This window comes from Odocoileus virginianus, chromosome 17, assembly GCF_023699985.2.
Source record: "Odocoileus virginianus isolate 20LAN1187 ecotype Illinois chromosome 17, Ovbor_1.2, whole genome shotgun sequence".
NCBI lineage: Eukaryota > Metazoa > Chordata > Mammalia > Artiodactyla > Cervidae > Odocoileus > Odocoileus virginianus.
In genome coordinates this window covers 34971142-35040933 of record NC_069690.1, presented here as the reverse complement: position 1 = coordinate 35040933, position 69792 = coordinate 34971142, and the positions used below count along the sequence as shown (strand labels likewise).

The 69792-nt window shown below is 53.4% G+C and overlaps 2 protein-coding genes across 2 annotated transcripts; one reads left to right on the top strand and one right to left on the bottom strand.

The window, feature by feature from the left end:
- The first annotated feature begins 41559 nt into the window (after positions 1–41559).
- Positions 41560–47261, top strand: DLX4 (distal-less homeobox 4). The gene is made up of 3 exons (XM_020914194.2): positions 41560–42145; positions 45458–45654; positions 46055–47261. Exons 1-3 carry the CDS (start codon positions 41881–41883, stop codon positions 46295–46297), a joined length of 705 nt encoding a protein of 234 aa, XP_020769853.2. The 5' UTR covers positions 41560–41880; the 3' UTR covers positions 46298–47261.
- Positions 47262–61581: 14320 nt separating this feature from the next.
- Positions 61582–68441, bottom strand: DLX3 (distal-less homeobox 3). Its single transcript, XM_020914153.2, has 3 exons — positions 66279–68441; positions 65015–65205; positions 61582–63433 (listed from the first exon to the last, which is right to left on the bottom strand). Exons 1-3 carry the CDS (start codon positions 66601–66603, stop codon positions 63086–63088), a joined length of 864 nt encoding a protein of 287 aa, XP_020769812.1. The 5' UTR covers positions 66604–68441; the 3' UTR covers positions 61582–63085.
- Between the last annotated feature and the right edge of the window lie 1351 nt (positions 68442–69792).

Sequence of the window (69792 nt, the reverse complement as noted above, 5' to 3'; positions counted from 1 at the left end):
ATTGAATTTCTTCTTCTTCTTCCTCTTCTTCTCTTTTATTGAAATATAGTTGGTTACAATGTTGTGTTAGTTTCAGGTATACAACAAGGTGATTCAGATATATACATATATATATAAAACATGTATATAATGTATTTTCCTGATTCTTTTCCATTTTAGGTTTTCTGACTCTTTTCCATAAATTCCTTCTGCTGTATAATATAGGTTCATATGGTCAAAGCTATGGTTTTTCCTGTAGTCATGTATGGATATGAGAGTTGGACTATAAAGAAGACTGAGTGCCAAAAATTGATGCTTTCAAACTGTGATGCCGGAGAAGACTCGAGAGTCCTTTGGACAGCAAGGAGATCAAGCCAGTCAGTCTTAGGGAAATCAACCCTGAATGTTGATTGGAAGGACTGGTGCTGAAGCTGAAGCTCCAATACTTTGGCCACCTGATGTGAAGAACTGACTCATTGGAAAAGACCCTGATGCTGGGAAGGGCTGAGGGCAAGAAGAATAATATTCCACTGTATAGAAATGTGACATCTTCTTTATCCATTCATCTGTTGATGGACATTCAGTTTGCTTTCATGTCCTGGCTATTCTAAATAGTGCTTCTGTGAATATTGAGATGCATCTATCTTTTCAAATTAGTTTTTGTCTTTTCCAGATGTATGCCAGGAGTGGGATTGCGGGGTTGTATGGTAACTGTATTTTTAGCTTTTTAAGGAACCTCCATACTGATTTCCATAGTGGCTGAACCAATTTACAGTCCGACCAAGAGTGTAAGAGGCTCCCTTTTCTTTACACCTTCTCCAGCTGAATTTCTTCTTAAAATTACAGCAAATGTAGCTTCTTATTTGAGGTCTGGTTGATTGGAAATCCAGTAGATGCCCCAAGTAGGTAATGAGGCATTTCTGTTTCTGACATGGAAAGCCATGTCAGACTTGTACTTTTTGGATAAAACCAAGGTATGTGTCACTCTTAGTCCTCCACCTGCTTCCTCTGTTGCTTCTGTACTAAAGGAAAGGGTTAGCCCTCATCTCTTGGGCTCTTCTTCCCACACCAGCAGCTCCTGTGATCAGGGGTTAGGTACTTGTTACTCCTGTGCTCCCTCTCAGAGCAGAGAAGTGCTCCATCCAATCTGGGAAGAGCTCCCCGCCCCACCCAGAAGTCTGACCCCAGTCCCTTCTGCTGTGGCCACCACTGTCTCCGCGCTCTGGTCTCCAAAGGAAACGTCCGCCCCCCTGGACCTCTTGCTCCATCCCTGAGGTCCTGCCTCTCTTGCTGTAGAGCAGGCTCCCAACCCCCACCAGGCTCACCTGCTTGGCGCCTGTCCCAGGGGACACAGAGATGTTATCCCCGGGGGTATGGGCATCAATGGGGGCATTGTTCCCACCCTGTCCAAGCAGAATCAGGGAGGGACAGGACAGAGACTGGGAATGTCCCAGGTGCCACACAGGCTGGCTTTGTCCTCCTCTTCCTCCCCCTCCCACCCTGCCCCCACCCAAAACACAGACCTTTCCCTGCCCCCTTCGCAGGCTCCTCCATCGCCTGGGGCAATGCAGCTGTTGCAGGGGTGGGGTCAGGATAGCTTTGGGCAGCTCTGTGGGAGCAAGGTGTCCCCCTACCTGATCGCTTTGGAGCTGGGCTTCTGTTCAGGGAGGCCCAGCCCTTCTGCCCAACTTGTCTGCCTGTGGCACCCCTGTCTGGAGAGCATTGTTTGGGTCCTTGCCCCAGGCCTGCCCTCTCCATGTGCCATCCAGACCCAGCCCCAACTTAGCTGCCCCATAGAGACTTCCCAGCCCCAATCACATGGATTTAGGCCCCCAGGAGACATAACAGTTTGTATATACAAATCAGTTTCCAAGAGCTGACCCTATTGTGGGGACTCCTGGATTCAGGCCCCAGCTCTGCTAGTAGGTGTGTGACCTGGGTGAGTCATTGCACCTGGAGGTCTCTTTGGTCCCATCTATAAAATGACAGTGTTGGCCCGTCTTCCCTAAGCTCCATGGTCTCCTCGCTCAGCTGCCTTCTGGGAAGTGGAGGCATGACTGCCCGGGGAGAAAAGAGCCCCCGTCCCTAGGCTTCTGGCTCTCCTTAACCTCCAGCCGTAGCTTTGTCCCTGAAGGGTGAGTGACAGCCACAGAAAGCTAATGGAAACCTGCAGTGCTGTGAGTGAAACTGATCTCCAGATCCAGATCCAGTTTCTCCTCTCAGTGGGCCCCAGGCCTCCCTTGCACCTGCTCTGGCCTCTTTGTACGTTAGGCCAGGAGCGCTGGCTGTCTTTCATCCGCCTCCCGCCCCATTCATGCCTTAAGCCTGGGGCACCGCCTCCTGCCTCCTGGCTGGGACACGATTGCTGTAGGCTGGCCAGGAGGGCACCCTGGAGCCTGGCCCTCTCCCCCTTCCTCTCACTGGAAAGATCACAGGCTGGGGAGCAGAGGACAGGAAGGAGGCACTGTGTCCCATGGGATGTAGCAAGGAGAGTCAGCACTGGGGATTTTGGGGCTCTTTTGCTGAAAAAAGTGTAAATTCAAGAGGGTTTTTTGGAGGAGGGACAATTTCCCACATGGATTTAGCACATGTTTAAGCCTAGCAGTGCCTGTGAGCAGGGCCTATCTTTCTCGACGGGAATGATCATGGTTGTTTATTTGTTTTTAAACTTTTAATTTTGTATTGGTATAGCAGATTAACAATGTTGTTATAATTTCAGGCGGACAGCAAAGGAACTCAGCCACACATACACATGTATCCATTCTCCTCCAAACTCCCCTCCCATCCAGGCTGCCACATAACATTGAGCAGAGTTCCATGTGCTACACCCTATGTCCTTGTTGGCTATCCATTTAAAATATAGCAATGTGTACATGTCCATCCCAAACTTCCTGACTATCCCTTCTCCACAACCTTCCCCACCAGGAACCATAAGTTCATTATACTGAGGGAAGTCAGGCAGAAGAGAAGAAATATCGCATGACACCCCTTATAAGTGGAATCTAAAAGAAATGATACAAATGAACTCCCAAAACAGAAAGATTCACAGACCTAGAGAACGAACTCAGCAAATATTTATTGACGTTGACTGTACAAGTTATCGTTTTAGGTGCTTTGTATATAGCTGTAAACAAAACAAAGCCTTTATTTTCACTGAGTTCATATGATTGGGGGTGAGGGAGACAGACCAAACAGAAGAGATGCTAGTTGGTTAGGAGAACTCTCCTATTTAGGAGAAAAATTAAAATGGATAAGGGAATAGGGAGTGACCAGATGATAGTTTAGATCTGGAATAGCAGGCCTCTCTGAGGATGTGACATCTGAGCAGAGAGCTGGGTGGACAGCTGATGGAAGGTATCTCAGGCAGAGGGAACAGTCAGTACAAAGGCACTGAGATGGGGAGAGCTTGGCGTGTTTAGAGAATAGCAAGGAGCCCATTGCGGCTGGAGCAGATGAGTGGAGGGGAGGATGGTAGGAGATGAGGCTGAAATCGGATCCCACAGAGCCTCGTGGCAGTGACTCTGGATTTTATTGAATGAAATAGGGGAAAACAGCCAGGGTGCCTCTCTTTTGGAGCCCCTGAAAGGCTCTAGCAATCTTCTCTTCCCTACTGCCTCCCAGGATTAGGGCGAAGTTAAGAGATAAATTTGGGGATCAGGCATGTTTACTAGGTTTATTCATCCATCCGTCCACCCACATAAGCATCTCTCCATCTGTCCATCCATCCATCCTCCACCCCCCCATTTACCCATCTACCATCTGTCCATCCATTCACCTCACTATCCATCTATTTGTTTGACAAATATTTATTGCATACCTACTCTATGTTACCAGTTTCTTTGGACAAGTAGCTTATTTCCTATATCTGTAAAGGGAGGCTGTGATAATGTGTTCTAACTTCAGAGACTTGGGAGGACTAAGCAAGACAGAGCACTTATATTGTTTAGCACAGTGCTGGGCATGCAGTGAGCACTTCATACACACCCAGTTGCTATGTGACTAGTGGCTGGTATTTGCAAGCTCCCTCCACCTGCCTTTTCCAACTCACTCCAGGGTGTCTAACTGTGCCCACCCCGCCTGGGGGAGCTCTCCCAGAGAGGGCATCCTGTTCCATTCTCAGAATTTCCATTCTCAGAGTTTCCCTGTGCTCCTCTCCCTTCCCAAACTGCCTCACCCCTGCGGCCTGCCCTTGGTCTCCTGTCCCAGGTGTGGTGTCAGAGCTCCACAGAATGTTCTCTCTGGGCCTCATGTTCTAATTTGCCCTCTTTACTCATCAGCCGGCCTCTGTCTGCCCCAGCCTGTGGGCCACCCACTCGCCACCTCCTCCAGAAACATGTTGCATTGTCTAATGTTGAGCTCCAACAAGGGGTTCAAAAGCCTGAGACAGAAGCTTAACTTCTAGGGAGCAAAACCTAGTAAAAGCCCAGGCCTTGAAGCCCTTTGGAGTCACAGATGCTGAACAAATCCTGGCTCCAGTACATCTTTGCTGTTGTTCCCTGCAAGTCTCTCTATGTCTCTGGCCTCAGTTACTATATCTGTAAAAGAGAACAATAACACTCACGTAAAGCTCCTTCAAGAAGAACATGCTTCACAAGTCACTATTAACAGCACACACACACCCCACTGAAGCTGGGGCCTAGGGTGTGAATCCTGAAGATTGTGTTCAAATATGCATAGACTTTTATCTGGGGTGAGGGTTCATTGCTTTCATCAGATTCTCCAAGGAGACCTGAGCCAAAAAGGTGAGAACATGGCCAAAACTTAAAGACATTGAGGAAGTCAAGTTTGTCATTTATTCATTCATTTTGTAAAAATTCAATCATTCAGACATGTTTTTGGTACCTACTCTGTGCCAGGCCCTGTGGGAGAGTTGAAGACACACAGGGACTCTCCCACCCTTCAAGGTGTCCCCCTGTTAGCAATGGGGACAAGCCTAGTGGGGGCACTGCTCTTTACAGTTTATAGAGCACCTCCTTGGGGTCATCTTCAGTGATCCTTTCTGCTCCCCTGTGGGAGAGGCCATTTTACAGGTGATAAATTGAGACCCAGAGACGCGAAGTGACCAGCCAGGGGTCACACAGCTGACATGCCAGGACTGAGAGCCCTGAACCCATGCCTCCCTCCTGGCATGTCCCCTGGCCACTGGAGATGGGACAGCTGCTTCCCTGGCCTGGGGTGCAGGGGCTCCTTCTTCTTTCAGTGTTTAGCACCATGTTGGCTGCTTCATCCTCTTCCTTCTCATTTTCCTCCTCCTCCTGTCCTCAGCTGCTTGATGCAGCCCACCCTCCACCCTCTGCTATGGGAATCTGCAGGGCCCTGGCCTATTAACGGTTCCCTTCCCATAACACTTATCTGTTTTTCTTTTTCCCCCTGTTGAGGGATGCAATTGAACTCGTTGGAAGATGCAGGCTGGCTCTGGAGTCAAAGATGTTGAAGGAGGGGTGGCTTGTGCATGAAGTAGAGTGGGTGGGGTTGTGAGAGATGGAGGGCACCGGCTGAGGGACCCTCCCTCCCTACACAGCTTCCCGGGCCCCCACAACATGCAGTCTTTTTGATGCTGCTGAGGATAAGCCAGGCCTCAGCCCACGCGAAACTGTTCACACACACCTCCGGCTCCAGGCGGTCCCTGAGACCTCATCAGGGCTGGCTCTGTGCCTAGGTCCCAGCCCAGGGCGCCGGGCAGCAGTGAGGGGTGGGAGGCCCAGCGTGCTCCAGTATTTATTTATTTGAAAGGCCCAGCATTTACATACACGGGTTCTGATTACCCCCAGGGCCGGGAGGAGGGGGACGCTGCTGCCTGGGCCTTTGATGTCTAGAGCAGAGATGATGAGATGGCGCTGGGAGTCACGGCTGCTGTGGGGTGTGTGCTTGGGGGGAGCCCTGTGATGTCACTTCAGGAGCCCAGGGATGGCAGGTACGGGGGCCAGGCCCGGGGGTGACTAGAAGGGGTCAGAAAGTGGGAAAGAGGAGGGAGGCCCCTCTTGGGCTGGATGCTTGACCCACAGCTGCATAGCACCCACCAAGACCATAGCCATTGCCTGGGATTTGGGAGCACTTATGCCCTCCAAAGGCAGCAGGTTGAAGAGGAAGGGAGGAAGGAGGTGCCAAAGGCCTGTGGGCAGGGCCCCACCTCTAAGAACTCCATCCAGTACCTCCCATTCCCCATCCCCAGAGAGGCCTGGAAGATGAGGACAATCTCAGGGAGATCAATGTCTGGGTCAGGGGCATTGAGGTATAGGCCTGAGACCCACACAGAACCACAGAGACCCACCAAAATGGGCTCTGTGAGTTTGCCCCCAGGTCTCCCATACATGCAGAAGAGCCTGGCAGGCTACAGCCCATGGGGTTGCAAAGAGTTGGACACGATTGAGTGACAAGCACCCATACACCTCTAGGGAAACCAAGAGGATGTGTGCTGAGTGATGCAGAGTGTTTACTCATAAGTCAATGAATGAAGGGACAAATGCAAAGACAGAAAGACAAGAATGCCTCAAGTGTGTCAACCATACTTCCTTCTGAGAGTGTTCTATGGACCGGGCCCTGAAGTATGAATGAGTGAACGAGACACAGGATCCCTCATCCGAGGGCTTTACGGGAGGAGTGCAGAGATAAGGAAGAGTTAGAAATGGGGGAGTCATTCTATTTAGCTCTGTCATTGGAAAAAATGTCAACTATTGTTAAAGTTTAATCCCGTTTGCTTTCTCTCTCAATGTAGATATTTTTCCCTGAACAATTTGAGGGTAAGTTACATATATCGTGGCCTCTACCCCTAAATAATTTCAGCCTGTGTTTCCTAAGAATAAGGACATTCTCTTCCTTAACCACAGTATGGTTATCAATTTCATAATTTAGCATCAATTCAATATTTTATCTAATCTACCATCCGTATATATCCATGTTCCAATTTTAATTAGAACTAATTCAGTTGAGTTAATAACATCTTTTCCAGGATTTTTTGCCCTACAGGAACCAGGGAGGTCACAGAGCTAGGGGGGAGACACCCACCCAGAGCTGGGTGACAGCAGCCCAGGAGGGCAAGCTCCTGAGAGGGATGGAGGTGAGCACTGGCAGGGATGGGGGGGAGGGTCCCAGGTCTCAGCTTCTGGGTGAGCTCCCAGGTATCTGAGGAAGCTTCCTCTCACCGTAGACATCTGGGGACCGTCAACCCAGGAAACAGAAAACCCTGCGTTTCAAGGAGGTTTACCAACCTGCACAGCCAGCACCCCATCAGTCGCACCTGCCACCCTCCCCAACACACACCCAGTGGGTGGAGATGAGTGGGTCAAACATCGCGTCAGTTATTCCAGATGTTCCAGCCTGCGAGTCCCTGGCTCAGACAGGACCATAGAGGGCCAGTGGGAAGGTGATGGCCTGGGTTGAGGGAGCCTCTGGGATTTATGGTGGGTGGAGTTTCTACCCAGAGTTTCCCTGGACAGCCCACACCCACCTCTCCCCTGAGGCCTCTTCTAGAAACAGGCCCCCCAGCCCTGATATATCCTTATGCCTAGAACAGGGCTCGGCACCCAGTAGGTATCAATCAATATCTGTAACAAATGAACAGCTCTTCTTTCTATTCAGGAGACCAGATTAGTACTTGGATTTTGTGGCTCTAGGTTGTTAATCCTGGGGTCTGAGACTCTGCCCACACGCTCCATCCATTGGCTAAATCCAGCTATCTCCACGCACCAGCTATTGGAAACAAACGGAACTAGAGAAAGAAAGCCTGATGGGGCAGAGAGGAGTCCCAGGAAAAGCAGTGATCACCTGGTCTTTACGCCAGATGAAGGCCCAATGGGTATGGCTTGTAGCGAGAAGATGCATGGTTTCACATCAAGAAGGACTTCCTAATATATATTTTGTTGAATCTTGGATGGTTTCCTTGTTGACCTGTCCAGAGGCAGAGGGATGCCAGAGATGACTTCTTGACCCTCCCAGATGGCCCTTTGGGGCCTCCCAAGCCCAGCCCAAGGCTTTGCCCACCAGGCGTGGGTGGCAGGACTGTGGATGGTTGGCTTTAGCCTGCATCCTTGGTGTGCGCCAACCAGGCCAGAGGTGCCCCACGCACTGTCTGGCCTGGGATAGTGTCCAGACTTGGTCCCCAGGGTCCTCCCACCCCTGCTGGACAGCGGCCTCTCCCAGTGACTCAGCCCTGACGTCGTGGGGCGAGCGGAAAGGCCAAGGGCGTGGGAGGTGGTGGCTCCCTCCCTCCTGTCCTCACCTCCCTGGGCTCAGTCCCCATAACCTCCTTGCCTCCCACCACCCCTACCCTCTCTCACCTCCTTGTGAGCTTCCCATGAGCCCATGCGCCCAGGGTTGTTGTCCTTCCTGTGGACACACGCCTTGTGCTTCTTGGTATGTGCCGGGCCACTGCGGCTCATGAAATAAAAGAAGCACAGTGTGAGAACTCCTGGTCTAGATCCCAAGGCCCCTCTCCTTACCTATTAGGGGTGGGAATGGGTCACCTTTCTTGGGTGATTTGGGCATTCTTGGTTTCACACTGGGGCTTCTCTGTGCCCCCTTCTCTGTGCCTTGGATCTGCTTGTCTATCCCATGCCCTCCAGGACCTACCTTAGGTGTGTAAGCTTAGCTTTCTGCGTTCCTTCAGATGGGAGAGAGTCCCTGAATTCGTACCTTTCCCCTCTGCAGGATGCCGCACGCCGGCCTCCGACTCTGTCCTGCCTACACCCCTCCCAGCCAGCCCCCACTTCAAAGTCCAGAGCCAGCAGGAGCTAATTACATGCCCCCCACCCCCCTCGCTCGTTAAGTGTTATTAGCCCCAGTTTACAGATGAGGAAACTGAGACTGGAGAGTTGGAGGACGTCACCCCCTACATCCCCACCCTGGTCCCTGAGTCAGGACTGGCACAAGGTCTGGGGACCTTGCCAAGACCCTTCCCTGGAGAAGCTGGGGGTCCAGTGCCTATTTAGCTCCCACTTCCTGCCTCTCCTCAGCCCTGCTCTCCTTCCCTTGAAGCCAGCTGTGGGTTTGAATAGACATCTGTGGAGCCCCTGGAATGGGGTGGCAGGAAGCCTCTCTGAAGTCTCGCAAAGGCAAAATGCAAATGAGCCCCCCAATTAGTATAGAGTCAGGGCGGTGGCACTTTAGGTAATAGGACTTGGGGAGCAGAGGGACCCCCCACCCTCCTGCTCATCAGCTTGCCAGAGGCCCCTGCTCTGGAAAGAGGTTGGTGATGTTGTCACCCTGAGCGGAGCTGGCTGGGTGGGGCTGGGTGGGATGAGATGGGGTGGGGAGGGGGAGAGTGCTGACACTGGCAGGACTTCGGAGGGCACCAAGCTGATGCTGTCAGCAAGGACCGCCCTGCCCTCAGGGGTGAGGAAGAAGCCTGCATCTCAGCCCTCCTGGGGCAGGCAGAGGCTCCCTCTGTGGTCTGGGAGCATAGCCAGCTCCTTGACCCGGTTTGACTCAGCCAACTGGGGCCTAGTGGGCTGTGAGATCTTTGAGACACCCCCCCAACAAAGGGGAACAAGGCCCTTCGTTTTATAGACAGGGAGAAGAGGTCCAGAGAGGGGAGCGATTTGTCCAGCGGTTCTGCACAGTGCACGGGGAACAGCAGAGACTTTGGAGAATACAGTCAGTGGAATCGGGGCTCCTGAGGGAAAGTGAAGGCTGGGAGTGGAGAAGTGTTTTGGCTGTAGCAGGGAAATGTGTTGCTCACAAAGCTGTAACCTTCTCAAGTGCTGGGATTTATGGTCAGTTTCTTCCACAGCTCCTATGGACAGACGGTATGCTGGGTCTATGGCAGAAGATAAATACTTACCTGGTCACTAGCTGAGTTTTGTAGTGCTGACATGAATGTGCAGGGAGGGCGATGTACTGCAGCCAAAGTGATGGAGGGCAGACTTCAGGAAGAACTTTGTACTTTTGTGGATGAGGCCCTCTGAGATAAGTGCCTAACTAACACAGGAGCTGGCATTTGGCCCTGTCCGCTACCCTGGATCCTTCTCTGGAGTGGTATGCGGGGCTGCCTCTGATATCCACTCAACAGGCTGCCCCCTCCACACTGTCCTCACCATGGAATGAAAAGTCCGTGGACTTTCTCTGTCATCCTGGGAAGATCCCACATCCACGAAGATTAGGCATGGTGACGTCACCGCAGCTTTGGACCAGGTGTACAGGTGCCCCTGGTTGAGCCTTCACCCCTGCAACTGCGGGTGATCTCAGCTGAGGTCTCACAGGGGAGCTGTGGGGAGAGGCAGAGTCGGGAAGCAGAAGGAACCAGAATAGAAGAGCCTGGCTCCCCACTTCTCCCGTCTATCCCTACCTTGTCACCCTAACAGGCCTCCCCAGCATATGATGTGTCTCTTCAGGCTCCTTTTGGCCTGATGACTCCTTGTCAGTGGTGAAAGCTGGAGGATGTGACCTGGGGAGGACAGAGCTCAGGGCAACTGGCTCTGTGAGCTTAGTGGGGGTATCACAGCCCTTAGCCCAAATGAAGAGCTTGGACCTGAGCAGTAGCTTTGACAGGGATAAAGGATCCCACCTACTCCAAACCTGAGTAAAAGGACAATTCGGGAGACAGAGTTAACTTGCTGCAGGTAAATCAAGGGGGAGTCCAGTGTGGGCCTGCTTCTGGCCTCTGTGTCCCCTCCCCTGGGGACAGCTTCTCCCTCCTCAGTCCTCATCAGCAGATGCTCAGGCTCTCCCTGGGACATGGTTGATGCACCTTGTATTATTGTCCATGGGCTACTGCCCACCTCCTTTCTTAGAATTTAAAACCTTTAAGGCAGGGACCAACTTCTCTGAGACTGGCTGCCTTAGGTATAGATGTGTCAGAGATTGAGTCTCATGTGGCCTGAGCTGCCACAACTCTCTTAACTGTCCCACTCTGGGGGAGTTTGGAGACTTCCCCCCTGAAGGCCCAGCTTCTTCCATTTGACCTGGTGCACAGAGCTCGGGCTCTGGTCCCAAAGCCAACCTATGTGCCACAGGCCTCCAGTGGAGGCGTATCTCCTCCCTGGGCCCCACCTTCACCACATCATCTCCAGTGTCCCATCCAGTTTGAACATTACATCAAAATCTATGCTCAGACACTCATTTGATCCCACCATCCTTCTTTCATTCATTTGCATGCTTGTTTGCATAAATCTGCATGGAGCATCTAACAGCGTCTATGTTTTTCTGTTGACCTGCCTTTGCTTCGATTTCTGGTTTTATCTTTCTCCTAAATGACATGAACAAGGAGGGGGTGCAATGGACAGAGGCCTTGTCTTATCTCTGTGACCCCATCAGCTGGCACAGGGCCTGTGACATAGTATGTGCCCTATAAATGCTTGTTGACGTGAAAGTGCTGAGAAGAGTTGCTGGGTGGGTACCTTGTGGGAAGGGGGAAGCAGGAGGGGAGCGATGGGGAGGGCCTGACTGGGGTGGGGAGAGTGATGAGCAGCATCAGGGAGGGATCTGCATCCCTAGATTCGCCAAGAGGGTGAAATGGGTCTGGGAGCCGGGGCAGGGGGAGTGATGGCTGCCCAAGGTCATGTAGCCAGTTGGTGGCAGAGCTCACACTTCAACCTAGACTGATGCTGAGAATTTTAGAAGTAGGACTTGGAGGGAGGGGGCCGAGTGGGAGAGGGGGGAGCTCTCTTCTTCCTGTGTTACCTCCTCTCAGACCGGAAGAGGGGCTGAGTTCACAAGGAGTCAGAAACCAGCCTGTGAAAGACTCAGAATCCAGTTGGAAATGTGAAAGGGCGGCATGCCTGGTCCTGCCGTCCCTCTGGGATCCGAGAGGGGTTCTGAAGGGAGTGAAATTCTCTGCCCTCGAGGTCTTGGAGACTCAGGGGCTGCCTGGTGAGGTCAGCTCTGTGTGGTGGCAGAGGACCTCTCCCAAGTTCTCCATCCCTGTAATCCAGGAGAGAGTCCAGGAAACAAAGAAAGGGGCACGCCAGGCCGGCCCCCCTCCAAAAGCTGGCATTCAGGCAGCCTGCCACTCCTCAAGCCATTCTCACTGACCAAGGTCATCTGGGGCTGGCACCTGGGGGAGGGCTGGGAGATTGGGTTACTTCAGGCTCCTACACCTTCTGAGGGGATTAGACACTCACTCCCATTGGTGGCCCAAGGCAGAAGGCTAAGGGGCAGGCTCTGAAACTAGGGGTGTGGGTCAGGAGAGGTGCTGAATGCACTGTTCAGGGGATGAGGCCACCCCCATTTCACTGACCCTGCTTATGGACCTCTAGGCCTCTCTGAAGGGATAGGTGAGGATCCCCAAGATCTGAGCCCCATCCCTTGCTCAGGACTCTGTTGCTTTGACTGGACACCATGGCTCTCTGGATGGATGCCCTCTGAAGGGAGAACAATCAATCCCTGAGCATATCAAACTCACACAGTTTGTGTTCTGCTTGCAGGGAGCTCTCCAGAGTGATGGAGCTCTCCAGATGGGGAGAGACATTAACCAATCCAATGGGGGAGATAAGACATCAATGTACTCAGGATATAGATGCAGGGAGACAGGAGAATGTAGAAGAAATGAACATTGAAGGGCTGGCTCACAGAGAAAAGGGTTAAATAGAAATTGGATTGGGAATCCCAGCAGATAGCATGGGAAAAAAGGAGCCTGGAACCAAGGAGGGCAGGAAAAAGGGATTTTGCCTCAGACAGGAGAACAGCTTAGGAGAGGGTGAGCGTGCCAGGGGGCAAGAGCCCTGAGCTGAGGAGGATGGAGTTGAGGAGGACCGTACAGGGCTCTAGGAGCTGCCAGAGGAAAGCAGCCTAGGAGAGAAGAGGAGGACGGAGGATGTAGAGCCGGGAAGATGGTGCCTCGGTCGCAGGCAGAGGGGCTGAGCGGGTGGAGAGAGGACGCTGAGTCCTCCCGGGGCAGAGGGAAGGGTGGAAGGGATGCAGCGGCCCAGAGGCAGGCCTGGCCTGGAGCCCTGACCGCACTCCCCCTCTCCCGGGCCCATCCCAGCCCACCCTGGCTCTGCCCAAGGCCAGCCGTATCCTGACCCTCAGCTTTCCCCAAGCAGAGCCAGCCCCAGCCGGTGCCCAGAGAGCAGGGTGCCGCAGCTGCTGTGAGGGTTCAGCGTGGAGCCTCGGTGGGGGTTGATGGGAGACTGCCAGGCGCCGCTTAATAGGATTTTAATTATACAGCTCCAGCAAGAATTTTTTCCCCCCTGGGCTTGGGCCCTCACAGATACCTCCATCTCCACCTCAGCATCTTCTCAGCGCTGGCAGCCTGCGTGCCCGGGCCTCCGCTGTCCGCCCCCACCCACCGTGGGGGACTCTGGCTATCTCCTGGGGGTCCCGGGGAGGGCTGGCATCTGCCCCCAGCAATCGTGGGGAGGTCACTGGCTCTTAGGGAGGATGCTGCTGAGGGGTGGGTGTGGGGAGCTCCTCCAAGGTCTGCATCCAGGGTGGAGTGTGGCTAGAGCTGACTTTGGCGGAGAGGGGGTGCCCAGCACCCTGCCATTACTGCAGACTTGGTGCTCATTTTCCCAGAGTGACTGTGCGCCACACCAGGCCTTTCCATGGTGAGTGTCTCATGTGAGGCTTGCCACACCAGGGCCTCCAGGAGGCAGGCAAGGCAGATAGAATGATAATCTCTGTTTTATAGATGAGGACACTGAGGCCCCATGAGTTCAAGTGACTTGCCCAGGGACACAGTGAGTAAGGAGTCCGGATTCCACCTCCTGCCGGTGATCCTGTGCTGCCACTCCCCTCCCCTCCCCTCCAGAAGGATCCACATGCAGGCCCTTTGTCTAGAAAGCTCTCCTCCCCTCGCCCCCTTTCTATCTCCCACATACCCTTTAGGCATGAGATGTCCCCGCCTTCTAAAAGCTTGCTTTCATACTCCCACAGCTCCTGCATTTCGGCACCATAGCCCATCACACATGCTGGACGACCCAAAAACTGTCTGGACTGCTATGAATCCAGTAGTTCCTTGGCCCATGGAGACAAACTCGCTCCTGATGCCCCTGGTCAAGCGTTCAGTCTCCCCCACGACCTGTACTCTGTGGAATGACCCCTGACCTCTCCCACAGTTGGCCTGTCCCATCCACCTGCCCCCGAAGCCTTGCAGTGAGGCCAGAGTCAGCCACCAGTGTAGCAAGGTGACAAATGGACTTTCTTAGTGGTAGCACTTTGTCTGAGTGAGGCATTTCTTTCTTTTTGGTCTTTATTATACTTTAGCACCTATTATTTTTTTTTTGGTTTGAGAATAATTTTAGATGTACAGAAAAGTTGCAAAGATAAAACAGAAAGTTCCCATACACTTTTGCCCATACTGTATGTACACAGAAAGTTTCCTTTGGTTGTTAATAACCTACACCGCTCAGGTAACTTTGTCCCAGTGAAGAATCAAACACTGGTACATTTCTATTAACTAAACCCAGCACTTTATTCAGAACTCACCATTTATTATATATTTTTAATTCCACAAGTACTGGATGAATGCATTCTTGCGTGAGTTTGCACAGTGTTAGAAAATAAACAGTAAAATAATGATGTCCCTTCACCCGCTTCCTCCAAGGGTAATCCTGCGCACTCTGCACAGACACTTTCCTGCTGCCCCTCTCAGCACACCGTGGGTCTGGAGCCCTGGCAGTCAGTATGCTGAGCGGCCAACGTGGGCAGTGGCTCCTGCCTGCCTCTTTCTGCTACTGCAGTGACTGCCCTTCTCTCCAATTCCTACCCATCCCTCGAAGCTCTGCTTCGAGTCATGATGCTTCTGAGCAAATCTGAGGAACTCTCAGCCCCCATGAGCTTGCCTTCCTCTCATTTGTCCATTCAACTTGACCAACAAACAGTCGGGGGTGATGACAGAGCTCCCTACCCACTACTGCTTCCTGCCTGGCTCCTGGAAAGCAGGAAGCAGCAGGTAACGAGGCTTCAGGAAAGTCACCTGATGTCATCGGCAGTGAGCAGTGGCCCCCAGTACTGTGGGGGAGCAGGTAGGAAGGTATAGAACACTCAGTGGCTGACCTCAGGGCCCCCCGCCCCCGCAGCCTGTGCAGGAGGCACCCACACTTCCTGGCCTGGCTCCTGGATGCCCGTGGCCCACAGAACTCAGGCCAGGCCCCCCTGGCTGCCCAGAGGGTGCTTCAGGCTGGGAGAGGGGAGATTCTGGATCAAGTCTCTGCCCTCCCTTTGCCAAATGGGGCTTCTGTTCTTTTCTGCTGGAGGCTGGGGGATGGCCAAGATTCACTCAACTCACTCCAGCCAGAGGAGGAGGCTGTATCCCAGGCTTTTCAGTCCCATCCAGACCTCAGTCCATGGCGAGGCCTAGAGGTCCACTTGGACCTATTGGGTCAGCCTACCTGTCCCCATCAAAGCATCTTCTGCTTACCGCTCCACCTCCCCCCAGCCTCCTAACAGCTGCCACCCACCAGTATCAGAGGACTTATCCTGTCCCACCTATGCCAGCCGCCCTCACCTTATGCTTTCCCCCAAGGCCCTAGGAACGGATGGGGCTGGGGCTGGAAGGGGACTGATGCCTGCGGTGGCAACCTATCACCTGAGGAGCTGACCATCCTGACCTGCCACTGGTCAGTCCATCCATCCCCCTGCCTCAGCACTGTGACTGCCTCTGCCAAACTCAGGAAAAGAAGAAAAATTGGGTGAAGAAAATGGCGGCCATCCTCCCCGACGTCTGTTCTTTCCATTGTCCAGCCTTCTCCTGCAGTCTCACAGGCTTCCCCTGGCTGCCCAGGCCTTCAAGTCAGAGAGGACAGGGCAAGAAAAAGGCCCTGGAGGCAGGAGGAGTCCTGGGGTGAGGACCAATAGAGGGGAGGTCTCCAGGGAGGAAAGGACAGCGGGGGGGGGGGGGAATGCCTCAGGTGTGTGCTCCTGTGTACTGGGTGAGGAGTGGTGGGCCCCCAAGCTACCCTGCGCAGAGTCTGCGGCAGGAGGCTATAGCCCCGGGGGATCCGGGTCTCCCGCCCTGTGGGCTCCAAGCCTGGGAGAAGCTGTGGAGCTGGACAGCCCCGGGGGGGCGGGGGATTGCCGCGTCGGAGCTGGCTGCTGTGGCATGAGATGAAAGGCCAGGAGTGGGGCTGTTGGCAGACGGACAGGCGGGCGGAGGCGTGGGGTGGGGGGAGGGGAGATAACCATCGGCAAGGGCTGCCAGGTGTAGACATGGTGGAGTGCGGAGGACGCGGGCGGAGTTTTAGCCCTTGGGATCAGGGCAGAGAGCCTGGAGTTGGAAGAGTTCCCTGTGAGGTCATCTTGTCCAGCCTGATGCCTCCAGGCGCTTGGCCCCAAACCAAGCAGGCCCTGCCTGGGGATCTCCTCCCTGGCCCCAGCCTGTCCTCCACCGTGCACCCATCTTGAGCAGAGCTGCCTGAGGTCTAACTCTAATCCGCCTCTTCACACTTACAGGCACTGCCCCATGGGGATGGTCGGCCAACCGAGGCCTCTGGTTCATCACTTGCTATCTGCTGGAGAACATCAAACAGTTTAGGACTGGGTCCATCTTGGCCATCTTTCGCCCTTGATTCTGAATTTCTCTTACTTTAGCTATATGTCCCCTCACCCCATCTTGGAGAGAAGATTCTAGGAACCATGGAGAAAAGGAGAAAACACTTTCTTCCTAAATATCCCTCTTAACCTTTCTTCACCGTTTAACACCCATACCAATATCTCTGTCCAGGCTTCATCTTTTCTTACCCAGAAATTATTTCAACAGGGCCCCTGAAAAGTCCCCCCAGACTCCTTATTTCCCTCTAATCTATTCCCCAGAACTACCATAGTGGTCTTGCTAATGTGAGGATGTAACCATGCCATGTCTCTGCTCAACATCCTTCAATGCAGTACTGCCCTTAGAATCAGCAAGAGGGCCCCCTGCTCCAGGCCCCTTCAAACATGAATACGGCACTGGTGTGATGTTTGTTGAAACACCCGTGGATGCCTAGATTATGCGGAATCTGGTGCTGAGCGCTGCATGGCACAACCCAGAACTTTAAACATCTGCTCTTGTAATTAACACTGATCACACTAGGATAGTCTTGCTCTAAGATCGGGAAACAAAAAGCAACTGTGTCTGTATGCCATCCCAATGTGCCTCTATGGGTGACATCAATGAATGTTGTGCAAGTGCTCAGGTGAAATAAAAAGTAAATGGATATACTTGCTAAATCCTTCCTTGCAGCTAGCATACATGCAATGTTATTTTAAAGAAAAAATTCAAGAATAATGCAATGGATTCTTTTTTTTTGCAGTGGATTCTTATATAATAAAATTTCCTGGTAATATCAAGCATCCATGTTCCTGCTTCTCTTTGAGTTCTAGAAGTACACACAAATTAGCATAATATTCAAAACAGATGCACATTGCATGTGAGAAACATTTTATTATACTAAATAATTTATTGAACAATTTACATAAATTTAAGTCTAAATGTATCATATGTGAAATTTGATAGTGAATCTTTATATTGGCAATTCAATGGGCAACATTGGAATTACTAAACATTGTATCTTATAAAAATATCTCTTCATACATAGTTATATTTATAAAATTTTAAATTAAGCATTTAGATTTACTTTAATAATTCTAATTTACTGTTTTGATATTCATTAGCTATAATTTGTATTTTGCCTTTTAATTTTAATTGTTATATTAGAATATTTTAGTCATAATAGTATTCAGCCATATAAAATCCATGGATTTATACACATTTAAAATTTTTATTCTTATGAAGGCCTACTGTTAAGAAAGGCAAGAAGAACATTTTATTTAGCAGTTTAGCATCTTGATCTGTAGGCCTCCATTTGGACTGTAGTCCTGGGACCTGCACACTTTAGGGATGGATGGCCAGCTTCATTGCTACCCATTTCCTGCTGGACTCGGCCTGGTCCACAGCAGCCTCCGCAGCTTGGCCTCTGCCTGTGCTTCTAGTCCCATCGCTGGAACACACTGTGCCCACCCCGTGCCTGAGATGACCTCTCCTCCCCTTCTCATCTCAGCCCACGTGTGCACTCTGCCAGCCCCAACAGGCAGATGGGTACACTTGCAGATGCCCCGTGCAGTTTGGCAGTCATCTGTTAAGGCAGCTCTTCCACCATAAGGAGAGGTTGTAGGCTGCCTGCCCCATGGATCAGGACCCTCTCATAGGCAGGATTCGTGCCTTCTCTCTCCTCAGAGGACAGCTCTAAACATGTTGGGGCCCCAAAATTTGTTGAGCAACTACTATGTGCCATGCATCATACTGATGTGCTTCACCTCCCTTTCTCTAGACAACCATGGCTTGTCTATCAGGGAAGCATCAGAGACCATCTAGTCAATCCTCCCATTTGACAGAGGAGGAAACTAAGGCTCAGAGAGGGGGAGTGACTTGCCCCACAGTGAGTGAGAGGCAGAGCCTGGGCTGGAGTTTGGGTCTCCTGACTCCTTGCCCAGTGGGCTCTCTCACTATCCCTGGGACCTCCAGGGCAAGGACATTCTCTGCCCAGAGCCAACGGAACCTACATCCCAAGTCCGCAGCATGATAGCAGGTCCCTTGGGAGAACTTCCTGATGCTGCCATCCTCTGTGCCACCGTGCCCTGCCTCCCCCTCCCCCCGCTGGTGCATAATGCAGAGCAGCAAGGGAACTACATGGGCTCAGTTCTGCCTCAGTTCCCCTTTCTCCTGTGGACTGGAGAGCCTGGTCTCCCAGTACCTTGCTTCTGCTGGCCCAGCCCTCTATCCTCTGGGTCCCTGAGTCCCTCCAGCCTTCAGGTCCCCTAAAGCTCAGTCCCTGGGATTCCGCTCCCTTTAACCCAACATCCAGAAGAGGAGTCTGGGACAACCCTCAGGACTAGGAAATGAGAGGCTGGGTTCCTTATTTCCCTCTACTTATTTTTTCATCATCATCATCAATGTCCTCACAATAACAGATGACATGTCAGCGCCTGCTCTGCATTAGTGGCTTGCTTACCAGTTAATACTGTTACTATTTTCCAGCTAGAAAAACTGAGGTCAGAAAGGCTGAGTGAGGCCTAAAGGTGCCCTATTAGAAAATGACAAAGGGGCTTATTCTGTGGTTTGTGAAAAGGGCACAAAGCCAAACAGTTCCACCCTATCTCCCTTGTGGCTTAGCTGGTAAAGAATACTCCTGCAATGTGGGAGACCTGGGTTCAACCCCTGGGTTGGGAAGATCCTCTGGAGAAGGGAAAGGCTACCCATTCCAGTACTCTGGCCTAGAGAATTCCATGGATTGTATAGTCCGTGGGGTTGAAAAGAGTTGGACACGACTGAGCAACTTTCACTTTCCACCCTATTGAGCCATAGCCCTTTGATAGTCCCTTTGAGCCATAGCCACCGGCTCCTCCTGCTTCTCCTAGAACCCCTAAGAAGCTTGCATGACCCATACCCGCATGTCTACATCCTAAGACTGCAGCTTGGTCAGTCAGTGAGGCTGTCAGGAGCTGGATGTGTGCAGACCCACCAGAGTAGCAACTGGTTTCTTCCTCTTAGGCTTGGTCCTCTCACCCATTTCACCATGGCTGTGCCAGCAGGCGGCTCTGGGTGTCCTGTGGATGGATAAGATCTCTACTGATGACTCCTGTTCATTCGACCAACAGGCATGGACTTGAGCTCCTCTAGTGCACCCTATATTGCACTGGGCACTGAGCAGACAGATCCAGGAATGGCCTCTGCCCTCCTGGAGCTCACTGTCAAAGGGTGATGATGGAGAATAAATCTATTACCATCATTCATTTGACAGATGATGACCCCACGTGCCAGGTGCTATTTTAGGCTGGGGATACAGAAATGAGGGTTTCTCAGGTGGCACCAGTGGTAAAGAACCCAGCTGAAAATACAGGCAGGCATAAGAGGCAGTAGTTTGATCCCTGGGTTGGGAAGATCCCCTGGAGGAGGACATGGCAATCCACTCCAATATTCTTGCCTGGAGAATCCCAATGGACAGAAGCACCTGGTATGCTACAGTCCACAGGGTTCTAAAGAGTCAGACTTGATTAAAGCAATTAAGCATGTACATACACACACACGCATACAGAAATGAAGAGAACAGTCACAAATCCCTGTGCTTAAGAAGCTCATATCCTAGAAAAGTGAGAAAGTAGTTAAATAAGCAAGTGATATAGCCTGCAGAAGGGGATGTGTGTTGTGCAGAAAAATAAGGCAGGGAGGGAGTCAGAGAGTGGGACTGTGGCTGCAATTGCATCACAAAATTAATTGGTGCTGTGACAGTTTAGGGGCTCCAGGAGAGTAGCTGAGGCACCTCTGATCTCTCCTTAAGCTTTGCTCACTCCCCTGCAGGGAAATGGGAACAGAACCGGGCAATTTGGAGCATCTGAGTCTCAGGTCAGTGGGGTCTCCTGTCACGATCTCTGAAGCCCAGCTGTGTCAGAACCTGCAGTCTCTGTGCTGTGTATTCCCAGAATGCATGGGGACAGGCCTGCACACATGCGCATACATGCTCAGCTGAACATGGGTGTGCATGTGGGCATTTGCCACCAAACAGATGCCCAATTACTGAGCACTTGTGTTATTTCAAGCACTCTGTCCCAGGAGGCTCAGTCTCATGGCAGAGAAGAGGAGGCATGAAAATGATAGCTGACATGAAGGGAGGGGATGCTCAAGGGAGAACCATGGAGTAAGAGGTTACAGCAAACTTCCAGGAGGCAACAGAAGCTGAACCAGGCTGGGTTGCTTTCACTAGATTAAACTCAAATAACTACAGCTTTCTATAACAAAAGGAAATGGGCTAGCTCAGAAGGTAGTGAGTTTTCATCACTGGAACCTCAAATGAGGGCTTGACAACAACTTTTAAAGGGGATTCATGGACTGGACTGGGGACAGAACTGATGTCTTCTAAGGTTACTGGTGTCCCATGAAGTTGGGGGAGCCACCAAAGCAAGAGAGGGAGAGGGGCTTCCCTGGTGGTCCTTCTAGTGCAGAGGGTGTGGGATTGATCCCTGATTCCAGGTCCCACATGTCTTGTGGACAAAAAACTCAAAACATAAAACAGAAGCGCTATTATAACAAATTCAACAAAGACTTTAAAAACGGTCCACATCAAAAAAATCTTTCAAAAAATATTTTTAAAAAGGAACAAGAAACAGGATGAAGCAACTTTGGACTTCATATTAGAGGGCAATGGGGTGCCACATAGGGTGTCTGAGCAATAGAGAGACATGGGAAAAGCTGAATCTTGGAAGATGAATCAGACAGCACTATGCTGCACCAGATTATAATTAGGAGGGGTAAGGAGGCTAGCACTACTGTGCTAGCCAAATGCACTAACAGATGTCTATGCATGTGAACACATCTATATAATGTGTGTGCATGCAGAAATCCCCAATGACTAGACAACCATCAGTTGTGAATTGTCTCTAGTCTTGAATCAGGGGTTGACCTAGACAATCTCTCAGTCCTGTTTCCAAAATTTTAGGCACATGCAGAAGCATACATCAGTGTGTGTGTGCACGCTTGGGCAACCATGTGTCTGTACTAGCTAAGCACTCTGTCCATTGATGGGGTTCTGTGTGGTGAGCAGGAATGCACACTACAGCATGGCTTGGGGATGGGGTGGCTTTGCAGGCCTCTATTTAGTGGGGTGCAGCTGGTGAGCTGCATGAACCTGTGGAAATTTGTGAAAAGGGGAGTTCAGGGACTCTGCTGTCACAGGTGTAACACACAGCTGTCTGTACAGTGGGAAGGACAGGGGAAGTTCAAATGTTGTATGAGGCTATGAGAGTGAATTCTGTTCATTTGCTGGTGTGCAGGCTTGGGTAGATGACTAACCAGGTGTGTGGCTACAGGTGAGAATCTGATTTCCATCTAGTCTGGGGATACCTGTATTGAGGGTACCACGAGCGAGGGGCTTTCCTGCACACCAGCCCTCTGAACTGTTCTACCACCCTGCGTGGTACATGTTATTACTTCTGTTTCAACAGGTGAGGAGGCCCAGGATTCAAACCCTTACTCTGGGTTACAATACTTTCCAAAGCAGAACCAGAGCCCAGGCTCCCTGTCTCTGAGCCCAGTTCTCTTGCCTCAATAGCCACCTGCAACATCTGGAGACATGAGTCACCAGAACATGGTTGCGGGGGACAGTGCTCCATTTAATCATCTCCCCAGGCACCACCCCAGGCCAACATACCCCTGCCCAAGTCCTCTGCCCCCATCCCTACCCTCTTTCTGACCTCTCCTGCCACCCGCAGGCTCATCTGCTTCCCCCAGGCTCTCTCTCCCCACAGATTCACATCCTTGCAGCCACCTCATTGCAGCGCCTGTCCAAAACAGCCTGCCTGTGTATTATCCATATGTTTTCACCCCCAGCTGGGTGCTCAGTTATTGTTCTGGCGCAGGAGGGCGAGGGGGTGGCTTGTGGGCGTAGCGACGCCGGGCTGTCTGCTCAGTTCTCCGCTTGTTATTACCTCTCCTCCAGGCTCCCATTAGCCTGCCTGCCCCAGAGGCCCGCGCAGGCTCCCTGCTCCTCGGCACCTTTGTTCCTTAATTATCACTGGGGAGCCCTGCTCACCTGCCTACCACTTTCTAAGAAGCTGTCTGGCTCCCCTTCCCCATTCTGCACCCCTAGGACCTAAGCCCGCACACCCCCGAGGTGGGGACTGGTGTCTAGCAGCAGCTTGCCTCAGGCTTCAGCAGGCTCCAGGCCTCAGGCCTGGCCATTCCTAGCCCAGTTTAGAAGTCCTTTCTTCTTTGTTTGCCGCCTCCTCTGAGAACCCTGCCTAGATTGACACGGCCTTGGCTCTCCAAACTCCCATGTGACTCAACACCCACCTCCCCACTTACTGCCTGGATTGAGCCACCTACAGAAGTTAGTCAATGAATATTCAGTGAGAGGATGATTAACTTCTGCAACTCTACTTAAATGCCTCTCTGATGGGTAGCTCACTCCCTTCCAAGGTAGGCAGTTACAGGTGGAGATGGCTGGGAGTGTTATAAAACCACTCACTCACATCTCTCTCCAGGACCCTCTGATTTTCATAGTTTTAAATCTAGAGTCCACCTTCGGTGTCTCTGAGCCTGGGGCTAAGTCCTGCTCTATATGCTGGGGGCTCACTGATGCCCATCTCAGGCAGGAAACCTTCCAGCACAAGGCTCTGTCCAGGGCATACTGGACTCTCATCTTGCACTTGTGGATTCAGCCATGCCTCAGCCCCGCTTTAGCCTCTGGCTTTCTCCTGTCTTAGGCCTCTGGCCTCTGTTCTTGGGCAGGAAGGTGTGGGGGAGGGAGGGGAAGCCTCAGGCCAGACAGCCGACAACAACGCGGAGGAGGCTGCTTGCTGCACACAGGCCAGGCTGCAGGAGGGAAGGCCTCAGGGAGTCGGAGGGAGACAGCAATCTCCCCTCTCCAGCCAGCCTGCCACCCTGCCGCCTGACCTTTGCACAACCCCCTGCGCAGTGCACTGTGGGAATGAGGGAGTCGGGGAATGAGCTTCCGGATGGAGGAGCCAGGAGTGAGCTGACCCATGTGGGAACAGGGGTGCCCTCAAGTCAGGACAGCTGCTGCCTAAGCTCTGAGTGCATAGTGCTTCTCCCCCCAACCCTCATTCATCCTCCACTTATCTTGATCCAGTTGGAGAGTTTCCTTTGGATTCCCATGTTTGCGTTCTTCTAAAAAAATATTTAGTTATCTGGCTACATGGGGTCTTAGTTGTGGCATGTGGGATTAGTTCCCCGACCAGGGATCAAACCCGGGTCCCCTTCCTCCAGAGTCTTAGCCACTGGACCACAAGGGAAGTCCTGTCATCTTTGAGTTCTTTAAATGGGTTTCGGTTTTTTCTGAGACCAGGGGCTCTTTGGGGGCAAGGTTGTGCCTTTCCCCTGAATCTGAGTGCTCCTTGAGGGCAGGGTAGGCCTCCATCAATTTGGGTCCACAGAGGGGCAGAGATTGGAGTCCAGCCATGGCTTGGTCTTGGCTCTGCATGTGTTGTGTCCCAGGAGTGCTACCCTGAGTCCAGGAAGGCGCCTGGCGCACGTCGGAGGGCCCTCTGAACAAACATCAGCTGGGGGTGGAGGACTCGGGTCAGGAAGCCACCTCCAGCCACCAGACCGTGACCTCAGCTGGGCCTCCCTGTGCTGCTCTCCGGATCTGACTCAGTCCTTTCCCAAGGCTGCTGGGCGTCCATTCCCAGGGTCAGCCCCCAGGAGGCCGCCAGATGCCACAGGCCCCACCCAGAAGAGGCCACTGCCCCCCGCCACGTTGGGCAACCAGGGGCTCCAGCAGGGTTTGGGGGAGAGCAGAGGGCAATGGTCACCTGCTGAATCACTTGCTGCACCACCTGCCTGCCTCCCTTCCCTCTTCACTCAGTTTCTCCCGATATGAGATTTTTTGTCTGGGTGTCAATGTGGGCCCTGGTCAGGAGCCACCCTCCTCACAGAGCCCCTGACCCTGAGGCATATCCACACTGGCTGGGGACAAAGGGGCCCCAGAGGGGAAATGAGGCAGTTCTTTCACGAAAGCCTCTCCCTTGTGTGAGTGTTAGTCGCTCAGTCATGTCCGACTTTTTGTGACCCCATGGACTGTAGTCCCCCAGGCTCTTCTGTCCATGGGATTCTCCAGGCAAGAATACTGGAGTGGGTTGCCATTTCCTCCTCCAAGTCACTCCACTAGGGTCTCCCAAAATCTTTCCTAGGACTTTTTTCATTATGAGACGATACATGAAAGCAGCACCTCTGGAATGTTCCCTGGGACATGTGTGCAGATGCATAGAAGTGTCTGGGGGCTATAGGGCATTGAGATCCTAGAGGAGAAGGATGAGAAATGGCCCTGACTGATCTCAGCACTCACCCCCTCAGCCAAAGGGATCTTTATCCACGCAATCAGAGAGAGTCCTTCCTCTGCTTCAAGCCCTACAAGGCCCTTCCACCTTGTTCAAAATAATATGGCAACTCCACAAGGCCCCACCCCAGCCAGGCCCCTCTCACCTTGGAACTTCATCTTCCCCTTTCCCCTCCTTCATGTCTCACCAGCCTCCCAGCCTTCTTGCTATTTCTCATACAGAAACACTTGCCTAGGTTTACCTCCTACCCCGCCTCAGAGCCCTTGTATTAGCCGTTCCTTTCAACTAGAATGCTCTTCCCTTCACCTTTATTTTTCTCATTCAGAGCTCAAAAGTCCTCTTCCTAGAGGCCTTCCTAGGTGGCCACCATCTAAAATAGTGTCCCTGTGTCTACTGGCAGCCCCATCCCTCTGTCTCCACACCTTGGCTTTTTTCTTCATCACAGCATAATTAGCATAAATAGCTAAAATGAGTTTCTCTCTAATATCTTGGTTACTGTCTATCTCCCTCACTAGAATGTAAGTTTTCTGAGGATGGTTATGTCCTTAAGGCCCAGCACAAGGCCTGGTGTAGTGGGCACTCGAGATTTCTATTGCAGGAGATGAGGGACCTGGGGGAGAGAGGCACGCAGAGCTAACCCAAGTGCTGGCGGGGTCAGTACAAGCAAGGCCCAGGGTAGAGGAGGGAGTCTGTCCTTTGGCTTCCAGGCACCAAAGGGCTGAGGGAGGAGGGGGAGGAGAGAAGGGGCCGAGGTAAGCGGAGTTGCCAGTTAGCGCCTTCCTGAAATGACTCCCAGACCCCACTCTAAGGGCCAGTGGGGAGACCGAGGAAAGAGGTAACACAGTCACCATTCCCTGGGCATCACCAGTCTGGAGGGGGCAGAAAAGAATGCTTATAAAATCCTCAAGGTCAGGCCTCTGCATTGAGCTCAAGCTGGGCTCCAAAGCTGGGGCTTTTCTGCTTGACCCAACGTGTCTGACTTCTCATTCTTTCTACAACTTGCTGTGGCTTCCTCAGTTCTGTCAACAACCTCCTGCTCCTCCTGGGCCGGGAGGCCCAAACACCCAGTCACCTCTGCTCCCTTTCACCCTGGGCCCTCCAGACTCCTCCTCCATATATGGTGACCAGAGACCAGCGGTCCCATGGCCTCCTCTACATCCCCTAAGCAAATGGAAAATCATTCTGCCAAGGCAACTCTATCCACCCTGGCCCCAAACATTCCTAGTCTATAAAACAAGCTCCACCAAGGGCTTGGTGAGGGCACAGAGAGGAAGAAAGACCCTGCCCAATGCTGACCCCCATCCTCTTCGGGGGAAACTGGGTTTAGCCAGGAAGTACATGGACTCTGCAGTTAGCCAGCTTAGTTGCTTTATTTCTCCTTAATCCTATGACCTTGAGGAGGTTAATTAACTTGTCTAAGTCTCCGTTTCCCTGTCTATAAAGTGGGAATCAATGTGTATCTCATCAGGTTGCTTGGGGATTAAGTAGGAAAACAGACAATAAGCATTTAGCCACAATCTGCAATACAGTTGATGCTTAATAAATGGGCAGCCCACCCCTTCCCTTCTAACCTATTCCCTGTTCAGGCTCCCGTGCCCTGGCTCCCTGTTTCTTACTATGTCCGATCTAAGTCCTTCTACGTACCTTAGGAGTTGGCTCTTAAGGGTCTCCAGTTTCTGGCATGATCTTCTTAATTCAGTGTTCACTCCCAACATTTCCCACACTTCCTCTTTACTCCTGTGTTCCCACTGAGTATACCATGGTCATCTTTCTGCTATGCCCTCTGTCTGCTGTACTTACACTGCAGGACCTCCTTCTCCAGAAAGTCCCTCAAACCACTCCTGCCTTGACCATTCTCTGCCTCCTGCACAATCCTGCTCTTCATTTGGTCTTGTGAGAGCTGCACTGTCAGAGTGGTTGGACGCTCCATGTATATGGATGGCAGCTGCCCACCCTAGCTAGAAAATGTTTCCAGGTGGGCAGAGAACCTTTTCTGAATCTCTTCCCGACCGAGCATGCTATGGTGCTAACCATATAGTAAGCTCTCAGCTTATGTCTGTCTTTTGATTTGTTACAAGGTCATAAATAAGGCGAATCAGTGTACAAAACAAACTGAGGCACTGGGAAGGATGCTGAGTTTCTCACCAGGGACAGGAAGTAGGCTCAGGGCATTATGCATTCCCTCTTCATTCTCACGACCCTGGGAGGTAGTATTAGCCCTATTTTACAGGTGGGAAGACTGAGGTTCAAAGAGGTTTGGTGACTTGACCAGGGTCACCTGGCAAGAAATTGACAGGGGCAGGACTCGATCTGAGGCTGAGGAGGGTATTTTCTGGGGGAGGAAAGTCCAGAATGGGGAGGGTAGCCTGTTCAAAGGCTCAGGAGGGTAAGACTGAGGTGACTCTGTAGAGGGTGACAGTAGGCAGATGGGTTGGAGGGGACAAGGGTACCTAGGGGAAGGCCCTGGTTTGCCTCTGGAAGAGGCGGGTCTGAACTTTGTCTCTGAGAGACAAGAGAAAGATAGAGCAAGACCCTCCTGAAAAGCTGGCTAAAGCTCCAGAATCTTCCTAACCAGAAAAAGCCACAGCTAATCCCTTGAATTCTTGCTAGCTAACATTCTCAGCCTCCTGTCCCCAGAGCTTAGGGACAGATATTGCATCTTTGTCTTCCTCCCCTGAGAAGCAGGGATGTCAGGGAGGTTGAGAGTGATGTCACCAGTGACCTCAGGTTTCTCACCCATCTTCCCAAAGCTGTCCACATGGTTTGCCCAAAGCGCTCATACCACAGTCCCTGCTGCTGTCACCCTAGCGCTCGTCCCTGATGCGGCCTCTGCAGAGTCTTACCTACACCCAGATCTCACTGGAGTGCTGGGCTTAAATACCCTGGTTTCCAGTACTTGGCAAGAGACCCTCACAGGCACCAGCCCCCCATTGGCCAAGCCCTCCATGCAGGCAGCCAGGCCCAGCTGGAATAACACAGCTTCCTTCCCTCCCTCCCTCCCACGAGCACCAGACTATTTACAGCTCATCAGGGCCTTCACACCCATGAGCTCACTGGCACCTTCCCCACACCCACCCTGGGAGCCCAGCAGGGCAGGGGCCATTAGCCCCATTTTGCAGATGAAGAAACTGAGGCTAAACACCTTGCCCAGTGACTCCCCTAAAGCCCAGCCCCTTGACTTAGTCTGAAGCTCTTCTCAATTCCTTCAGGAGGGTGGCCCAAATACCTCTAACTTTGAAGTCGGGGAGTTTCAGGCCAGGGTCAGGAGAGTGGAGGGATAGGTTCTGTGGAGTGAGCTTCCAAGGCAGCAGGCGAGAAGGGCAGTGGTGGAGGGAAGTTTTCCTGACTGGCTGGTGAGAGCCTGGCAGGGGCATGTGGGAGCAAGATGGTCCGTAGCCTGGGCAAGTTGGCTGGGAGTAAGGTTGGGGTCTCAGCTCCCCAAGCTAGAGCTGGGGAAAGTGTGGTAAGGGACAGCCTCTGAGCTCCTTCCTGGGCAACCAGACTCGGGGGCTTTATGCTGGCTGCAGCTGACTTCCTATCCACAGAATCTCTGTTCAAGTAGAGTTCCTCTGCCACATGGACAGAGCCCAGCCCGAATCCCCTCCCTTGCTCCCCCACCATGTCACATGAGGGTTATGCCACTTCAGCCTCCTCCCCTCTCACCCCTCACCTCCTATATTTGATCCACCCCAGTTCTCCCAGCTGTCCGGTCCCCGGGACGCACTCTCCCTCCCAGCCTGCATCAATTCCCTCAGCCCCTTCCAGAAGCCTTCTCTGATTCCACCTCAGACTCAGAACATGACTCTCCTCCTGGCCCAGGGTGTGACAGTTTGAATCCTCCTCGTCCGTCTTCTCAGAGCCTGTGTGTCGGAGGGTTCTGACTCCCGGGGCTCCGACTGTGTCTCTCCCATCAAACAGCGCGGGGCTCTAGCTCCGCCTCCATCAGCCTGGGCAGCCTCTGCCCATAGGGGGCGCCCAAACAGTGCTGCTGAGGCGAGCACCCTGGCGGCTGCTTCAACTGGACCAAGCATGGGTTACCTGCGGTGACTCCGATCCCGGGGGAGATGCCAAAGGCTCCTCCAAAGCTCCAACTTTCTTTTTAGTCGACCTTGGCAAAGGGAAGGGAGAACTTTTAGATAAAGAGAGAGGCCACTTATTTGACGTAGGAGACTGGGCGCTAGACAATGACTGTGAAAGAAGACTCCTTGGCCTTGCAGGTTTGGGGAGGGTGAATGTCTTGAGGTGCTCACACAGCCCAGAATGGACCCCGATGTCCCCCCCGGCCCTGCTCTGAAAGTCCCCGGGCTAGTGGGCAGAGGCCCCAGCCAAGCAACCCCTATTTCCTTCCCCACGTCTCTTGGAAAGAGTGGTGAGTCAGTTGTGGCCATGAACTCACCCTAGGCAGTACAAATAGGAAAACAAACAGGTCTCTCTCCAGGCAGAGGATAGGGTGAGGGTGAGGGGAAATGGGGTTTTTCCCCAGCTGACAGAAAGGACAGCCATCTTTTGAAGTCCTCAGGAGTGTGACTGGCGTCCTATGGCCCCTAGAAACAACCACATCAAAGCTAGTCAAGGAAGGTGGTTTGAGGGGCATGCTGTCTCACACACAGTCACACATAGTGACACAGTGAGTCCCCGAGGGACACACAGTGACACACAGTTGAGGGCATGTAACCCACCAGGCATAAACACTCACCATCACGCAGCCAGACTAGAAGGCACACTCGAATAACATCACAGAGTCCTACACGGTCATGTCCAGCCATGACAGCTGTCTCCTCCCAGAGGCGCACAGACAGCCATGTACACACACTGACACCCTGCGCCCTAGAGCCAGCCTCCGAGAAGCATACACAATATCACACAGGCAATGCCCATTTCTACCCACATGGTCACACGAACACACAGCCACACCATGGTCACATGCAGCCCACAACGCGCAGAGCCACGCCCAAGCCACAGAGAGTCACACACACATGCAGTCCCAGTTACACACTCGTCACATGCTCACATCCCCACATTGCAAACACCATCATGGAGACCCACTCTGCTCATGGGCCCTCTGGGACTGAGACCTGGTGGGAGTTGGCCCCTGCTATGGGAATGGGAGTGTCTGACTCACAGCCGCCAGCTTAACCCCTCTCTTGGCTGGACCTCCCTGGCCATCCTCTTTTCTGAGTGCCCACTGTTTTCATTCTTCAGGCTTTGCTGAGTCTCCACACCCACAGCCACCGAGGGGAGGGGCATGTAGTTTTGGAGATACTGATGGTCCAATCAGCATTAAAGCTCATCCGTTTATTCCACATGCCATCATTCAGCCTGTGTGCCAGGTGCTGTGCTGGATGCTGGTGAAGAGAGAGGATACTGTAAATCAGACCAAAACTGCCCACCAGTGTAATGGCCATTTCCAAATGTGTGCTTGTGTGACCCTCTATGGATCTAGTTCCAAACACCAATTTGCTCCTACGCATTGACCTTAGGGAGGCCCCCAGCAAGTCCAAGACTGTCCAGTCTCATTCTTCTCAGTGGCCATTTCCAGGAGGGTGTATGGTGCTCGTGTAATTGACACAACCTCTGAGGGTAGTGTCGGGAACAAACTCAGGAAAGACTTCTGTATCAACTCCCCCCTACCTCACAAGGAGTGAACCCTGCCAGGCAGCTTGGGTGGAAAACATCCTGTACGAGGGCCCAAAGCCTGTACGAGCAGGCTTTTGTCCAGCTCCAGTATGTCATCTTGGTCCAGTCAAGTCCCCTCTAGGGCTGAGCTTCTCCATGTGTAACACAAGGGCAAGGGAGCTGGGCCAAAGCAGCTTCTCATGGTGGGCAGTGGGGAAGGAATTATTTTATTAATATAAATATTTCTAGGTCCAGTCCAGACCTTCTTGATTCCAGAATTGAAGACCCACTGGCTCTGGGGACCTCCTTAGTGCTTTCCGGCTCTAAGAACTATGAAATGTTGAGGAGCAGCAGTACTGGAGGCCAAGAACTACTCCAGAGACTGCTGAAGGCCTCTTCTAGCCTGGGGTGCCCAGCAAGCAGGAGCAACAGTCACCCTCCCAGGGTAGCCACGGCATCTGGCTGGTTTAGAGGCTTGGGCCAGTGAAGGGCTTGTGGTTAGGGAAGGTGACAGCCAAAACAGAACTTTGGGACCCTGAGCTTGGCTGATGCTGGGCTTCCAGGGTGGTCTGGGGACTCTTGGTACCTTTTCCAGGGAAAATGATCCTGAGGTTCTATAGTACTATGTTCCAACCCCAGGCCTGAGGGCTTGCCTTAAGTGTGAGGGTGGCAGGCAGGGAAAGGTTGGAAAAGTCCATGGGACAGTTTCAAGTACCTGGGGGCTCTAAATTGGGGTTCTGTTTATTTTGAACCCAGTTTCCTCCACTGAGTCAACCTGCTTCCAGGTTTCTACTCAGATCCTCTCCTGATGCTCATAGAAGAATCATATGCTGTCAAATTGGAGGGACATTTGTGGGGACCTGCCCCATTTCTCCAGCCTCTGGTGCAGCCCCTCAAGTATACACGTCATCAAAAAGCTGCATCATTAGCATTCCACGTGCTCGGATGCACTCAGCTAGTCACATACAGGGTGTCATTTTATCCTTACAACAATTTTAATGGTTTGTATTACTAACTCCATTTTACAGTTGAGAAAAATGAGGCTCAGAAATCCTAAATCAGCTCTCCAAGTAGCAGAACTGAGATTCAAACCTACTGCCACCTGCTCTGGAACCCAGGTTCTCAGTCACATCTTACAGTGGTATCCCTCAAATTCTGCCTGATGCCTCCAACTTCGGGAACTCTCAAATACTTATTGAGGATGGACTGTACACACACAGGTTGGAGGAAGCAAAACTCAAAGAGAGGTAAACCTGTTCCCCAGAATGCCTTATTCCAACAGAAGAAACAAGATCTGAGAATCTCACCACACAAGGCAGAGGGAGTTGGTGCCTAAGACAGAGGTGGAGAATGTGCTACTCTTGGAATGCTCTAATTATTTAAAATGTCTTCCTTATATTGGGCCTAAATATACATTCCTCCAACTTCCATTTGGTTCTCAGTATTCTGGCCTTAAAAATCACACAGAATCAGTCTGAATCCTTTCACACTTTCAGACAGTTCTTACAGCTCACTGCCCATTTTCTGTGGGGCTGGTTATCTTAATTCTCTTTAAGTCTTGACTCCCATCAACTCTGGCTCTGGAAAAACCCAGAGAGCCTCAATGTCAGGATGCAAGAATTCCAATCCCAGCCCTTTCACGTACTGGTTGTGCAATGTTGGGCATGGCCCTGGGCCACTCTGAGCTTTGGTTTCTTCATCTGTGAAATGGGGATGGCAATACTTGCCCCACCTGACCAGAAGATGAGGATTAGCTGAGATCCTCAGTGGGAAAGAGTTCCAATGCTACCGAGGGACAGACCCTCACCTGCATCCCTGTACTTAGGAGGAGCTGAGGGTGGCTCCTGGATTAGCTGGAGACTAAATGTCTCCCTGCACATCTGGGTATGCAGGGTACAGTGTCAGATGCCATGAGGGTGAGGAGCTGGGGAAGGCAGGGTCTCTGCCCTACAGGAGCTTTTGGTCCTGGGACTGAAATCTTCAGTCATCACCGAGTCCTCTGGGAACATAAGCTTTATAATCAGGTTGGCTCTGATACCTTCCAGAAAAATTAAGTGATGGGGACAGGCACATGCCAGTGGGTGAGCTAAAGGAACCAACAGAAAGAGGAAGGGGAGCTAACATATGTGAAACATCTATGTACCAGGGCAATTTGGTCAACTTCACAACATTATAAAGGTGGACTTATTATTACGTTCATTTCACAGGTGAAGAGACTGAGGCACAGGGAAGTTTTATTTGCCCAGGTCAATAAAGTGTGCTTTCCTGGGTAAGCCATGAAAAGGACCAGAATCTAGGCAGATGCTGCCATTTATAGCCTCTGCTCTCTGAGGAGCAGTGGCAGGGTATGGAGGGACAAAGGGGTCCTTTGTCACCCTATGGTCTCCTATATCACCCCTGCCCCTGGGATTTCTCATTAATGTAACCAGAGGTACACCATTTCCCTCATCTTCACTTATTCTTTTAGTGCCTGGATACTGAGCGCTTATTATGTGCCTGTCCCTTTGTTGGATACTGTGTTCCCTGAGGCAAAAGACCCCATCCCTACCCTCACATAGCAACTCCCCCCCACCAACCGCCCCCTGCCTCCTGAGAGCATCTGAGAGGAACAATGCTGCCAGAAGGGTGGTTACCGAACAGGGAAGGCAGAAGGATGTTTTAGAATCTACAGACAGTCAAGTGAGGGGAGCAAGAATTGTGCATATAGTATGATTCCATTCATGAAAAGTTCACAAACAGGTGAAAGTAAGCAGATATAGGTGATAAAACTAAGGAAAAGCAGGAAAGTTATTAACACAAAATCTGGAATACCCAAGTGGAGGAGAGGATTATAGTCCAGAAGGGTCCCTCAGTGGGGTACCTGAAGACCTGGCTGAGTCTTATTTCTTGAGCTGGGTACCTAGTTTATAAGTATTCCTTAACTCTGTGTGCACATGTGTATTTTAATTCACTCTTCTTTGTATTTTTAATCACCATTTTAATACACGTGCATGTGCACGTGTTCAGTCATGCCCAACTTTCATGACCCTATGGACTTAATACATAGAAATTGCCAAATTCACTATTTGATGGGACTGAGGTTGACCTCCCACTGTGCCCTTCCCAGAGCAGTACCTAGTAAGTGCTTAGAAAGAAAGTACTGAATTGTAGTGAGTTTTGAAGGAGCTGGAAGTGGAGTGCATGGTCCAGCCAGATGGAAGGGGTATGACCTCAGATCTAAAATCAAAAGCTTACCAACAAGGAATTAGTTCTTCAATGAGAACTTCTTGAAGACCAAGAGGATTTAGGGGAGTCTTTCCCATGACTGTCTGGGTACTTGAGTGCCAGGAGATCCCCAAATGAAACCTCAGCATCCAGAATCAGCTTCCCTTCCCTTAGTCCATCATCAAACCATACGGTAGTATAAAGAGCACTGAGTCAGAGGCCTGGATTGGAAATCCAACTCTGTATACACTAGCCAGGTCTTTCCTCGGCAAGGCACTTCACAACACTGACCTCAGTGTCTTCATCTATAAAATGGGTCTAATAAACCATCTACTTCACAAGTTACTATGAGGCCCCAAGGAAGTTATAGATATGAAGATGTTTTGGGGACTGCCATGTAGGTTTATGCCTAAAAGGCTGTATTACCCTGGTATTCTCCCCCCCCCCCTTGCCACCATTTTGCAAAGAGGGTTCAGAATAAAGCCTTACTCTGATTAAAACAGTCCCCAATTTCAGCACCCCAGTCTCCTGGGCTTGTGATCTTCAGGGCCTGAGCTTAGGGTGATTCCAGGAGCAAGTTCCCCAAGTTTGAGGAAGCCCAGCTGGGGAAGTGGCATTCCAGGCAGCGTGTCAGAGGGTGAGTCAGGATGAGATGAGGGCGGCCCTTCTCCTCCCTGGCTCTTGGCTCAGGGCCCAGGCTGAGTTACTCTCATTTGCATACATCTGCATATATGCAAGTCTCACCTGTGCACCCTGGCTGGGCCCCAGGGAGATACACCTGTGCAGGGGCATGGAGGGAAACCAGAGTGTCTGGCTGCCTGCTGGAGCACTCAGACCTAGAATGTAGGTCCCTCCACTCACCCAAATGCCCGAATCTCTGAATCAAACACTCGGCTTCTTTGCAGGCTCCTCTGGTTGCCCAGGCCTGGAAATTCTGTGTCATGCTTGCTTCTACCCTCTTCCTGTACAATCACCAGGCCCAGCAGAATCTGTCTCAGAGCAACTTTTCTCACACGTCCCCTTCTTTCCATCACCTCTGCCACCAAGCCTCTGGGTCCACCCTCCTCATTTCACACACGATCTATTTGCAACAGCCTCCTAACCGGGCTCTCTGCCACCAGACTCTTCCCTTGCCAGCCTACGTCGTCATACCCAAGCTGCCCCTGGGAAGTCCCTCAACTCCCATCCCTGGCCCACCTCTGCCCGCAGCCTCATCCTCAGCTCTTGGTATTGGAGGCCCTCCACAGTGTGGGCCCTCCCGACTCTCAATGTCAGCTTGTTCCCCACTTCCTTGCCTCCAATCAAGTGGGTGTAGACCCTACACACATCATTTCTGTGCCTGTCTCCTCTTCTGTAAAAGGAAGGATAGGATTCCCTTGCAGGGTTGTTTGAAGATGTCATTGAGAAAAATGCACATAAAGCATAAGCCCATAGTAAATATCAGCCATTACTGATGTCATAACTTCTCCCACCACCACTCCACAGAAGGCATTCATCTCCTGGGGTTGCCTCCTCCTCCCCAAGCCTTCCTCTCTTCCTTGCTGAGTGAGGCTTCTTCAGGCAAGGCAACTCCACGGTGGTTAAGATGACAAGCTGGCCTGTTCTAGCTTGGACAAGTTACTCAGCCTTTTAGTGCATCAGTTTCCTCCTCTGTAAAGTGGAGATAAAGTGAATACTTACCTCATAGAATCTGTGTGATAAATAAAATGATGCATGTAAGGGCTTAGCTTAGTGCCTGAAACACAGAAAACAGTAAGTGTTCACTGCTATTACCATCACTATTGTGTTACCCAAGATGCAGGGTTTCAGAATACCCAAGCTCACCTTAGCCTTCAAAGACTCCAGAAGTTTCCTTAGGTATGTTTTCAGGAACAGTGCTTCCATCTGGATCCCCCTGTGTCTCCCTGAGTCAAAGAATCACTACCCACTGCCCCCAACCCCCCGGGCAGCTAAGCAGTGTCCTACTGGGTTGCCTGGTAGTAGCCAGGAGTGGACTGAGCTTCCCCCTTCCCGTTAGTTCTTGGGCACTTTCTGGGAAGGGCTTGGATCCCCCAGAGATTGGGAGCCACCTCTCAGCCAAGGTGGGGCCAGGACAGGTGCGTATTAGCTCACAAGTTGAGAGGAGTTTTCTCTGGAGAGAAGGGGTAAATTGGTCTGAGAAGATAGAAAGGATAGCTCAGCTCAGTTCAGCTCCCCTTGGAGGTCAGGAGGAGCAGAGCCCCTAATCCCCTCCAGCAAGAACAAGCCCTTTCCCCCTCTACACCCTCCCGTGCCCTCCAGCCTTTTCCAAACAGCAGTTGATGAACCTCTCCTGTGTGATCCTTTCCAGCGGGAATTAATGAGGGTGATTGACGCGGAGGGTAGATGTGGGCAGGAGGAGCGGCGTGAGCCACCTCCCCCTTCTTAAACAGATGGGCCAGGGCCCGCCCCTCCTTTCGGCTCCGCACCCGGGCCTCCCTTAGCTGAGCCCAGGGGAGGAGGGTTTCAAGAGATGGGGGGAGTGATGGAGGGACTGTGCTGCCTCTCACCCTCTCTCCTTGTCCACCTCCCCCCAACATCAGGCCTGGCCCCCCAGAGCCCAACTAGGTGGTACAGGGGTAAAGGCCGCGGAGTTTGGTTGGCGGCGGCGGGGGGAGGGCGGGGGCGGTATTGTTGGTACTCGTGATTATTTCTCTTACTTTGGGCGTGCGGGTGCGACTTCCGCATCCATGTGGAGGCCCGGCTCCCCCATCCACCCCCCACTCCCGACCCCTTGCTAAAGCACTCGGGTCATTCTCCCAGGTCCAGCCCAGCAGAGGTACGGCTGTCCCTCTTCTCCCAGACTCCAACCCAGACTAGGCGCGGGGTCGGACCTACTCTTTTCTTACGAAAGAAAAACACGCCGGACCTGCAAAGGGTCTAGTCTTGGCTACAGAAAGTGAAACCAATAACCCCACCATTTAGACTTTCCGCTGGATCCAGGGGGTCTAGAGGGATGGGGCCGAGTAACAAGGTGCGTGTCACCTGTGTGGTGGGCGTGATGCAGTTTTATGTGTGCTGCGGGCGTGGCGTGGTGGCCTACGGAGTGTGTGTTGCGGCTGTTGGCGTCTAGGAGGGAGTGTGTTGTGTCTCTGTGAGCCCGTGCACGCACCCACTTCATCGGTGCTCGCTAGGTGCTGTTCCCACTCCAGCCACGTCCTACCAGCGGCTTCTGTCCGGGGCTGGGCGATGGAGACTTGGGCGGAACGCCCTAGGTTCCGTGCGGGGGTCTGGAAAAGTCTGGAGAAACCAGATGAGCTGCCTTCGTTCCAGGCGCCCGACTTCGTTGCAGACGGGTTGGCTTTGGGCCTCCCGCCAGCTCTTCGCGCTCCCCGCGGGCATCCAGCGCAGCGTCCCGAGGTCTGTCCGCCCGACAGGCCCGGGGCTGGGACACCGGCCCGGAACTCCCGCGTCCCCAACCCGGCCGTTTCCCGCTCCCGCACCGGGCTGGGGCCAAGGCCAGCCAAAGGGCTCTGCCGTCGCGGAGGGCGGCGCCTCTAACGCATCTTCAAAAGGGCCGCCCCACTTTTTGTTAACCGTTTTCTTTTTTGGAGGGGAGGGAATTATTTGGTCCAAGAGTGGTTCATGATATTGTTTTTAATTAATTTGGTGACTTCGTATATGTTTAACTGTCCCAGTCAAACCCCAATAAAAGATCTTTCCTGGAGCGGGAGTGAAATTTGGAAATAATGCAATGACACGGGGAGAGTGACTGAGGACCTAGCCTGCCGGAGAACGTAGGGCACAGCCCGCCTGCCGAGCGGTGCCGGGATCCCTGTGCGGCGCTGACCCCATGGTCTCCCCCTCCCCCTTCCCGGGAACTTCTCCCAGGTGATCTGGAAAATGAGGCCGGGACGCCAATCACTGAGAAAGCTCTCAGGAGCGTGGAGGTAAGAGCACCCGGAGCGCGGCGGGGCTGGCAGGAGCCAGCCCGCCGGCCAGTCCACGCTCATTCACTGCTCCATCACAAAGAAGAGACAATAACTCATGCACATTTCAGCAAGAGTCAAATCCCTGTGTGTGGCGGGGCTCGCGGGCCCCTACAGACTTCCCCTTCCCCTCGAGGGCCTCACCAAGAGTGGGGGCTTTAAACACCCAGCTCCCCGCCCAGCGGAGGGAGGACTTTTCATCCCCCTCCCTTCCCTGCCAAACCAGATTATTCACAAAGTTTCCCCAAACCCAGTTACTACGAAAGCTCCGACAAGTAGGACTTAAATTCCACGGAGAACAGACGAAATTAAAATTTCGTTTGGGGTCCATGGGTGGGATGGAGGAAAAAAAGGAGCTGCTAATCCCGCAATGGCGGCCGCGGGCCTTGGGCCGGGTCGTGATGGGAACCACGCCCCAGGGCAGGTCCACGCGGGCGCTGCGTGGAGGGCCTGCATCAGGTTGCAGACCCCGGCGCCCGGCTCCCGGTTCCCGTGGCATGCACTCCCCTTTGCTCCCGAACGCGGGCGCGCCGTGTGGTACCGAGTTTAGGGACTGCGCGGCGAGCACTGCACTCATCCGGTGTTTGGGGGTGTTTTCGAGGAGGGGCATTCTGTTGGATAGGGTTCCCAGCGTCTGGGCAGAGTCTGAACTCGGGGGACTGCGAGTGAAGCATAAATCCCAGCGCCGAGGGCGCTTATTCTGCGCCAAGAATCAAAACCTCATCGGGTGGGATTGTGTTTGCCGGGCGATTGCGAAGAGCCTGCAAACCACCGTGCTCCGCCGGGATCTTTCGTGTCCACTCACCAAGGCTTGGCTGACTCCCCAGCTCTCGGGGTTGCCGCGTCCTCCAGCCGGGACCCCGATGTCGGCTCCCAGGCCCTCGCTTCCGTGCTGGAGTTCTCCAAGCGAGCCCCTTTCACTAAAGGAGAGGACCTGCGTGAGAAAGAGTTGGGAGAGCCACTCCTGGCTTTTGTGACAAGCAGGGACTGAAGTACTGGTAGTGAAAAGGGAGTTAGTTCATATGTTTTGCCTGACTTCCTTCCTCCCCTCCTCCTCCTCCTCCTCCTTCATCTTGGTTTTATTCGGTCTCTAGACTGGTTTTTGCAATTTATTCTAAAGCAAATGACAATGGCTTGGAGGTCTTAAGTGCAGCTTCCTCATTTTAGTGGATAAAATGAGTCTCAGAGACGGGACGTGGCTGACCCAGGCTATCACAGCCGGCCCCGGTTTGTAGCTGAGCTGGGATGGGAATCCAGGCCTCAGGCCTCTCAGGCTGGCTCTCCCTCCCTTCTCATCAAACACAGATTTACAGCCCTTCCTAGCCCGTGCCTATCCCTTCTAACCTCTCCCCTAGCCCTTCCATATCTCCCCACTCTCCCTCCAGGCTTCAAAGTTGTGGCATTGGTCAGAGGGGACCCCTCCATGGGGATTCCACATCTGCGACCACGCAGTTTCCTAAAGATGTTTCGAAGCCCCACACCCCACACACGTTGGAAGAGGGAGCCCTGAAGAGGGAGGTGGTGATGGAAGTAGAGATTTCCTTGTTTGTAAACTGGGGATAATAACAGTAGCCACTTCACGATTCTGGTGAAGATGCATAGGGCTTGGATGTTGTGAAAACTTCATAAATTCTAAAGGACGGCAGGATGCTGCCTACTGCTGCATGGAGCTTCATGAGCTCAGTGAAGGCCCCTGAGAGCCTAGGAGAAGCTCTCACTATGAGTCCCAATGAATCCCCTGGCTTCGGAGAGTGCCCAAAGTCACTGCTTCAGGGGCCTCTAGGGAAGCTTCCCTTGCCCTTTCTCGCTAGATTTGGCATGGAAAGGACTCTGAATACATGGCCCTGCAACCCAAACTTTAAGTTCCACCTCAAAAGCACCTCCTTTCTAAAAACTTCCCGGACAGCCATGCATGCATGCTTAGTTGCTGTCATGTCTGACTCTACGACCCCATGGACAGTAGAGCCTGTCAGGCTCCTCTGCCCGTGACATTTTCCAGGCAAGAATACTGGGGTGGGCTGCCATTTCCTTTTCCAGGGGATCTTCCCGACCCAGGGATCAACCCGTGTTCCTGGATTCTTTACCACTGAGCCACCAGGGAAACCTCAAAGAGTATTTTTCTCCTTTGGTGGGCACTGAGACGCCATCCCTGGAGCTCACCATGGTACTGCTGTGTGGCTGCCTCTCTCCAGAGGAAGACGATGGTGGCAAGAAGTTTTGGAAGGCTATATCCCTGTAAGTTCTTAGCCCCAGTTCTAAGGAAGTGGTGAGGGTGTAGATATAATTGGGTAAGGGGGAAAGGAGGTCCCATATGGAAATTGCATTTCTCAACCCTGCAAACCCTGTTGGATGAGAGGGAAGTGGGTCCCAGATCTCCAAAGGAGGGGGCTCCCTCACAGAGCTCCTTCTCCTGATGCTCCAAGACTTCAGGTGAGAAAACCCAGAGCCAGGTGTCAGAGGAGTGTTTTCTCGGCAAAATTCATCTCTTCACATTGCAATGGTGCATCAACTTGAAACTGACTTGCTCTTCCTTCCCTCAGGACACCTGACTGCATACTCTTTCCAATCTTTTTGTCTCTCCTGGCCACCCCTGTTGTGCCTGCCTTCTCTTCCTTTTCTAAGCTTCCCTCTTCTTCCAATTGTTGTCCTCTCCTACCCCCCAATTCTAAGACTGCTGCCTTCACTCTGTACCCTGATAAAGAGAGCACACGTGTGTACACACATGAATTGTCTGCACACTCAAATGTCAGAGGGTTTATATGGGTATTCTCGGGAATCTGTGAGGACCGATAGGCTTGGTGTGTGTGTGTGTGTAACTGTCTCACCCCTAACACGAACCAGCTTAGATGTGTGTGGACTGGTGTGTCTCACAGGATGGGTACAAGTATATAAATATTTATATGCTTGGGTTTTCTTATTTTAGAGTGTGCACCGACAATTAGACTTGTATAGTTGTGGGTCTGTGTGAGAGACAACCACAGTGCTTTTATTTAGGGTATTGCCATTCATCTTTGGGTGTGTAGATGTGTACACATCACAGCATATACTCTGTAGATACATAAATGAACCTCTGTTCATGGAGGGATGCTAATGTGAACATCCGTGTAGACACCGGTGTGCTGGTATACGCTAATGTATCTGTTGTATTTGAATAGAGTCCCTGTGAAGTTGTATACCTGTGGCTACAGAGACACCAGCCCAGCAAGGTCTTGGATACTATTTAGGGGCAGGCCCTGCACACAGGCTGGAAGATGAGGCCACGAGCCCGGCTTGCCGTATTCCCAGCACCCGGCAGGGAATTCCCTCCGAGGAGCAGCCATCAAACTGGACTCGCTTCCCACTCCCAGATTTTGTCCAGCTTCGTGCGAGGCTAAAGCCTTACGCGGCGCCAGGAAAGGCGGGGCGCCGCACTGGCTGAAGCCCAGACGGCAGATCCCTCCTTGGGCCTCGGGGGCCTGCAGGAGCTGCGGTGTCGCAACCGAACCCGGGCCCCTGCCGGAAGCGGAAGCGAGGACGGGGCGGGGTGCGGGGGGTGCGGTGGCGGTGAGACGCAGTCGCGGCGGTCGCGGCGTGCCTGGCCCAGGGCGCCCCGCGGGGGCGTGCGCGCCGCGCGCGTGCTGGGCCGGCTGGGCGCCGGGCGGCACCTCCTCCGACCCGGCGTCTGTTTACCAACATACTGCCGGCGCTCGGCAGCCACGCATTCCGACGCGCTGAATAAGCTGCGGGACTGGCGGGCTTGGTCCGTAGCGGCAGGGTCATAACCGCCGCGCAGATCCCCCAGAGCCAGAGAGCGCGACCGCAGGTTCCTTTCGCCCCCGCAGCCACAGCGCCTCCGCTTAGGCACTGCTCCCCTCGGCCCTTGGGCATTGCCGCCCTGTCGACTTCCTTGCCTTTGTGCCGTTATGACCAGACTGCCCCAATCGTCCTGCAACCCCAGCACCTCTCTGCAGCGGATCCCGAGATAGCCGGGCATGGGGAGTTCGCACCGCTCGCCTCCCATCTCCCGGTTCTGAATTTCCCTGCCCCGGGGGCGGGGGCGGGGGCGGGGCGGGGAGGTGGGGGGAAGGCCCCGGCGGCAGGCCTCCGTGAGGTCACCGCGTGTGGTAGCCAATCCGCTGCGTTTAAGTGGGCGGGGACCCCGTCGGGTCCCGGGAACCGAACCCTAGAGCCAGCCGAGTGGGGGCCCCATGGATTTAGGGGGGAGGGGAAAAGTCATGGGGGACACCCTACCCGCCCCGAACCCCTTTCCCAGGCGCCGGCTCTCCGCTGATGAGGCTCAGAGAGACACCTTCCCCGGGATAAGTGTGGGAAAGGCTGGTTGAGGGGCTCATCCGGCCCCAACGCCTGAGGCTCGGAAAAGAAAGAGTTGGCGGAGGGAGCGGACTCACTGCCTGGCCATGGCCTAGGCCCTCGGGCCCCGGCCCCGGCCGCAATGACCTCTTTGCCCTGCCCCCTCCCTGGCCCGGACGCTTCCAAAGCCGTCTTCCCGGACATCGCCCCCGTGCCATCGGTAGTGGCTGCCTACCAGCTTGGCCTGTCCCCCGCAACCGCAGCCGCCTCCGATTTGCCCTATTCTGGGCCGTATGGCCACCTTCTGCCCTATCCCTACACCGGGCCGGCGATCCCCGGAGACTCCTACCTGCCCTGCCAGCTATCCACGGCGCCGTCTCAGCCGGCTCATCAAGAGCGGGAGACAGGTAAGTCCCGCCGCGGCGGCTCTGCCCACCTCTGGGTCTGCTCCAGTGAGCCCCCAAATTTCGCCCTCGCCTGGTTGGGCGCAGCTGGCGGGATTCAGACCTCACTCAGATTCCAAGGGATCTTGGGGTGGGGGGAGGGCGAAGGGATGGGGCGGGAGACAGGGAGGAGGGGCGGGGGCGAGCTGATCTAGGTCTGTTTTCAAGACCGACCTGGTTTCGATTTGCAGTGTGTGAAGCCGGGTTGCTGGGCTCCCTACCCCACCCCCTGGGGCAGCAGGGTTGTGTACCTACTTGTAACGGAAAACTGAAACAATCCAGATGGGGGTGTAGGTGCCTAGCCTCTTCCCTAGGATTCTCTCCATCCAGCACTCCTTCTCTCTTCCATGTCGCCCCTCTCCCAGTTCTTGTCTCAGAAAGCAGTGCTCAAGCCAAAGCCTGATAACTAGAAATCAGGTCCCAGCTGGAAGGCAGTAGAAGTGCGGGCGTATTCTGGGGCCCTTCCCCTTCTCCCCTCTGAATGTGTCAGACAGAGACCAAACACTGACCTGGTAGAGTCTGGGGCTAAGACCCTACTACCCATCATTCTAAGTATGTAGCCACAGGCGGGTCAAACAGTCTCTCCTAGTAGATCTCAGCCTTCCAGCCAAAGAACTGGCCATTCCTGTTATCTACACCCCTTGCCTTTGGGGTAGGTCAGGCCCCAGTTCCATTGCCTGGAGCAACTTTGTGCTCACTGGGTGGCCTCAAAGAAGCTAGGGAACTGGCCTGTCTTCCTGGTCCTAGCCTTGCACAGGGCTGTACCCATGGAACACAATATATACATCCATCTGTACTGGCTTGAGTTTAGAGCTTAGTTCCCCTGCACTCCCTACCCCCACCACATTGCCCCACAACTGCTTTTGGCACAGTTTCCTCCAAGGATGCACACTCACTTGGTGACTTAGCTGGAGTCAGCCCAGGACCAAGATGTCTCCCTCCCTTTCCTTGTTGCTCTGCTGAAACACATGACCTCATACACATCAGAGCCAGGAATGACCCTGGAGATTCAGGAGCTCAACCTTCTTGATGTACAGATGAGCAAACTGAGGTCCAAAGAAAGAGAGTGGATGAATCAAGGACACAGCCTGTTTTTCAGGCTTGGCCCTTGCAAATTGGCTTTCATGCATGAAGCCAGAAAAGAGGATTTTAGGGAACTTCCTCAAAGCTCCCCCCCCCCCCCAAAGTTAACTGCCTTCTGTTCCAAAACTGGAGCTGCTGCTTTTCTGCTGCTGGGTCTGTGGTTGGAGGAGGAGCAGCTGAAGGTGGGGTGGGGGGGTGTTCTACCAATGATCTGGTTTCTAAAAAACCGAATCCCTTGGTCTCTTCAGTATATGCTAATGGGGTACATTTGTGTGTGCCTGTGTCTGTTTAGTGGGATAGGAATAAGAACCCTGTCCTTAAGAGAATTCTTGGGATTGCGGTTGGTATTTTCAGTCCTGTCTTACCTTCCCTTTTCTTGGTTTAAGGACTAAAGAGTGGAGAGTTCCTTTTCTTTACAAAATTTCCCCGGATCCAACGAAAACCTGAGGGATTTGGCTCACTCTAGATTAAATGGGGTGTGAGAGAGGACTTGTGGGGTCTTCCTTTGGCCCCCCTCTTGTTCACCCCTGCCTCAGGGAGAGGTTTGGCTTTAAGTGAGCTGTGTGCCACCGCCCTGATGAGCAGGCGGGTGCTGCGCTGCCTCGAGGGAGGCCCTCGCGCTCCCGAATTGCGACCTGGGCAGATTCGTCCTGACTTGCTGCAACTGGTGTGGAGAAAGCAGCGGTGGGGAAAGGAACTGGGAGTGGGGTCGGCTGGGAGAGGTAGGGTGAGGAGGGCGTTGAGAGTTTCGCAGCTGAAGCAGGCTCCCTGCTGTCTCTGCTCAGGGTTCGAACTGTTCCGTTTTTGCAGCCCAAGAGGTGCGGGTGGTCGCTCCGTGGCCGGCCCGGGGCGGCGAGCAGGAGGGTTGAAGCGGGGGAGGCCCGGCAGGCGCGGGCGGCAGCGGAAACCCAACGGTTTTTCTGGAAATTGGCTGAAGCGGGGGTCGAGGCGGGTGGATCTGAGAAGCCCGTAGCGCCGGAGACCAAGGGTGAGGGATGCGGGGGAGGTGAAGGCACGGAGTCAACGCGGCAAGACGAGGGCGGGGGACCTCAAGTGTGGGTGGGGTAAGCCCTAAAGGAGGAAGAAGGTGGGGGGCGGTGGGAGACGCGGTCGGACCCCCTCTGCGTCTAGGCACCCGGGGCCCGGGGCTCGGTCCGCTGAGCTCGGCGGCGGGCAGCGAACCCTAAGCACGCGGACATTTCGGCCGCTCCGTCCACCCCGGCCCTGTCCTTTGCACGAACGGTCTCAATGTCCTGTAGGGTGGCGCAGGGTGGGACGCTGGAATCGGAAGAGGGGAACCCCTTGCCCTCCCCATCCCCGGGCCGAGCTGTGACCCGACCGAGGTTCCTCGAGGGGCTGAACGGGAAGGCAGAAGGTGGCCGCATCTCCCGCGAGCCGCCCCGAGGGCCTGCGCTCTCCGAACCCCGGTCACCTGGCGTGCCAATCGGGAACCCCTCCGTGAGTGCAGCCGGGCGGAGGAGGGGGCTGTCTTGCCCCAACCGGCTTCTAGGGCCCCTGAAAGCCTACTCTTTCAGCCAGCCGGCCTTGGGGGAGGGAAGAGATGTCAGTTTTCCTGGAGGGTGTGCCTCAGGAGGAGGCCCTCACAATACGGGAGGTGATGGCAAAGCCTGGGGCACTTTCCACACTCTGAGGCTGGGAGGACTGCGCATCCTGGCGTTCAAGTCAAGGCCCACTCTTGTCTGGCCCCTCCGACCGCCCGTCTTCCGGCAGCGGGGAGGCTGCCACGCAGACACTGACTCTGGCCTCTGAACAGTGTGTCTGAGTTCCCTCCGCCCGGAATGCCCTTCCCTCGTCCTCTCCAGCCTTGCCCCAGCCCTCTGCCCCGCCCCGCCCCAAGCTGGCGCCACCACGCGCGGCTGAACTCTGCCCTCCCGCCGCGGGGCGCCGCCCCTACCCTCGCTCCTGCCCTTGGCGCAGCCCTCCTAGGGTCGTAGGACCTTGGAGAGTGGCAGCTCCCTGAGGGCAAGAGCTGCGGCTAGTCCCACCCGGCACGCAGTGGACGTGGGGTTTGCAAGGAGGGTGAGCGCAAGGTAGAGCAGGGCCGAGCCCGGTGCCTGGGCTTTTGCTAATTCGTGGCCGGAATGCAAACGAGATGCAGATGAGCCGTGAGACGGCGCGTCCGCCCCTCTATCCCTGCACTCACCGTCTCATGCCGCCCCCACCCCACCCCAGACTCGGAGAAGCCGCCGCTGTCCCCGGAGCCCGCGGAGCGGCGCCCACAGGCCTCGACCAAGAAGCTCCGGAAGCCGAGGACCATCTACTCGAGCCTGCAGCTGCAACACCTGAACCAGCGTTTCCAGCACACGCAGTACCTGGCGCTGCCCGAGAGGGCCCAGCTGGCCGCGCAGCTCGGCCTCACCCAGACGCAGGTGGGGCCAGTGCCATCCTCCACCAACCTTCCCCAAGTGTGTTCCCTGGGAACTCACCCTCAGGTGTGAATGACTGATGAGTCCCCAGCCTTATTTTCGCAGTTCTCTTAGCTGGCCCTGAGTAAAATGGGGGAGTGTGTTAAAAAGGGTGGGGGGTAGGAGGGGATGGGGGATGGAAAAGGGGTGGGGTGATTCAGGGCGTAGAGGACGGTACCGAGACTGGGAAAACTGGATACTAACTCAGAGGCAGGAATTCAGGGCCTTCAGGGGCTTATGGAGGCCTGGAGCCAATGTTCCCAACATCTGCTCTTCTCCCAGGACGAGTGACTCCCTCTTGCTGGACCCCTTTCCCTTGGTCACTCCTCCTGATCTTCCAATGTTTCCCCTTGTCTCCCCATAGGTAAAGATCTGGTTTCAGAACAAGCGCTCCAAGTATAAGAAGCTCCTGAAGCAGAACTCTGGAGGACAGGAAGGGGACTTCCCTGGGAGCTCCCCCTCTCTGTCTCCCTGTTCTCCACCTCTTCCAGCCTTCTGGGATCTACCCAAAGCAGGGGCCCTGCCCACCAGTGGCTATGGCAACAGCTTTGGAGCCTGGTATCAGCATCATTCCCCAGATGTCCTAGCTCCACCTCAGATGATGTGAGTCTGAGGAGGAGCAGGTCAGGCCCCAGCCTCCTACAGAGCCCAGGCAGGACCCAGCCCACCGGCACCCTCTCTGGGCTGGGAGGAAACCAGATCCAGATGGGTTTTCTCAGGAGGATGAGGAGCTAGACGAGGAAAAGGATGGGATAGTGAGTCCTTTCCTCCTTGCCTCATAACCCAAATAGCCTTAGCCTTTGCCCCACCCCCACCCCCACTGAGGACTGGACACTTTCCCTCCAGTCAGAGGCTCTGGAAAAAAACTTATTGGCTGGAGTTCAGACTTTGCACGACCCCTAGTCTTGTCACCCCTTCTTGAAATGACTGCAGTCCCACCACAGCCTGGGGTTCAACTAGCAACAAACACTGAGTTTTTTCTCTTTGTGTGCCCTGGGCGTTGCCCAGCCCATTGATGTGGACAGAAGTGGACATCCAGAGTCTTCAAGTTGACCACTACTGAGACACACCCACTGATTTTTCTAGATTTTTTTTACCCCCATAACTGATACATCTATTTACCATCCTGTGAAGAAGATGGGATACCAAAAATGTGGACTTTTGTGGACCTATGGGTAAATTTTGCTCCTTTCCTAAGAAAGCCCCTCTTTCCCCCATGTCTTCTCACTTTGAGTAGATAATGGATCCAATTATCCATCAAGTTCAACAAGTATTTATTAAGAGTCTGAGTCCCATCCCGAATACCTAAACAAATCGACATGCATACACTCTCTGGAACTCAGTAGGGTAACATTTTGTGGAGAATAGGGACAAACAGACTCTTGGATGTTTAAGTAGAGATGTCCCAAGCAGGTGGGGGGTGAACTGAGCAATTCAGCTCCTCATAGCTGTCTCAGTCCAAAGGAACTGCTCATATTTATATCCAATCTGACTAGCAGCGCTCCCCCTGCAAGCTCTCAGTATCCCCCATATCATGAACATTCAGAAATTAAAGTTTGTACAGAAACCCAGGCCTTGGCTGAGGTCTGTTCATGTTCTGACTTCTGGAGCTGATTGCCGAGCTTGCTCTTCTCTCCCAGCTGACTCTTTCAGCACTGAACTAGATGCACTGAGTCCTCTGCCTCTACCTGGCTATCTGGTTCTAGCTCTGGAATGTTCTAATAATGTCCACATTTTCAGACACACCAGTGTGAAACCAGAAGATGCTAATACTGGGAATGATCAAAGTCTGAGTGATCGTTATAGCAGATGCTCTCCTGGCCTAGTTCTGGAGGGAACTGGATACTTCTCTGTGTCCACATTGAGCCCAAGGAGAGTTCCTGCTCTCCTTGGGAGAGGACACATTCGTTGAGCTAGTCCAGTCCTCCCCTGGGAGAAGTATCTCCTGGGGGTGGAAAGGTCAGGTCCAAACTCACCTAGTGGAAAGGGGAGCAAGAGGGAGAAGAGAAGGAAAACCCCGGAAGAAACTGGACTTCTCCATCTAGACATGTGAAGAGCGCCTGTTCTGTGTTAGGTCCTAGGGATAGCAAGGTGACGGAGGCAGACCCTGTGGGTTAATGGAGCTAGAGAATGACCAGTCACTTGTGTGCTAAGTGCCAGGCTAGGGAAGTACAGGGGACAGTGAGGGCATAGTACACAAACACATACACACTCTCTCTCTAGCAGGGGGACTGAGGACAGGGTTGGCAAATAATTCAGGGAATCCAGTCCAGCCTGACCCGAGGCCTTGGAAGAGGGACCTCCAATGCCAGGCTAGAAGCTCCCAAGTCAGACTTCCCTCTTACTACCTAAACCTTTTCCCTAGCAAACTGGAAAGTCCACCCAGACACTTCACGCCAACCCAGACTGGATAAAGAGCAGCCCAAGTTGGAGTGTTATGTAGGGGAGGCAGTGGGAGCCCCCCACCTCAGGACCCCTGCAGTCAACCCCTCCGAGGCCCTGAGGGGCCACCCCCTACTCAAAACATACATGGAGTGGTCTTTGGGGGTGGCAGATGGCACAGGGTGGACCAAAGCCCAGGTCCAGGAGCAGGCAGGAATGAGGATGCCAGGAGAAGAGACACCTGCTCCCTGCCCATGGACACCTTCTCCTGCCCCTGGCCACCAACCCCCATTTCCACTGGCTTTCGGTGGAACCCCAGTTTCCTCCTCCGGGTCTTCACTGAGGCCACAGGTCCTCAGGGCAGCTGTTCCCTTCCACAGCACGTGGCTGCACTCTTCTTTCCACAGACCTGAGATAAGATCTACCGCCCCATCTCGGAAAGCCTCCAAAGGCGAGATTAATTGGACAGCCCAACACAAGTCGCATCGTTAAAACAACAGCCTAAGTTGTAAAGTCAAGTAGCAGGAATATAATTACTCTTCTAGCCAGAGGTTCAGCTGAGCTGAGCATGACAGAGCCCCCCTCCCTTTCCAGCGGAAACAGGAATCCTTGTCCATTTGGGAGCTGGTCCAGTTTCCCTGGGCTCCTAACAGCTGATGGGAGTGGACCCCAGTGGGAGAGGCACCCCCTTCCCTTCCCACAGACCATTGGAGCTGCAGGAAGGGAGCCTGGAGTTCCTTTCTGTGCGGACACATCTCTGGGAAAATTGGGCAATTAAGGGAGGGGGAACACTATAGAGTGGTTTATAACTGGAGTTTTGGCCTCCAAAGAGTCCTGCTCTGCTGTGTGACTTTTGGAAAGTTGCTTAACCTCTCTTTCAGCCTCCTTTTCCTTCCCCCAAGATGGGAACTTTAATAGGACCTGCTTCCCAGTGTGGTTGTGATGTTGAAAAGAGATAGTGCTTGTAACATGTTTGACATGGTGCCTGGAACATAGTAAGCACTCATTAATAATAAATGGTGTTTATAGCTGCCGTATGTATTGAAGAGGAGGGGTCACAGCGAGGCTGAGTTCATACTGCCACTGCCATCCATTCAGAGCAGGCAGGAGAAAGGGGGCTGAAGACTAGAGAACTCCACACATCCTGGATCAGCACCTCTGAGAGCCGGACACAGGCAAGGTCCTAAATGCAGAAGCGCCAGCAGCTGTGCCTAGAAGGCTCACTCTCTCAGTTGCATGGGTCTCAGCCACAAGAAAACTGACTTGGGGCTGTTCTTCCCTCTCCCCCAAGGCTATTTTAAGACATGTTCCCCATCTCTCCCCCAACAAAATGAGATTCAATTAATTCAATTAAAGCAATTTTGGGAGCAGCTCCTGAAGGCTTGCAATGTGAGATAATTACAAGTAATTTGCTGCTGTGAAGAGAAAAAGGGCACACGGGGTCTGGGGGGAAAGGAGTTAGCCCCCTCCCCACCAAGCGCACACAGAGGGATTCCACACTGCCATCTGAACTGCCCTCCCATTGGCCAAATTACTTGCAGGTGGGAAGAGGGAGCTTGTGTCTGTGGGAGGGGGCTGGGAAGACAGAGTGACGGACTGCCCCTCCCCCACCCCCAGATCTGCCCGGCAAGATGGGGGTGGGGAGCTGGTTGTTCCCCCGACGAAAAGTCTGCATATCCCTAGCAGCTGATTACTCAGCTCCAAACCTCACTTGGGTTTGGATGCCTGAACTTGCCTCTGGGATTGTATCCAGAGTCAATGGAATGTTATCCGGGTAGCCGAGGCTTGTGTAGATGGGGCCTTAGAGATCAAGGACTTCCCCAGAATGTATAAGGGATGTCGGTAGAGAGGGGAAAGGACAGAGAGGACAAGACTTACTTTTTACTTCCAAGCAGGTAACGATACACCCCTCTTTTTCCTCCCCTGATCTGATAATCAGCTTTCTAGCTCTGCCTGGTTCTAACCTCAGCTCTTGCCATTGTCTCCTCTCAGCTTTCTGTCCTTGGGGCCACTGAAGCTTATTCCTTTAGAAAAGTGTCTTGCAGGTGTTTCCCACCCCTAATTTTCACCTGGGATAACCCTTTCCTTGCCAGGGCTCATTTGGCCTGGGGGAAGGTGATGGTGCCAAGGATGGCTGGTGAGGAAGGTGGGGGGAGGCAGTGACCAAGACCAGTGTGTGGGGATGGGCTTCAGGCCTCTGCAAAAACTCCTCTAACCCCTGGTTTTGAAGGGTCTAGGGTTCCCCTTCTCCTGGGAACCTCTGTTCCAAGAGATGAGTAATGTTTTAACAATTAGGGTGGTAAAGAAAAATTCACTGACCCCAGAGAATTTCTCTTTCATATCTTCCCATCTCTCGCATCTGTCTCCTGGCTTCTCCCAGGTCAAGGAGGGGTGAAGAGGAGGGGCCCTTCAGTTCTAGTCTCCCCTCTCCAGTCCTTCCCCCCACCTCTTCTCTGAGTAGCATTGCCGTTGGACCTGGGGCAGCCAGGGAGAAATTCTGTCAGCAAGTCCCTGGGCGACTGCTGTCTCTCCCCTTCCAAGATGAAAAAAGTTGCAGAGAGAAAAGTGGCTGCCTCTTCATGCCCTCCCTTCCCCCTTTCCTGGCCAGCTCAGATTGCTTAAAAGCGAGGAATTAAAGTTTCTTCTACCCTAAACCTCAAAGTACAAAAGCCCCAGACAAATGCACGGAAACGGACAGATGTAAGGACCCAGGCATGGGGTCATCATAAGTACACACATAGCCACACAACAAAGTGCACGCACAGATAGGTGGACACATCGGTGCACATGGGGTGGGCAGAACCGCACATGAGACACACGTGAGCCTTCCACGCTTATACGCGGACATATTTGGAGAAGTACACTCCAGGTTACATACTCATAGAAGTATGACAGAGGGATGAACCAAGAAGGAAATGCCCAGGGACTTAAACATATGCGGAAACAGACTGAAACATCCCCAGAAATACACAGACTAGCTTCCCTGTGTGTGAGCTTCTCCCATTCCCTTCTCATTCCCATCCCCTTTTCCTGGCTGTTGATCTATTTTCTGGGAATATTTCCCTGGTAAGCAGTTGGTGAGGGAGACTGAATGGCCACAGAACCTGATAATTTGATGATGAATTTATTTGCTTTGTTCCCTGAAGCCTTGCCTGCTTCCCTTCCCGAGCTCCCGTCCCAGCCATTCCTGGCACATCCGGTGGCTCTGAGATGTAGCTACAGAGTCCAGCCCTGGCACAGGAACCCAAAGGCTGTTTTCCCAGATGGCTCCACTGAGCCTTCTGTGCCCTGGCCCTGACAGCAGCTCAAGAAGGAGGGGTTGCAGGGGTACAGGGTGGTGAGGAAAGCATCGCTCGGTTTCTACTTGCTGTGTAACCTTGGGCAAGTTACACACCCGCTCTGAAACTTAGATAATTTCCCTTCCTAAATCTCTGTGTGTGTGTGTGTGTGTGTGTGTGTGAGGGGCTGATGTGTGTCCACCACCACTTTCCACTCCAGTCCGCAGCCCTACACAGCAGAAGCCTGTGTCTTCTGTCAGACTGGAAGCTCCCAGAGTACAGGGCTTTGCTTTTCCCACAAGACTGGATGCCTTTTCAACCCCCACAGCTTGATGTCTCATCTCTAAGGTTCTCAGCCCCACTGGCAGCCCAGGGGATGTGTCTGCCAGCCCAGGAAGGGAAAGGAGTTGGCCTCAAGCTCCTCCAAACATCAAGGTTTCTGGAGGACAGAGACTCTCACAGAGCCAGGCCTTCAGCCTCTCTGGCCCCAAAATGGAGAGATTACTTCATTTCCACTTTCTGTGGAATATATGTGGAATATATTCCTCTGCGCTTCATCTGAACCGTGCCCTTTCAAGAGTTCAGATGAGTTTTGGGTCAAATCTTTGGCGGGCTTGAGGACTTCCACTCTGGCCTTTAGCCCCCCATCCTCTCCCCCTCCCCACTTAAAGCTGGTGAATAACAGACAGGCTGAATTGTGAGGCTAGGAGCATGACATCTCCATAATCCCACTCCGATCATGAGGCTCCTTCGGGGGACCCTGCTCTGCAATCCCCTCGGGCCTGGCAGCCCGTCCCTGTGATCATGTTCTCTGGCCTGTTTCACCTGACATGTCAGGACCCGTGCTCCTTCCTCAGACTGGAGGTTGCCAGAGAGCAGGGCACCGGCCTCCCGTCTCCAACTGAGGGGCTTCCCCTTCAGGGCTTCCTTTCTCTGCCGGACGCCCCCTTCCCCAGGCCTGGTGCTCCCTCTCTCTTGGGGATGGCAGGCCAAGATTAGGTGTGGATAGGGCCATGAGACCCTTGCCCAGGTCCTACCCCTCCCACTGCCCACCGTGTCTGCCACAGAGCCACCAGACCACTCCTTCAGATTGGCCCCAGGAGCTGCTTTCTCTGCCCCTGCAAGCTGGGGCCTGCTGCAGTCTCCTCCTCCCAGCCCTGAAGCCACTGGGAATTCTTTGCTCCAACAGATCCTGGGGGAAGCCAGACTGCGGGAGGCTGCTGACATGCCTCTGCTGGGCTCCTGTCACATTCCCCAAGCCCACGGGATCAGCTGGACCCACTGATGGAGGCTGCTCCCACCCCTGGTGACGTCCTCAGGTCCTCCCCCCTCTCTCCCAAAGCCTGAATCTGCCCTGGGACTCATCCCTGCTTTCAACTCCCTCCCACTCCCAGACCCTTGGCAGCCCCATCTAAATAATATGAACTATTTCCCCTAGCCCCTTGGAAAATAAAATGTGTTTCCTCGTCCAGAGGGACTTCATGGAGTCCCTGGAATGCAGACACTCAGCTAAGAGGCTCTGGACAAGTCACTTTACCTCCTGGATCTTTATTTCCTCACCTATGCAGTGGGGATAATGATTAGAATATCTCAGAAGGTCATGGAGACGAGAGAGCCCACCCTAGATGCTCTGTGAAATACACCAGGTATGCCAGGATATACAGTGACCTATTCCTTTGCCTCAGTTCTCCTCTGACCTACCAACTCACCACATAATGAAGAGTATAGTCATCCCCAGGAACACAAAAAAATAAAGAGCCAGATGCCCAAGTTCAACTCTGTAGGCAAGTTCCTTTTTTGTTCTTTTTTTTACTTAAGGTAACATTGGCTTATAACATTGTGTAATTTGGGCATGTTTCCTAACCTCTCTGTACCTTGCCTTCCTCATCTGGAAAATGAAGATAATAATTAACAGCCTGTGCTTCTTAGGGTGTTGAGAACTAAATGAGTTAAAACACAATAGCCTCTAAATACAATCAGGATTCAGCAAGGATTAGTTGTATTATCTCTGACTGCCAAGCAAGAAAAACCTTTTCTGTCTCTCTCCCTGAGGGATCTTGTCCAGTTATCCCTGTTCCTCTGCCGGTCTCCACCTGTGAGCAGAACCTCGGACCAACTGTCTTCCCCAAATACTCCCGTGGCCGGAGTGGTGGGCTGACAGAGCTGCTTTATGTGGAGGGGAGGGAGTTGTGCAGGACACTGGCTAAAGGGTAAGGACTTCTTTCTTTTTTATTTGGAGGATAATTGCCTTACACTGTTGTGTTGGTTTCTGCCATACAACAATACAAATCAGTCATATATGTGGGCTGGGCTGGGCTGGGTTCCTTATGTTATATAGCAGCTTCTCACTAACTCTTTTACACATGGTAGTGAATATATGTCAATGCTACTCTCTCAATTTGTCCCACCCTCTCCTTCCCCCAGTGTATCCCCAAGTTTGTGCTCTATGTCTGTCTCTATTCTTTGCAAATAGTTTCATCAGTACCATTTTTCTGGATTCCATATATATGCAATAACATGTTATTTTTCTCTTTCTGACTTGCTTCGTTCTCTATAAGGGCTCTAGGCTTCTCCACCTCAATTCAACTGACCTACATTCATTCCTTTTTATGGCCAAGTAATATTCCATTGTGTATACGTACCACAACTTCTGTATCCATTCATCTGTCAGTGGACATCTAGGCTGTTTCCATGTCCTGGCTATTGTAAAGAGTGCGGCAATGAACATTGGAGTACATGTGTCTTTTTGAATTATGGTTTTCTCAGCATAATCCTAGTAGTGGGATTTCTGGGTCATAGGGTAGTTTGTTTTATTCCTAGTTTTTAACGGGGTCTCCATACTGTTCTCCATAGTGGCTGTATCAATTTACATTCCCACCAACAGTGCAAGAGGGTTCCCTTTCCTCCACACCCTCTCCAGCATTTACTGTTTGGAAAGGGTGAGGACTTCCACCTATGTTTCCAGGACAGCCTTCTGAGTACCCCAGATGGGAAGGTATCTGAAAGTGAGATCATCCAGAACCTGCCTGGGCCAGAGCCCATGCAGAGGCAGCTGAGGTTCCTCACTTCTTCATTCATGAATGATTACCTCTACTGTAACCCCAGAATCCGTCCTGCTAGACAAAAAAGCAGAGAGGAAAAAAAAAAAAGAGATTTCTTTTACTGATGTGCATGTGGGCCAAGTAGCTTCAGTTGTGTCCAACTCTTTGCAACCCCATGGACTCCTGGTAGCCTGCCAGGCTCCTCTGTCCATGGGATTCTCCAAGCAGGAATACTGGAGTGGGTTGCCATGCCCTTCTCCAGGGGATCTTCTCAACCCAGGGATCGAACCCAGGTTTCCTGTGTCTTCTGCATTGCAGGCAGATTCTTTACCACCAAGCCAGTGGGGAAACCCTCCCCCATCCTTTGCTGATATCTGATTGTATACCTAGAAAACTTAAGAGACCTTAAGGGGAAAATATTCCAGAAATAGGAAAATTTTGGAATAGTGGCTGGATATAAGATAAATATAGGATGCTGTTCTCTAGTCTTGCAATAAATAAGGAAATATATTCCTGTTATATTGGAAACACAAATTAATGAAATACTGCAAGTATATAGATGTGAAGAAGCAGCTCTTTAGCTGATTAGTAACCAAAAGATACAGGCACACCTCTGAGATATTTTGGGTTTGGTTCTAGTCCACCGCAATAAACATGGATATTGCAATAAAGTGAGTCACACAAATTTTTTGGTTTCCCAGTGCATAGAAAAGTTATGTTTACACTGTACTAGAGTTGTTCACACTCTACTGTAGTCTATTAAGTGTACAATAGCATTATGTCTAAAAAAATGCACATACCTTAATTAAAAAGTAATACCGTTGGAAAAATGGTGCTAATAGACTTGCTCAACCTGAGGTTGCCATGAATCTTCAATTTGTAAAAATAAAAATATTGCAGTATCTGTGAAGTATAATAAAGTGAAGTACAATAAGACACGGTGTGCCTGTGTTAAAGCCCGCCCTCTTCCCTTCTTTGGGACTAAGGCCCAGCACATGGCTCTGTCCTGGGCGGCTGTCCTTCCAGTACACCTGAAGCATGGCAGACTTAGGTTGGAATCGAGAAAGGACTTTCCAAGTAGAGGGAGGAATTTTATATACGAGAACTCCCCTCGTTGGGCAAAAGGGTAAACTTTGGGCCCATTGAGGGCACCTAGAACTCCCAAGGTCAACTGAGGAGTGTCCTAACTGCACACAGGCTGGTTTCATCTAGAACTGACAGTATAGCTTGTTGAGCTCCGTCACTGTGCCAAGCTTTGGGTTAAGTGTTATTTAATTTCCTCAGAAACCCTGAAAGTTACATATGCTTAGCTCCATTTTATACATGAGGAAAATGAACCTCAGAGAGGACAAATGACTTAGCTGAAGATACACAATGAATGTCCAAGTCGGGGTTAACTCTCAGAAATGTGCATACGTGTGCCTGGGTGTTTGTTCTACTCTATGACACATTGGTATCTCTAAGGACACAGAGCTGATCTGGGAGCAAGGGGGAAAGCTGAGCCTGGCATCCTCCCCGCCTTCTCCCCATTTCAGTCTTAGAGGCCATGGGGTGGTAGGAGGGCCACAGGCCAGGGATTCAGAAGGCTGAACTCTGAAACACATTCACTGGAGGCCTTTAGGGGAAACTGTTGAACCTCTTGAGTCTGTTTTCTCATCTGGGAAGTGGGATAATAACGGCGCTGGCACTGCCTTTACCAGGCAGCTGAGAAGATTAAATGAGACTGTGCCTGTGAAAGCTCCGGCACAAGCCCTGTGCACAGTAGGTGCTCCTAGCATCGTCACTGCCTGATCTTGGGAGGATCTGCATCTGCATTTGACAGGCTTCCTTCCTTACCAGCCAAACTCCTGCTTCTTGTGGCTTCTTGCTCTCCTCAGCTTTCCCTTACCTTCTCTTAGCTGAAGGCATGTCACCACTCCCCCCTACCCAACACCACTGGTGATTCCTAAACTCAGGGCAGGCCTGACTGGTCCCACGGGTAGGTGTGGGACATGCCACAAGTGTTGCAGGATGTGGCCAGATGCCCTCAGTGTGCAGGGAAGGGCACGATGCTGCTGCCGCCAATCTGCCAAGTATAAGCTGAACTGCCTGGGGTGGGGGGACACCCCCTCCCCCGTCCCAGCTAATCCTCCAGGGTATGAAATTTCTGGTCCCTGCTTACTTAGCAGACACTGCCAGTCCTGCTCCCTTTTGCTCCAGGAGACTACCCAGGAATTTGAGCCTTGAGGCCCCTCCTTTCTCAGCCCCCTCCCCTTCTCAGCCCCCTCCCCAGCTTTGCCTCCTGTCAGGGTGTCTATCCTAGTTGCCCTGGATTCCTAAGTCACTCCTTCTCTCAAACAGCCCACCTTGGGGCTCAATAGACCAATCCCAAAGTCTCTCCTTTGCCAGGGGGTCTCCTAAATTCACTGCCCCTCCTTTACTATGTGACTTTGGGCAAGTCATACAGCCTCTCTGGAGACACTTCCCGACAGACGAGTAGATGCGGTGATGACCACTGAGGCTGCAGGCACTCCTAGTTCCTGCATTGCTCACCAAGCGGCTAGTGATTGGGTGCTGGGTGCTCCTCTCATTGTCTGGTTGGCCCTCAACAGCCAAGAGAGGGAGGCAGTTATCATTCCCCCTCAGCCCCACCATCCCTCGTCTATTGGGAGTGGGAGGGATGGTATGAGGGATCCCAAGAGCAGGCTTCACATATTCACCTGAACAGTTGATGTCCACTGAGATCCGGCTCTCCAGCCAGCATGATGAGCACAGAGTGAGCATACCCAAGCCCCTGTCCTCATGCTTTATACCCCAGTTCAAAGCTCTACCCCCAGGGGCCTTGGTATGCAAGACATCCCCCTGCGCCCCTGCTTTGCAGCTCAGCAACCCTCCCCAGGGTGAACAAAAATTCTCCACGTCGTCCCTGCCCAGTGCTCTGAGCTGGGGACGAGACAGTACAGGTGTGACACAGGCGCTGCCTCCACAGAGCTAAGACTGGGGGCCTGGGAAGAGAAGAGTCATCCAGTTAGCAGTGACTAGCAGGCTGAGTGACAAAGGAGAAAGACGGGGGCTGGGGACCTGGGCTAAGGTCTGGGAAGGTTTCCCTGAGGATTGACTCAAGGGGTTTGGGGTAGGAGGTCTGGGCCCCTGCAAAGAGCTGGAGGCTGGCCTTCCTGACTCCCTGACCCCAGCCTTCTCTGCCAGCCCCCCATCTGCTCCCTCTGCCCCAAGCCCCACCAAGGCCCCCATCAGCACTGTCCTCCTGCCCCTCTTCCCTGGGGCTCAGGAAACTCATCTCCAAGCACTTTTTGGCTTCTAAACCTCCTAGTCTCAGGCTGCTGGGTGGTTGGTAAACAGCTTATTAAGGTGATTAACGCTGCAATTAAAGCTGGAAAAACAGAGGCCAGGGTGCTGGCTGAAGGCTCTCCCTTCTCCTCCCCCCTTCATTCTCCCCCAGCCCTCCTCTGCCATCCCCTCCGGGCTTGGTTGATGCAATTCAGCCTGACTTAGCCAACCAGAGCCCTCACCTAGGTGGGGAGGCTGAACATCAAGTGTCCGGTCCCAGTGCCTGGAATCCCCTTTCCCGCAGAGGTGGGAGGCTCCGCTGGCCTGGGGAGAAGGTGGTAGTGATGGTGTGTTGCTGAGGCAGGTGGTGTGTGGAGGCTGAATTGCGGTGAAATCTCTAAGACCCCCTAGTTATCCAGGACCCCTTAAAGGGAGGGGCCTCAGAGACCGGGATAGAGATCATCCTTCTCATCCATTTCCACAAGTGAGAAGGGCAGGAGCCCTCTCCTCCCAGGAGAGGGGCAGGGGTTTTCTTTCTCCAGGCTCTCAGAGGCAGGGTGGCTCCCAGCATGTCTGAGGGGCTGGCAACTGTCAGATCCTGACCCTTCCCTGAGCTCGGCCTCCAGGGAAGTATCTAAGAACTTTCTGGGTCCATGGCACCCCTCCCTTTAGCATAAGGTGAAGGAAGGTGAAGCTCTAGCCAATTCAAGAAGGCCTCGAGGCTCCCCCACAAGCCTCTTTCCTTTGCGCCCTGTGAGTCCTGGGAGAGGAGTTATTCTGCAGGTGGGATCTCCAGGGAGTATGTTCCCAGACCCCCATCTCTGCCTCTCATGCTGCCATCCTTTTTTCAAGCCACAATTCAAATGCTACCTCCCCCCTGAAGCCTTTCCATGTTTCCTTCCCACCCACCACCAGCTGCCCCTGCCCCTTTCCTCTGACAACCCACCCGATCCCCCTGGCTGTGTCAGGTGTGCCCAGCTGGGGGCCTCTCCAGGGTAGTCCTTGCTTCTGACCCAGGAGCGCCTCACCCAGATCTGTGCCTCCTTCCCCAGGCTTCCGTCATCTGCTACCACAGTGCGTGAAATAGCGCAGGTGCTCAGTAAACATTGGTTGACTTACTCCTTTTTGGGATGCACCTAGAAATGGGCAGATCAACAATGTGGGAAGTGCAGCCAGGAGCGTGGGTCTGAATCAGTGGCATCGAGGGTGGGATGGGGCAGGAGTCAAGGTGGGCAGTAAGCCCCATCTTCCTGTCACCATCATCATCAGCAACTTTGATATACTGAGGAGTACTCACTATGTGCTGTGTACCTTGTGAAATATTTTATACACACTATCCTTTGAGTCCTCTCAACAACTACCTGCTAGGCAGGTAGCATTATTCCTATGCTATAGATGGAAATACTGAGGCTTAGAAAGGTTAAAGGATTTGCTCAAGATCACACAGTCAGTAGTGGAGGCAGGATTCACCCCAGGTCAGCTGACTCCAGCGTGCACATTCCTGACTCTAGCATCAAGCTTTTCCAAGGATCAGCCCTGGGGAAGAAGCCCAGCCCTTCCCCCCACACTTCTCCCAGGGAAGAACCCAGGAAGGAGGGCTGGAGGGCTGGGGTAGGCAGAGCTACTCAGCTCGCTGACACCCTGCCCTGGGCTGCAGGAAAGCCCACAAAGAGCACCCATTCTCCAGACAGACCAGCGTTCAAATCCCAGCATTGCCACGTACTAGTTATGTATCCCTGGGTCGGGAAGATCTCTTGGAGTAGAAATGGCAACCCACTTCAGTATTCTCGCCTGGAAGATCCCATGGACAGAGGAGCCTGCCGGGCTACAATTCGTGGGGTTGCAAAGCATTGGACATGACTGAGCAACTGAACACGCACATAGTTATGTAACCTTGACAGAGATTGGACCTCTCAGATGAGCCTGTTTCCCCATCTGAAAAATGGGCACTCTACCACCCACCTCCCAGGCTGTTTTCAGGATCACATGTAACGTGCTTGGCACAGAATATGGGTTTAGCAAATCCAGCCCTTACTAGGGTTTGGAGAACAGTGACCCTCAGGGCAGACTGGGGTTCCCTCGCCCCCCTCTTCTTCTCTGAAGGTTGTCACGAGGCAATGGGTGTAGTCAAGAAGCACCTGGCAGAAGATGGGCTCAGCCGCCCCACCCAGGCACTCTGCCAGTTCCCCCATCTAAGCACCTGTCCCCATGCCCCCCCACGCCCCACCCTAGGCTGGTGAAGAGGGTGACCTGCTTGGCCTGGAGGTGAGGAGAGGAGGAAGGGGAGGTCAGGGGTGGGGCTGACCCTGAGGGAGGTCACCCGGGCAGTTAATCCAGCCTGACAGAGCAGGGATGAGCAGGGAGGAATTAGGAGCTTACAACATCCTTTCATCCCGCAGCAGCCCGCCAGCCAGCCTGCCCGCCCAGCCTCCCTCCTTCCTTCCTCTCTCTTTCTGCCCTTTTTTTCCCTCTCCCTCCCTTTGCTGGCAGCCCAGCCCTAATAAAATGCAGTGTCTCCAGCAAGTCTGCCCGGCTGCCGCCTCGCTGCTCCTGCCTGCACGCAGCCCTCAACCCAAACTGCTCAGCTCAGCCCCGCCTGGCAGCTGCCACTTAACCCTTGCCAGCCCGGCTGGCGTCCGTGGGCTGGAGGCCCTCCTCCCTTCCGCCACCCTCAGGCAAGGGGGAGGGGAGGCCTATTTTCTGAGAGGCAGAAGGCTAAGGTGGAGGCTGGAGGTCCCCAGGTTCTGGAGTCCTGCTGTTTCCCAGGGCCCTTCTGTTCTGCTTCCTCATCCTTATTCTGCTTTGTGCTCAGTCGCCCCAGAGACCCCGAAGGGTGGGGATTGTTGTTCCCATTTGACAGGTGAGAGACTGAGATTCCAACAGGGAGTTTCCAGGCTGAGCTGGGTCACCCCGGCTGCTGCTGGATGGTGTTACTGAGTCTCCATTCTAGACTTTTTCCAGTACAGGGAGATCTCTGCTGTGTGTGTGTGCACCTGTGTATCCCTTGGCGTGTATCGTTTGTATATTTGTGTGATGCTAACGTGTCTCAGATGTGCATTCAGGTCTATGTATTTGGCCTCAGAGGACAACATGAGTCCATGTATGTGTGATGGTAGAGATGTGAGTCTTGGTACATGTGTGAGAGGTGGCTTCACAAGCGTGTGCGTGAATTCCATCTGTGTCTGCCATCTGGGCCGAGATGTTTGCTCACGCACACTTCCGTTCCTACTGCCACCTCCAGCTCTCTGCCTCCAGAGTCTTGGAGCTGGGGAGCTGGAAGAGGAGGGGGCGGCGCTGCTGGCCTAGGCCGTCAGTGAGTCAGGGCCCAAGCACTCTCTGAGAAGGTCAGTGTGGAACCCCCCATGTCTGTTTCCATGATCCAGCCTGGATCTCAATGGCCTGGGTCCCTGCCAGCCATGGGAACTGTGCTGTTCTCCCTGCCTAAGGCCTCACCCTCACCTCCAGCTGAAAGGGACAGACAGGAGGGTGAGTGGTAAGGAAATGCCTGGGCATGGAGGCAGGGGGTTTACACATGTGTGCAAGCATGTCTGTGTGTAAGCCCAGGATCAAAGAGCAGCCCTGAGGTGACCCAGCAGCGGCAGCGGTGGAGGGCTGCTAAATCACACTAACAAGGGACGCCGAGCAGAGTGAAGTCAGGGAGGCCAAGGGCTGGGAGCCTCCATTCCCCAGACCTTGGGGCCAGCATCCGTGCCCCGCATGATGCTCCATGCGGTCAGGAGCATCTGTTTCCCCCGGCCAAGCCCAACTCAGCACTTGAGCTCAGCCCCAGCGGTAGGTCCCCAGGGCTCTGAATCCCTTAGGAGCCCCTCCTCAAAGGTCCTTCCCCACCAAACAACTTCCCTGACTCTAGCCCTCCCCTGAGAGCTGCCTGCCTCTAGTCTCCAGTTCAAAGAGCTCAGTGGTTATTTTCTTCTTTTTTATTAATGTTATATATAAAGGTGAGTCCAATAAGAAAGCAGAAATGAGAAGGCTGGGGGAGGGTGGGAGCTGGCTTTGTTCCCATCCCCCTAGGGTGGGACTCTTTGAGATCCACCACGTCTCTCCTCGTGCCTGCGCCTCCCACCAAACCCAAATCCAGCCGGAGCCCACATCTCTGTTTCTCTCAGCTCACTGCGCACAGGCAGGTACGTCCAGGAGGAAAGGGCCACATAAATAGGAAACCACAGGAGGGAGGAGGCTGCTTCTCTCTGTTGCTTTAAAAAAAAAATACATACTATATATATAGCTACAGTCTTCTACCCCTCCTCTTCTTCGATGTTTGACCACATCAGGGGTGGAGGAAAGTTGGCTCCGGGGGGACATCTAGGCCAGGAAGAGCCAGTGCTACCGGCCTTTCAGACAGCCCCCCCCTCACCCCTAAAGGTACCGAGTTATAACACCGTGCACCTCACCCGACATTCTCTGTCTTGGCGGGAACAATCTGTTTCCAAGGCCACCGGAAAGGGGGTGTTTGGGGGTTTGTCTTTCCTGGTGTGTCTCCTTGGAGATTTGGGGTTTGGCGCCAGTTTACTGGAGGAGAGGAAGAGGTGGGAAGAGGTGGGGTGGGGGCGTGGGGGTGAGCAGAGGCGCCCACACAGGGGAGATTGGTCCTAACTCTTAACAATGCCCTTTGTCTTCCTATTTTTCAACAGCTTTTGAAACCAAAGTTGTGCAAAGTCCTGTACACGGGAGAAGAAATGGGTGGTCGGGAAGGCTGCCTGGCACCCACCCCTTCTCTTCGACCAGAGTGAGGGAGGCGAGGTGCTCCTTGAATTCTTCTCTCTAAAGCCACAAATATTAATAGCTTCCCTTTCTTGGGGCTTTTCTTTGGTATAACCCTCAAATCTTAAATGAGGGCTAGAAGTTCAGGGCAGGGCTCGCTGAGGTCCCCACCCTGAGTCCCAGTCTCACGGTCCAATGTCTTTTTGGCAGAGAGGATGCTCAGGAAAGAGGCAGCCACAGGTGGCTTGGGGGAGGATCTTGGGCCTGGCAGGTCCTGGGATCCACAGTGCCTGGTGCCCCAGCTCCAGCCTGACCTGGGTACACTCCACAGTCTCCCCAGTACCCAAGGAATCCAGTCTGGGGACCGAGTACTAAGATTTAGAATCTGGAAGGTGATGAGCCATTTGAAGCCAATCCAGGCTCTTGGAGCAGAAGGGGAACAGCTGTCCCAGCTGGAGTGGAGTGCCCAAACGTCTGGAGGGGCACCCCAGTGTCTAGGCAGGGGGTGGGAGGTTCAGGGGGCATCCTTGGTCCATGTAAATTTCCTCTGGAAGCGCTTGGGTCCCTGGAGGAAGGGGCAAGGGAAGGGGGAAGGGATGTCCTTTCCCCTGTGCTCCTCGATGATTCCTGAGTGTCAGCTAGGACGGAGGCGCCTTCTGCCTGGTCCCGGGGTTCCTTCGTGAGAGGTTCAGGACGGGTAGGTGCTCAGTACACAGCCCCAGGGTTGGGCGGGGGCCCTGGGGAGGCATGGTGCAGGGTGGCTGGTTGAGGCGGCTGCTGCTGTAAGTGGGGTCCACTCAGGTTCTGTGCATGGTACCAGGAGTTGGTGGGGTCGTCCAGGTAGCTGGGGGAAGCACTGTACGGGAGTGGTGGGGGCAGCTGGCTGCGGGCAGGGGCTGGAGTAGAGTGGGAAGAGGTGTCCCAGAGGGCGGGTGATGGTGGTGAGTTGCAGGCCATGGAATCGCTGTTGTTGGGGCTGTGCTCCAGGGGAACCTCCCCATTCTTATAGAGCTTCTTGAATTTGGAACGGCGGTTCTGGAACCAGATTTTCACCTGCCCCAAGAAGAAAGGGGGAGCTAGTTAGCCTTTTAGAACACTTCGTGAAAACCCGTCCGGGAAGCCAGTCTGGAGAAGGTTAGGGAAGAACCCACTGTCACATAAGACCCAGGTAAAATCCAGGCATCCTGCCTCCTGGCCAGCATCTTTTTCCACTGGAGACAGAACTTCAGCTAGGAACTTTTGGCAGCTTAGGTCCAAATTCTGCTCTGCCACTTGCTAAGTGTGTGACCGTGGGCAAGTTACCCAACCTCTCTGGTTCTTGCTGTCCTCATCTGCAAAATGGGGACACTGGCAGCACTATTACCTACCTCATAGGGTCACTATAGCGCTCAAAAAAGTTAAGACAGATAAAGAACTCAAAGCAGCCATCCGTACTACTGACAGTAAGCGCGGAATAAAGGGCAGCCCAGAGGGGAGGAGGCAGTTTGCAGCATTTTGTTCACATTAGAAACCCATAAGCAAAGGTGCACAGATATACAGAGACAAATACACACCCACATAAGCATCTCCATGTGCATGAACATACCCACTCACCACTTCACACACAGGCAACAGTCTATAAAGATACACACATGCACAGATACACCCAGATAAACACCCTGCAAACATGAGCTCCCATGTTCACACACTCAAGAGCCCTTCAGGGCTGGTTAATGGGGGTGACCTGGGACTCAGGAGCAGGTGAGCCATGATTCCCCAAATTTCCCTTGGGGTATCTCCCCCTCCCCCTGCCGCTCTCCACCCCATGACTGGTACAAACAATGAATCAGCTCCTCACCGGGTGACCCAGATTCCCGGCGGACCGGGCCCCACGCAGCCGCAACCCAGGCCCGCCTGTCAACACCTGTAGGGAGCCAGGCGTCTGCAACTCCTCCCCTGAGCAGTGACAGGCTGCTGGGGGCTTTAGGGACAGGCCGGGGCTGGGGGACTCCCACCTCTGAGTCCCTACCCCTCTTTGTGGGGAATCTGTTCTTGCCTCCAAGCGCACAAGGGGTGGAGCATTTGGGTACTGAGCAGGAATGCAGTCTTTTGATACAAGCACACATTTTTGTACATACACTCACCGCGGGGCCCAGTCAAGTACATGTGTCCATCAGTAAACACAGTGGCCTTTGAAAGACCTTCCTCTTTAGGTGTGTTTCCCACATGTACTGTGCACACATTAGACTGTGTGCAAATAGACATGAATACACGTGTATGTACACCCCTCACACACACGCCTAGCCAGCCTGGGGTGGTGGGATGAGGTGGTGGGGAGCATGATGCGGACTCCTAGCAGTGACCAACGCAGCTGGGAGCCTGTGGAAACTGGGGATTCTGGGGTAGAGCGGGGGATACCTCTCCTTCTGATAGACACACTCAGTCGCACGATTCACAAATATGCACACATGTACACGTGCTAATGCACAAACTTCAACTGAGTTTGAGATCTGGGGGTCCTTCTACCCACAGACAAGGGTTTCAAGGTCTTGCAGGGAACTTATGAGGCCATCGAGGCTCAGCGGTGCCTGGGGTATCCTGGGGTCCCGAAGGACCCCACCGAGTCCTCCCGGCCTTCGACCGCCCACCACTGACCTGCGTTTGCGTGAGGCCCAGCTGCGCGGCCAGCTCCGCGCGCTCGGGCAGCGCCAGGTACTGGGCCTTCTGGAAGCGGCGCTGCAGGGCGGCCAGCTGGTAACTGGAGTAGATCGTGCGCGGCTTTCGGACCTTCTTGGGCTTTCCGTTCACCATGCGCACCTCAGCTTCCGGCTCCTCCTTCACGGACACTGCGGGCAACGCACCGGGCGGTGGGCAACTCAGTCTCGGCCGGAGACACCGGCGCCCTCCTGAGCCCCGCGGGAGCCCCCGTCATCCGACCCACCGACTCGTCCGGGGACTTCCCGGCGGCCCTCTCCGCCGCCGGCGCCCCGGGAGGGAGCTGCGGCCACAGAGCCTGGCCGGCGGCCGCCCACGACGCCGCGCTCCCCGGCTCCTAACCTCCCCGGTCCCGGCGCCAGCCACCCTGGACGCGCACGGCCGCCGCCTCGCTTCCCTCAGTCCCTGCCACCCGCCAGCTCGCCGCCCTCTCACAGGCACCTCGCCGTCGGTCATTCCTCTCGCTCTTTCTTTCCTGTTCTCTCTTCCTTTTTTTTTTTTAAAAAAACTTTTCTTTTTAGAATAATTTTAGATTTCAGAAAAAGTTGCGGACACATCAGACTTCCTTTTCCTTCCTTCCTTAGCCCTTTCCTCAGTTCCTTTCTTCTGTCTTTTCTTTCACTTTGTCGCTCCATTTTTATGCCACCACTTTATGTTTATAAATAAAAATACATATTTTATAAAAACATTTTTATGCCTCCATTTTTCTTCCCCCCCTCCCCCGTTTCTTCACTCTCAATTGCTGCTTCCCTCCCTGTCTCCGTAATTCTGAGGGGTCTCTCTCCGTGTCCCCCTCATCTTTCTCCCCCTTCCCAGCCCTGACCCACACTGCGGTCGCAGAACTCCCAGCGCCCACCGCCTGCCCCGAGCCCCCTGCAGCCCGATGGAGAGCCGCCTGCTGAAGTGCCGGGAAAGCACCTGGATCCGGAGGCTCTCTGACCGTCCAGGGCCCTCTCCTTCCCCGCCTCGCTCACCCGGATCCCCACCCGGGGCCGACCGCGGCGTCCCGCGTGCACCACGCCCCAAAGGCGCCCAGTTTCTGGCCGGGAAGGTCGTCCGTCCACTCTGGGGGTCATCTAGCTCACCGTCTCTAACTTCAGACAGTACATTTCTTAGCCGGGACGCTCCCCTAGATTTTGGTCCAATTCCTCTCTCTTGGGAACCTCCCAGTGCCTCCCGCTCTCAGCGCCCCCGCGGTCCTCACCTGGGTCCTGAGCGGGCAGCGGCTGCTCCCGGTAGGCTCCATATTGCCGGTAGGAGGTTCCGTAGGTATATTCCGACTTGGGCGAATAAGCGCCCGTGCCTCCAAGCCCGTTGAGATTGAACTGGTGGTGGTAGGTGTAGGGGTTTACGGTCTGGCCATAGGGCTGGCCCGAGTAGTAGTCGTGCTGGGGAGCGCTGTAGTAGCCCAGGTCAGTGACGGAAGACTCGGGCAAGGTGGGCGAGTCCTTGGAACCCGCATGGCAGCTGAGCGAGCTGGAGATGTCGGTGAGGATGCTGCTGAGCTTGCGATCGAAGGAGCCACTCATCCTGGCGGGCGCCGCACCACCCCCGGGCTGGCCTCAGCCGGAACGCCGAAGCGGGCAGGAGCTCGGGGGAGGCGGAGGAGACGAGGCGGGGTTGTGTGTCCGGAGGGCGAGGGGGGAGGGTTCCCGGCAGCGTCTCTGGGGAGGGTCGGCCGAGGGGCGCTTAGACCATCGCGGGTATTCGGGCGGTCGCGGCGCGCCTCTCTTCGCGTCCCAAGCCACAGTCAAATGCTGCCAGCTCCGCCCGGCCAGCCGGTTATAGACTCAATAGTGGAGTCGCAGAGGGAGGCCCCAGCGCTCTGATTGGCTGCAAGTCTTGCCTTCCAGGCAAAACATGCTCTTGCGCTCTTTCGTTTCTCTCTCTCTCATTCTTTGTTGTTACTCAACACACAAACACACACACACACTCACACACACGCAGAGTCACACACACACACTCTCTCTCTCACACACACTCACACAGACCCCTCTGTTCCTCCTCCTGTGGATCCCTTCCCCAGCCCAGATAACTCCTCAGTGTTGCTGAAGGAAAGAGTGGGACAAGGGTATCTCTGCAAGAGTCCCCAGGTCTGTCCGTCTGTCTGTTTCTCTGCCTGTGAGTGGAAGGTGGGTTCAGGTGCCATAGAGGAGGGGAATTTTCCCGCTGGGTGTCTGTGGAGGTAGGTGGTTCAAGGTGTGTGGGGTGGCGGGGCAAATGACGGGCAGACAAACATGCCCAAAGTGGCAGGACCCAGGCTCATGAAAATGTTCTAGTTTTTTTCTTTTTTTAATTAGAAGAAAAGAAAAAAAAATTAGGTTAAAGAAAAAGTTTGAATATATATTACTATATCGTTTTTACAGCAATGCAGTCACAAAATGTAACTTTAAAAAATGTTTTTAACGAATGAAGGGGCCCATCAGGCAAAAGTGCTTCAGGCCTAAAAAAGTCATCACTGGGTCCAGGAAGGCTCCAGGAGGTGCACAGCCTGTGTGTAGTGATGTTAAATTTATCTCCAAAAGTTTCAGAGATGACCTAGGCTTGGAGGAGAGAACATGGTCCCCATGAAGATGGATGGGACACAGGCTGGCTTTCTGTGCTTCAGTAAGTTTGGGGGCAGATTCTGTGCTTCTGGGACTTCTAATACCCAGAGTGAGCATTTTTAGAGATCAGGGGTGTGTGATGAGGAGATTTCATGTGTTCTGCAGCACATACAGAGTCCATGTACATACAAAGATTGCACATGAGTGCAGGAGTGTGCATGTGAGAGAGTGAGCCAGTGTATATGGGAGTCTGAAAGTAGTGTGAGTGGAGGGCCATGGGATGGGGTGTCTGCGCTAGAATTTGTAGTTGTATACAGATGCACATAAAACTCTCAGCACCTTCCCAACCTCAAGTAGTTGAGAACCATGATGCTCCACTGAACCCTGTCCCCCCCAAGAAAGAGGCTATCCTCCCTGGGACTCCCACCTCCTAGTTCTGTCTGGCCCACAAGGCCAGCTTCTAAGTCATCCAAACGGCTCCCAAAGCTTTAGCGCATTGATTCGTTCCACTTTCGATTCTGTTCTCCGCTTTTTTAGGTTGCGGGGAGAAGTCTCTTCCAAATATCAGTTCCTAGTTGCATACAACCTTCACATAGGGCTCCGCGGTCAATTGTCCTGTCCTCTTCCCCTGCCTGACCGGGCGAACTTGTCCCAAGACGCACAGTGCCAGCTCGCCACCTTGTGGTCAGTCCTTGGCTCTGCAGCATCCCCAAGTCTTGCCCAGCCCGGAGGAGGGGTCTCTTTCGTAGACTCTGTCCGGTGGAGAAGCGTGCTTTGGAAGAAAGCTTTGGAAGGGGCTCTGTGCCCCTTTCCAAAACCAGACCGACAGGGTAAGCTGTCAGTGTTCTCAGGGCTTTGAGAGCTGCCGTTGGCGAAGACAGAAGGCCACAGTCTGGGGTGCAAGGGGCAGGAGTGCCCGCCAGGCCCAAGTGGAGAGGCCGCAGCGTGGGAAAGGTGGGGGCGGGGGCTGGGCCTGGGGAGCGCTATCTGTCTGTCTATCTCCGCGTCCCCCCAGCGCCTATCGCCGGCCGCTCCGAGCCCGTGGCGGGGCGAGTTGCCACCCGCTCTGGATGCCCTCTGTTCTGGTGCCAAGAGGGCGCCTGGAGAGCCCGCGGCGCTAGGGGCAGGAAGGGCACTGGGCGGGGCCGCCCCCCCCTCCCAGAATGGGAGCGGGGGAGGCAGGCTGGGCCTGCTTTGGAGCCCCCAGCCCTCCAGAGTTGGATAAGCCCCTTCTTGGGGGTTCATTCATTCATTCATTCACCCGTCAACTGAGACAGAGAAACGCCAAGTAATTTAGAAACAGAAGGAAGTCTACCTTACTCACGCCGTCCTCAGTGAAGCCTCACTCCCTTCCCTCCTTCTAGCACTCCTAAGTGAAGGAGCAGTGGGTTGGGAGTTCGGAATCCTGGAATCATGAAAGCGTGGTGGTGATGGTGGGTTATGTTAGGATAATTTCTATGCTGTATTCTACTATGAAAACCCAAGAGTTCTAAAAGAAGGTTTAAACTGCAGCATTAGGGACTGAAGAGAGCAATTAAATAATTGTTTGGTAATGTGAAGTTAGCATCTGATCCCCCATTGCTCTCGGTGCTCCAGGACACCAGGGACCGTATCTGTTTAGTTCACTACTACATTCTAGATTCCAAGGGCAGGTCCTGGCACACACAACCTCAGTACCCAATAGATGTTTGATGAATGAATAACTAGGACTCCCTAATATTGGAAAGGGGCTGAATCATCTCGGCTGGGTACGCTTGCAGGGTTAGGGAAAGGGGTGGCCTGGAGCAGGCTCTGGCATCAAGCTGTCCCACTCCAGGATAGGAGCAGCTTCCTAGATGAGGCCATGTGGCCCCAAAGGGGCCTGTCAGGCCAGCAAGACTGGAGCCACCAGCCGCTGGGCAGGCATCTGCCAGCTCAGGCTGGTGAGATTGCCAGAGGATTCAGTGGGACCAGTGCCACCCATTGCGCCTCACCTGAGCCAACAAGATGAGCAGGTGTCAGCCTGGGCATAGTCCTCCCTCTGGTGAGGGGTGATGGAGGGCAGACAGTCTGATGCCTCTGGGAGGCTGGCAGGAGGGAGAAGAGGCAGTGTCAGCCAATGCCTCAGAGTCCATTGAACACACTCTCTCTGGTACGAGAACAGGTTCTCTGTTGAAGCAAGCGATTCCTTGG

Excerpts from the sequence above, each read along its gene's own strand:
- DLX4 (XM_020914194.2), top strand. The coding sequence starts at position 41,881 with ATGACCTCTTTGCCCTGCCCCCTCCCTGGCCCGGACGCTTCCAAAGCC. Across the intron at positions 42,146-45,457 it reads TCATCAAGAGCGGGAGACAG|ACTCGGAGAAGCCGCCGCTG; the intron begins GTAAGTCCCGCC and ends ACCCCACCCCAG. Across the intron at positions 45,655-46,054 it reads TCGGCCTCACCCAGACGCAG|GTAAAGATCTGGTTTCAGAA; the intron begins GTGGGGCCAGTG and ends GTCTCCCCATAG.
- DLX3 (XM_020914153.2), bottom strand. The coding sequence starts at position 66,603 with ATGAGTGGCTCCTTCGATCGCAAGCTCAGCAGCATCCTCACCGACATC. Across the intron at positions 65,206-66,278 it reads GCTGCCCGCTCAGGACCCAG|TGTCCGTGAAGGAGGAGCCG; the intron begins GTGAGGACCGCG and ends CGTTGCCCGCAG. Across the intron at positions 63,434-65,014 it reads TGGGCCTCACGCAAACGCAG|GTGAAAATCTGGTTCCAGAA; the intron begins GTCAGTGGTGGG and ends TTCTTGGGGCAG.